This window comes from Poecile atricapillus, chromosome 1 (genome assembly GCF_030490865.1).
Source record: "Poecile atricapillus isolate bPoeAtr1 chromosome 1, bPoeAtr1.hap1, whole genome shotgun sequence".
Taxonomy (NCBI): domain Eukaryota; kingdom Metazoa; phylum Chordata; class Aves; order Passeriformes; family Paridae; genus Poecile; species Poecile atricapillus.
Window position 1 is genome coordinate 114662613 of NC_081249.1, and position 71299 is coordinate 114733911.

At 44.3% G+C, this 71299-nt stretch overlaps 2 protein-coding genes across 2 annotated transcripts in view; both read left to right on the forward strand.

Moving 5' to 3' along the window:
- Positions 1-6804: 6804 nt before the first annotated feature.
- On the forward strand, positions 6805-42898 carry ADAMTS5 (ADAM metallopeptidase with thrombospondin type 1 motif 5). The gene is made up of 8 exons (XM_058859217.1): positions 6805-7961; positions 17497-17629; positions 28762-28929; positions 32668-32951; positions 34135-34318; positions 34753-34928; positions 35570-35745; positions 39074-42898. The coding sequence occupies exons 1-8, from the start codon at positions 7116-7118 to the stop codon at positions 39645-39647; spliced, it is 2541 nt and encodes an 846-aa protein (XP_058715200.1). The 5' UTR covers positions 6805-7115; the 3' UTR covers positions 39648-42898.
- A 20611-nt stretch (positions 42899-63509) lies between these two features.
- The window catches only part of ADAMTS1 (ADAM metallopeptidase with thrombospondin type 1 motif 1), a 7898-nt gene continuing 108 nt past the window's right edge, over positions 63510-71299 (forward strand). The window contains exons 1-9 of the mRNA XM_058851331.1: positions 63510-64472; positions 64672-65018; positions 65504-65636; positions 66016-66183; positions 66472-66758; positions 66987-67173; positions 67274-67449; positions 68244-68419; positions 68641-71299. The exon at positions 68641-71299 is cut by the window's right edge and continues 108 nt beyond it. Of these exons, the coding sequence (XP_058707314.1) occupies positions 63968-64472; positions 64672-65018; positions 65504-65636; positions 66016-66183; positions 66472-66758; positions 66987-67173; positions 67274-67449; positions 68244-68419; positions 68641-69382 (2721 nt within the window). The 5' untranslated portion in view covers positions 63510-63967 and the 3' untranslated portion in view covers positions 69383-71299. The remainder of the gene's footprint in view (positions 64473-64671; positions 65019-65503; positions 65637-66015; positions 66184-66471; positions 66759-66986; positions 67174-67273; positions 67450-68243; positions 68420-68640) is intronic.

Below are 71299 nucleotides of genomic sequence, written 5' to 3' on the forward strand. Positions count from 1 at the left end.
AGATGGAAAAATCCGAGCGCACGGCAACCAGAACTCGATCTCTGAAGTGGTGCAGCGTGTGTATTAATGCCAGGTGAGATCTGGCAAGAGAATGTTTGTTTTAAATTTCTCTTTAATCACTCTTACAGTTTTGACTTTGAAGTCTAGGGAAGTACATTTTCTGGTTTATGCCTCAGATGACATGGAAAAAGATATTCCACCTCCAGTACTGGAATATCATTTATAGATGTGTAAATTCATAAAGCTGTGCCTCTAACAATTTGCCCACATGGAACCATCCCAATTTGCAGCAACTGAGAACTTGACTGAAAAAGAAAATAATTTAAAAAAAAAATAATTGAGACTTTTTTTATTATAATTGCCCCAGAATTTCAGAATATAGGCTCTATACCCAGGCTATGTGCAAAAGAAGGGCTGGGAGGACAGGAGGAAGCTGAACATACACATCCTTGGAAAAACATTTAAAGAAATAATGACAAAAAGTGGTAAGGTTTGGAGGGGTACAAGAGAATGCAGACTTATTTGAGCTCTGTTTTTCTACTACAGATGTTCTGCTAACTAGAGCAGAGATGTTCAGAGACCACATATTGGCTGTAAAATTCTAGGACTGCAATTAATTAAATGTCTGCTGCTCCCCATATAAACTACACTCGCGAGTTTTTCAGGTCTTCTACTCCTCTGAAGGAACAGCTGTAGAATACATCACATGCATATCTTGCACCCTTAAAATGTATTTTTATAACAAGTGTCATTTTTTTTTACAAGGAAAGTTTAACATTTTACCCTTCCTCTGATAATCTTGCTGCTGTTCAGAAAATAAAAAGGAGAAGGGTCTGGTGCTTACTCTCCTAACATGTGATACTTCCTGCAGAGCACTGCCTCCACCCAACATGTGTTTTTAAACAAAATTCATGCTAGGTTCAATGGTCACAATTATTCACTTGTGTTATGGCTTATGTGAGTCCATTTCTTGCAGCAGTTGTGGGAAGGTGAGGACCCCATTCCAGTTTATTCTCCAGGTTAATGCCTGAAAATGTAAGAAATACAATTTGTCATTTGCACCTCCTACTACTCCTGACTGGACAATCCCACTGCTTCTTTTCATCCATCAGCTGACCCCTCCCCTGGACACCTGTAAAGCATGTGCTTTTATTATGATACATTTTTATTTATGCTTAATATTGCAGAAATCTCTTTTCTTCCTCCATGATACCTCAACAGTTTGATTTCTAGCCAGGCCTCAGACAGTTTCCTATTTTAATTGAATATGGTACCCACAAATTCACAATATTCTTGTGTTGTTCCAGTAAAACAATACAGTATTTTAAAAGTGACCAACCCATTTTAACTCCACACTTCCCATGGCTGCCTCTTCAGCCCTGACACAAAAATGAAGCTGATGTTAAATGTTAAATTTTCAGCCTACTGGAACTGCTATACCCCGATCCACTGCTTGCACACACCACTTATAAAAACACAACCCCCAAGCAAAAAGCATCTCCTTTGCTCCCTTGAAGATGTCATTGACCATAAAGAAGCAAGTGAAACAGTTTGCCTTAAAGCCAAGGTTGTTCACACCAAAACCACTTGCATTCCTGACCAAATATGACTGCTTTAAGCTCATAATTTTGTTTAAACTGAAGAGCCTGTCCGGTTACAACTGCTACGGGTGGCAGGCAAATGCAGGGGTGAGGGGCACAAAGGTACAACCTGGCTAATGCCACTCAAGAAACCGAGGAACAGGCTGTGTCTTCCTTGTGAAAATACTTTCTGATTGTTTTTCTGAGGTAGATGTTACTTGACCTTTAAATAAATAATTGAAGGCCTGTGAAAACTTTGTCCTGGACTGCTTGGAAATGCCAGCTGTGTGTGTAGGGAAAGCCAGCCCTGGAAATGGGAGAGGGCACATCCCACAGCGAGCTGCCCTTGCCACAGGCAAGAGAAGAAGGATGCAGAAGTTACCTCAGTCTCCAGGAGCAGTCGGCTCCCAACATATCTGCTGAGACTGGCAGGAAGGATGCACCAAAAATGGTGGTGTTGTCTTATTTATCAACCACAAATCCATTTCAATATTAACAAGCAAGCTAAAGTCACTCAAAGCAGCTGCCAGGAGGTCTCCATCTGAGTGGGTTTTCACAGCATCCAAGCCACAGAAAGACACATGGTCCAAAATAAGGACCATGTTGTATATGATGCTATCCTAGGGTGAGGGTTAAAGGCTGTATAACTTATTCCAAATGCTGGAATATATAGTCCTTTCCAGGAGACTAGCCTAAAATATTAATCTTTAAGAATTCTTTGCAAAATTACTTATAATGAGTATTTTATTTAGTAATAAGCCCTTCAGAAATAAACTTTTCCAGTGGTTTTAATGCATCACTGAAGGGAAGCTTTAAGATGACCAGACTTGAGCACTGTAATCATAATGTTTGCATTGTTAAAACTTCTGACAAGACCATCAAACCATGTCCCTGGACACTTCCAGGGATGAGGCACCCACAGTTTCTCTGGACAACCTGCTCAAGTGCCCTGCCACTCTCAGAATATGAATTTTTTCCTAATATCTAATCTAAACCTCCTCAGCATCAATGTGAAGCCATTCCCCCTTGTGCTGTCATTACAGGCTCTTATAAACAATCTTGCTCCATCTTTCCTCTAAGTTCCCTTCAGGGACTGGAAGGTTGCATTAGGTCACCCCAAAGTTCTTTCTCTCTGGGCTGAACAATCCAAGTTTTCTCAGTCTTTCCTTATTAGCAGAGCTGCTCCATCCCTCTGATCATCATCATATTAAAGTTTCCTATGAAGTTAACAGAAGTGAGGCTTTCAACCCTCAGGAGGGACAAAGCTGTCCTGTGTTAAGAATTGTGTTCCAACAGGTAAATTTTTTAATAGGATCTAACCCAAACCTGGGTCCATTCCCAGCTATAGCCCTGAGTTGATCACAAGTCTAGCAAATGCTATTTTTTTTGGTATTTAGAACATGTTGGGTGGGCAAATTTCTTGGGTTTGATTTGGCTTGCTTTTAATTTTACAGAACAAATGTTACTTCCCACAGTAATTGCCGTCTTCCCTGTGCAATGACATAGAAATTCCAGACAGTCCTAACACCAGAACAATGAAAACTGAGCAGAATTATTTTCATTTCCAAGAAGGAAGAGTTCAATTAGTGGTGAAAGACAGGTGCTGCTGGGTAGGATGTCCCTGACTCCTTGTCAGGGGGCTGTAGGCAGACACAGGACCTCGTATTCATGGTTTTCTAACCCCTTCTAATGTACCTGAGCATTGAAAAAGAGGTGATGTAAAACCTTTTTATAAAAAATTGGAAGGACACCTGGATAAAATCATTAACAGCTTCTCCAGGATCTCCACATCTCTCAAGCTGCTCCTTCATGAGAGTGTTTATAATGCTTAGAGCAGAGTTTCTCATGTGACTAAAACACTGTAGGATCAGGAATCCCCTGCTACCCAGGCTGCTATTTGCAGGATCCTAAAGGGTTTCACGGACAAACCCAGGGGGTGAAACACAACTTTAATGACAGCAGCTTGTAGCTCCCAGAGACTCCAGAGAATTGCGTCTTCTTTCATCAGGATTGAATTCCATCCAAAGTGTACAAGACTTGTGTTGTGCCTCAAAGCTAATTGAGTATCTGTGGCTCTCTATCTCTCAGTTGGGAAAGGTCAGCCTTGAAATTTCCAGGTCAGAACTGTTTGACAAGGATTTAGTGTCATCCGCAACTTGGGACATGCTAACAGGATTTCTTGTTTAAAGGCACTGCTGTAACTGTAAAAAGAGGCTAAGAGGGCAAAACTGTGAGGAAAGAGATGATTCATTCCAGTGATTTATCCTTCCACTTCCAGGCTCTCAGACTAAAAGATGTTCCCTCTCATTGCACGAGGCATGTCTGACCCATCTTTCCATTATTGCACTGCTGTGCTGAGTTATTGCAGTTTTGAAATGTAAACAGGACAGATTTCCTAATCTGTGTGGTAATTTGCACAAAATAATTTGTACCTTTCTGGAAAGCTTGGATCTTTGCTTGGTGTAACAGGAACAGCCCAGCCAACTTCTTCTGCCATTTGGGAAATCAAAGACAACTCCAGAGATGAGCAGTGGGACACACCATTTAATTATCGCCAGCCTCTCTAAGCATTCCTGTTTTTCCAAGGTTATATGGCCGGACAGTTGGAATTAGGCTGCAGCTTGGGAGAACATTACACTGGCCTCTCGTGCACCATATGCTTTTTCATTGACAAACTAACACTTCTTTAATGAGACGTGCTGAGGTTGTTATCCAAAATACTTTCCTTATCCCAGATCTCATCTCCAGCACCTCTCCCAGGGGTATCTGGGAGTTTGGACCCAGACATATTTGTGGATCCAGGGCTCGATCAGGTCCCAGAGAAGTCAATAAAAATATTGTTGGTGCTGAGCAGACATGTGTTAGGCTCAAAGGAAAAGTGAAACCCATCCAAGAAAATTAAAGGTTCTTTTTTCAATCAAAATATCTCTTCTCTCTCTCTCTCCCCCCCCTTTAATTTTTTTTTCTGCTGCTTTAACTTTATAACGAGTTTAAGTAACTGAGAAAATGTTTAAATTTTTAAATGTTGAATAGTCCTGGCCCAATGCCCAAAAAAGTTAATGTGACCTTCCTAATGCGTAACTCTTATTAATTTTGAAACTTACTGACTCCAGTCAAGAATTTTTGGGGATGGTAGAACACTGAAATGTTGAAAAAGAAATACCAGGAGGCTGAGAAGTGAACTTCAGTTCACAGGCATCACCATTTCCTGGAAATGGAAAAAGAAGAATGAGCATTTGAAAAACTTTTGGTGAGTTAAACATTTCATAAGCACAACCTCAAGGTTATGTTAATGCAAGATTTTACATGGGAATATTAATTTTTGAAGCTTTTGTGGCTTTAGTTAAGCTGCTCCCTAGAGAAGTGGTGGACTTGCAAAGCAGCCCCTGGAAGCTACAGGGGCAGGTCTGTGCATCCCACCACCCATCCTGACCCTGCCAAGCATCACAGGTGTGCACATCATTTTCTTCCAGACAGAGTGGTCCGTGGTGAGATGCTGCCTGCAGGGGAGGATGAGGCTGTAGACCTGCATCCCTGCGGAGTCCTGCAGCCAGACAGCACCTGTTCCTGGCCCCGTCTTGGGACGTGGAAACATGGGATAAATAAACAAACACTTCTGTCTGTCGGTGCGGGGTCTGGACCTCAGCAGGGGGAAATCAGCCGGCATCCTCGGGGCTCGCCCTGCTCTCACCTTCCCAGAGCCCTTCCAGCCCACGACCTCGGCAGGGAAGGAGCGATTTGCCATCTCCCCTCAGTCCTGGCAAGGCTGAGGTGCAAAGGCAGTGACTGCAGTCACCTGTCCCTGGCCGTGTCCCTGCCGGTCCCCAGGCAGGGACGGCAGGCGAGGGGCCGGGGGCTCAGTGTGGCGACGGGGGATGATCCAAGGGTCCCAAGTCATGCCGGAGGTCAGGGCCAGCATTACCTCCTCCCCGCCCTCTCCGCTGCCGGGGCTCGGGGCAATCACAGTCCGCCCGAGTGGATGACAGCTTGCCGGCACTAATGACAGGCTGGGAGCGGAGCGGCTGCCCAGACAAAGACGGGAAGTTTGGCGCTGCCCGGGGCAGGGGCTGGGACCGAGAGGGGACACGGCGGGACCGGGGGGACACGGCGGGACCGGGGGGCTCCATCAGCCCGGCGGAACCGCGGTCGCTGCCCCGCTGGCTCCGGAGCCAGGCACAGACCTCTCACCCTCCTCCTCCTCCTCCTCCTCCTGGCCGAGCTCCGCCAGCCGCAGCCCCGGCAGGACGCGAGGTAAGCGCGGCTCCCGCCGCGGGGACATCCCGAGCCCCGCCGGCTCCCGGCCATTGGGGCAAACCTCGCGTTCGTCTCACACACACACACACACACACACACACACACACACCGACACACACCCCAACATCTTTCTCCTGCCGGTCTCTCTCTTCCGTGGCCCGGCTCCCTCCGGCTCTTCTCCTCTCCTGCTTCCCTCTCACTCTCGCTGCTTTTCTCCTCCCCTTGAAGCCGCCCCCCCTCCCCCTTTCCGCCTCCCCTCAAGTTTCTCCTTCTGTCTGATTAAATGAGAAGGAAGTGTGGGAGTGGTGGTTTTGAAGCTCTCCCTTTAAGAGGCAGCCTGCAGTGACGAATTGTTGAAATTGCCATTGCAGGATGGCATTCCGCTATAAATTCATTGTTCCACCTCCTCTCATCTTCACATTTCTCTCCCTTCTCCTCTTGTTCACATCGACAGACTGGGGATAACAACAACAACAACAACAGGAAAGATACAGGGAGGGGGCTTTTACAGAAATCCAGGACGTTTTCCGATTCTTGGGCTTTTTTTTTTTTTTTTTTTTTTTTTTTTTTTTTTTTTTTTTCCTTTTTAACCATCTCACCGGAGACGATCGAGGCGGTTTTGGGTGCCTGAATTTCTTTTCTCCCCTTCTCCTCCTTCTCTTCAAAACAAAAGAGGGCAAAAGAAGGAAAGGAGCCCACTGGAGCCCGAGAAAGTGCCGAGTCGCAGCAGACCTGCCCCTGCTGCTGCTGCTGCTGCTGGTGATGATCCGGTGACTACAGCAGAGAAGTGGAAGAGGAGTGGGAAGTGCTCAAACTTCTCTACTTGCCGGCTCCGAGCCGTCTCTCCTCCTTTTCCTCTCTCCTCACTTCGCCTCTCCGGCAGCAGCGATTTGGGATTTTTTTTTTTTTTTACCCTCTCTCTCTCTCTCTCTCCCCTTCCATGTGCTCCCGGCTCTTCCCTGCAGAGAAACACAAAGTTCACACGCGAGCGGCTTTTGTTGACATTTTTTTCTCTCTCACTCACACTTGACTTCGAGAGGGAGAACTTCGTTTCCTTCTTTTTTTCTTTTTTTCTTTTTTTTTTCTTTTTTTTTTTTTTTTTGTGATCCTTTTTCTTTTTCCTCTCCTTCCCCGCACCTCTCCTTTTCTCCCCATCCCTTAACTACGCCGCCGCGCTCCGCCGGCCGGCTCCTTCCACCGCCGTCTCCCGTTATTACCATCATTATTATCACCACCACAATTACCACTACCGCCTCCCCGCTGCCCCGCGCCGAGGCCAGGATGCTGCCGGCGCTGCTGTGGCTGCTGCTGGCCGCCCGTGCCGGCCGCGCCGCGCCGCCCGCACCTGCCGAGCCCGGCGCGCCGCCCGCCCGGCCCCCCGCCCCCGGGCCGCCCCGCGGGGCCGTGCGGCGCCTCGACCCGACCTACGCGGGGGGCGGCAGGGCGGGCTACGTGCTCTACGCCGGGGGACAGCGCTTCCTGCTCGACCTGGAGCGCGACGGGCCGCGCTGCCACTACCGCGGCACGGTGGACGGCAGCCCCCGCTCGCTCGCCGTCTTCAACCTCTGCGGCGGCCTCGACGGCTTCTTCGCCGTGGGCCGCTCCCGCTACACCGTGCGGCCGGCGCGCCGCGCTCCGCGGGGAGAGGCCGCGGCGCGGATCTACGGCGAGGGCCCGGCCCGCGCCCCTCACGTCTTCCGCAGGGAGCGCTTCAGCTTCGAGACCGTGCCGGCCCGAACCAGCTGCGAGACCCGGGACCCCGCCGCGCCGGCGGGCGGGGACGGGCGGCCGCGGCGGCGGCGGCGCTCCGTGTCCCGGGCCCGGCAGGTGGAGCTGCTGCTGGTGGCCGACGCCTCCATGGTGCGCAAGTACGGGAAGGGGCTGCAGCACTACCTGCTCACCCTGGCCTCCATCGCCTCCCGGCTCTACGCGCACGCCAGCCTGGAGAACCACGTGCGGCTGGCCGTGGTGAAGGTGGTGGCGCTGGGCGACAAGGAGAAGGGGCTGGAGGTCAACAGGAACGCCGCCACCACGCTCAAGAACTTCTGCAAGTGGCAGCACCAGCACAACCGCCTCGACGATGACCACGAGGAGCACTACGACGCCGCCATCCTCTTCACCCGCGAGGTATGCATGGCCCTGGCCCTAGGCGTGGCCGTGACAGCGACCAGGTGTCCCTCGAGCGTGGCGTGGCCAGGCTGCTGGAGCTCCGGCCACCCTGCTGGATCTCCGGCCAGGCTGCTGGAGCTCCGGCCACCCTGCTCGGCTTTGCCCACTGGTTGCCTGCCCGCACACGCATCCCGCTCGTCCGCCGGGCATCTCAGGGACCGGCACCCACACCAAGGGTGGCAGCGTCCCCTGTGTGTCCCCTGCCCTGCGCTGTCACCTCCGCTGTGGGTACAGCAGTGGGAACTTTGATGGTGGGACTCAGCCTTATGTCCCTCTGCTTGACTAATGACTTTGTCCTGTCCGTCCCCGTGAGATGCTTAGCACCCGGCTCCTCTCTCCGCAGAGGTGGTCCAGTTGGGAAGGGCTGATAGCACTTCCCAGCCTAAATTAGTCCCCAAACAAACCTGCTAGTGAAAGTGGCGGAGAGCGCCTTAAGAGTACAGACGTCTTGCTTGTGGAGCACATCGGGACGCTATTTCCAGCAGGAATAGCTCCACCGCACTGGAAGCCAGCAGCACTTGCGGTTCAAGTGTAGGACGTAAATGCAGACCGCGGGTAAACAGAGCTGCACCGGCTGAGCGAGCTGGGCTGGTGGCAAGGGGCTGCAGTCCCCGGCTTGTCCCCGAGCGGGTTGTCCCCTGATCCGCTGCGGGTTGGACCTGCTTGTGTTGCCCATGCAGAGCCGTGCCTTGTTGCTCCACGCTGGGCTGTTGATTAATTACGTTGCCAGAGGTCGTTAAGGGACATTGCTCTGGTAGACATGTGGCCGAGTTTATGCAATGAAGTTCTGTAAGAATATCCCTTCGGCGGTTTGGGATTGGTGTTTTCTTTTTTTCCCTTTCCCCAAGTACGAAAAAAAATAACTGCATGACTTTCCGTTCATTTGAGTTCTCCGGCTTTGCTACATCGTAGGAGCCTGCCAAAAAGGATGCTTTGGATGGTTTGTGGAAGGAGTTGCTCCAGAAGGGGGGAAAAAAGCGCCTGGCTTGCTTTTATAGCTGTAAATAGTTGAAACATTAGGTTCTGTGTCAGGCATCACTTGTACAACAGGAGCTCTTTTCTGCAGTTTAAAGCCCATCAGTGCAATTTGCAAGCTTTCATTTTTTTATCACTATAACCTGAATGAAAGCAGGCTGCCTAGACTGGGTCAGGATGTTTTTGGGTTTGCTGTAAACATCTTCTCTAATGCCTTATTGAGCCTGGGCCAGAACCCATCACTTCTCTCTGGAGAGTTTTTCTCTCTGCCGCTATTCCCACTTATTTTTCTGGGCTATATGACAATTCAGAAACACTTAGGGTGGCGGCAGTGAACCTTAACATCAATTATTAAGTTAATTTGGATTGAGATAGGATGTGACTTTAAAGTGCAGTTGCTTTACAGATGCTTAGCTGTAATTCTTTGCATGGACTCCTTCCTGCCAGAATAAGAGGGAGCTGCTAATCAGTAATCCACTTTCAAAGACTCATGAGCAATGCATAGAATTACCTCTCTGGGATGTAAGTAGTGCACAGAATAAACAAATCACCACAATTCCTAGGGTTTCCTTCCACTCTTAAGATGCAAATGTTGCTTCTCAGGGCTGCTCCATGAGAAAAAAAAAGAAAAAAGAGCACAGCCTTGTGTTTTCTTGGTTTACATTTTAACAGGTTGAACTGTGGGATTAGCTGCTCAATGCAGTTCAGGACAACTTAATCTGCTTTAATGCTTTGCTCTATGCACACGGACATTGTTTGGCATGTTTGACTGAATTAAGAACCAGGCTGGAGTTTCTTGCTACATGTGTTCATGATGTTCTTTGCAGAGAGTTTGTGTGAGCCCACACGATTTTTATATGCTTACCCTTGAAATGTCAACATGAATCTATTTGCTGCCTGTGGAATGTAAACACGAAAAGGGTTAAAGGATGAAAAAGCAGTGGAGATGTTTCCTGGGGAAAACAGCCCCACTTTGAACTAAAGGAGAGATTTTTTCCAGTTTAGCTTTTCAATGAGAGTGGCAGCAGTTGGCAGGAGAACACCACTTTTACAACTCTGTTTTGGATGGGTGAAGTTGGTTGCTAAGCTACAAGACGCCGAGCCGTGGCTGCGTGTTTTGATGGGCTCTGAATATCGTCATGCTGATTGTTGAACATCCAGATGTCTCTTTCTAAGTGCCTTGGGCTTCAGGCATTGGGCAAACGTGTGAGGTACATTTTCCATCGTTGTTTACTAACTGAGGCCACCTTGAGCTTCGAGTCTCTGTCAGCAGAATAATATTTGCAGATCGTTTGTCAGCTGAATGCATGGACTCAGCTGTATGGAATTGGTTTTGTGTAGATAGAATCTGCATTGTGCATGGCTGGTGCCATACAAATCCCTAATATAATAATTATCTTTGTTCCAGACTGACATTACACCAAAAGAGGGCTTTATTTGGGGTCCTTATAAAGGAAGAATCCTGACAGAATTCAGCAGTGTTTCTTCGTCCTCTTTGGTTGTCTCTTCTTCTTTAAAGATAAATTAGTAACCATTGATAGACTGAGAGTGCATTGGCAGCTTTCCTTTCTTATTAAATTAGCAGTAGTTCACATTATATTATATAAGTTCAAATCATGGCTGTCATCATCATCATTCATACTAGGAAGTACTTCCCATGTAAAAAAATTTAGAAGGAAATTCACTGATTCTGTGTTAAAACAGCCACTAACTGCTGGTCATAATCTGTTTTTAATTGGATAAGGGCTTTGAAACAATTATCCTGCAGATCATAGTAAATCAGTATGAACATGAATTCAGTTTGGGGTTATACAGGCAACATCTTAAAGCTGTTCTTAGGCTTTGTGTTGCTTATCAGTGATGGCAAGGTCCATTAGCTGCAGTGGGTCCTGTGTTTACTCTGTAAATGCAAGATGCACTAGAATTACATGTCTGGCCGTTGTGAAAACCTTCAGTAGACACAGATATTATCTGTCACTAAATATTGCAGAAATTTAGTTGGGTTCCACAGTGATAACTTAAATCTGATAATGAGAAATGTATTTTCCTAGGGGTCCCAATCTCTCATTTTCACCCATGAGGAGCAGGACGAAGCATGACAGAGGTCTGACTGGACAGTAAGAAAACCTGAAATTTTCTGATATTTCTAAATTTCCTCAAGGCAGCTTGACCATAAGAGCCTTAGAGAGTACGTGGGTTCCCTGCTGTTGGGCTACTTTGTGGTTGAGTCCTTGACATCAGCTGTAAATCTTTGGGCCTCATGAGTCCTAGAGCATGCTCCATGGAATATGGTGGTGCAAGGATGCAATTCTGGTGGCCAGGTGAGTCCTGCACCCCATAGAGGAGCGGCTGTGTGGTCAGCAGGAGGAAGAGCTTGCAAAGCCCTCTTTCCCTGGAGGTTAGATCGCTTGTTGTCCATGGCAGAGAAGCCAACAGCAAATTTAGAATTTGGTGTTTCATCACTTGTTCTCAGTGGCAGTGAAGTCAACAGCAAATTTAGAGTTTATTCTGTTTCAGCCTTTTTTATAGTGAACAGTTTGCAGAAGCTGGAAGCAGATTATCTTCAGATTTTTATGGGTTCAACAAAACACTTGCCAGATTATTTGTCACAATAGCGAAACAGATTAGATGGGACTTGCAAACTGCAGTTGAACTCACACTGTTCTTTTTCTGAGGTCCAGCCTGCTCTGCAATTATCCTCTAGAATTCATCCAATCTATTTCATTAGTGGCCCTTAGTTAAATTTCAAGTGAACTATTGAATGCATTTGGACAAAATCCAGCTCTCTTCCTTTCCCCCAAGTTCTGAATCATCTGAAGATTAAAATAGATGTTTCTCACAGTAGATACAGACATTAGGAGCAAGAAAAAATCCTTTCCTAAGTGCTTGTTAGCATCATCTGTGATAGTACCATCATGCCTGGCTCGAGCAGAGAGTTCATGCTAGAGCCAAAGGCCACTGTCCTGCCTTTTTCTACACAGTAATTATATGGGGCTGGTGTGTTTGATTTAGTTTAACTGTCCATCTGGCAGTGCTGTTGAAATTTAACAGCAAGCTTTGTATTATCTCAGCTCTGTAGATGATAATTTCATTTCATGGAGCACATGCTTACTTTGGCTCTACTTCTTTCTCTTTTTTTTTTTTTTTTCTTTTCTCTGTTATCATCTTCCAACAGTTATTATCCCCTAGTAGTAAAACAAGTCACTGTACCAATGGTCAATAGAATAGATTTCATTGCTACTTATTATTACTCTGAAGAAATCGTAGTGTGATGTGTATACCAGTTTCACAGTGTTTTTTGCACATCTAATACATTTGAATGTCCCTAGGGAAAAACGAAGTGGGACATAACTGATAAAGGAGAAGTTTAATTTGCTCCGATCTGGAGAGATGGTGTGGAGTTTTCCAAAAAGGAGCTGTGGCTTAGGCAGGTTAAATCACACATTTTTACTCAGTCATCAGTCACCAGTTTCATAACTGAAACTTCTCTTCCCCATGCAGAATCCAAATGCTTTATGTGCATTTTGTCAATATTTTTAAATAACCTGTAGTTTGCGTAACTCTGCTGTGTGTTTTGGTTTTTTTTCAAATGCTCAAGCCTCGGGCTCATATTTATCATATGAACCCCAAAGCAAATTACCTCAATTTATAAGCTAAACTGCTGGGGAAATACGTTTGGGTTTTGTTTTGGTAGATGTGGCAGATACCACCAGTGTGGTTTTCCTCAGAAGGTAACCAGGCTTTGGCCACCCTCTCAAAATGTGGCTTGGGGAGGACAGAGCAGTAACCCAGTGAGTCTTTCCTCACCTTTCTGCTCACATGAGCATTATTTTTTTTTTTTAAACCACGAGTGCCATTCCACATTGCTGTGACATCAATGAAAGTTCACCCACTTTGCAGAGGAGCTGAGGGGAGGGTGGATGTGTGTGTTCCTAACACCACCTCACCCCACCCTCCCTGCCCAGGCCTGCGGCGGGAGCGCTGCTGCAGGAAGTCGGAAAGTCGTGCTTAATTCCTTCCTCTGCTTGAGGGATTGTAGGTCTGTATTGCCCACCTCCCAGGAGAGGTCCTTAAACAGGAGGTCGTAAGCTGTTCCAGGTGTTAAGGAAACTTTCCACCCCTCTGACCAAAGGTCTGTCGCTGTTTAGTGAGTAATTCATATGGTGAGAACGAGAGGAATCGTGACCTGAAGCTGCTGAGTGGAGCGCAGCGCTTGGAGCAAGGTGGTCTGGGTTCCTCAAGCACGGAGAGGAGGCTGTTTCTGGGATTTACCACAGGCTGTTCCGTGGGAAAGAAGAAGGATGAGCAGTAGGGACCTAAAATTGGGTTCTTTCACTGACCGCACTTCAGCTGCAGCCAGGGCTAGAGAAACTTCAGGCTCAGGGGCTGCTCCTGGAGGAACCACAGCTCCCTGTGTGCACAGCAGGAGCCTGGTGTAGACCATACAGTGCTCTCCTAAAAAATCTGCTTCTAGTTGGCCTCATCCCTGGAAGGAATTTGTAGCTGGATCACATTCTGACTGGGAAAAGGTTTTATCTGATGAGCTTCACCAGAAGAACAAGTGAACAGAGCTGCAAAGGTTTTAGCTGTGATTTACAAGAAGGTGATGCGCAGCTTGGCCTGGTACAAAGCCTCGTCCTGTGGATTCCTCTCATTCTGATCTGAGAAGCTCTGTAGGTTTGGCCTGCCTCAGGGGCAGAGGTGGAGAAACACAAAACATCTCAACCCCAATAAGCAAAGAGCCTAGACAGACTCTGGAACTGTGGCACTTTGGGGCCCACAGGATCCCAAACTGCAAGCTCTGTGAGGAGTAGGTAACTCAAAAGACCTGAGGACACGTTCTTCTGCCCTTAAATCCCACCAAACTGTCCATGTTGGTGCTCACATCATGTTTTGTACCTGGTCAGCGGGCTCTGACCCAATACCAGGTTTCACTAAACAGCTTATTCTTGTTCTGAAACCTACTGTAGAAGACATTTCAGGTGAAATAAACTCTCTGCTCCAGGCAGGACATGGTGACAGTTATCTCCCCTCACAACAAGGCCATGTATACATGGCAGCCAGCCAGCTGCTCCTGATGGATTTAGAATGCCAAGAAATGAAGCCTCTAATGAGCTGTCTGATTAACTACTAGACTTGTGACGTACAGCTTAGTTTCACTAAGCCATTCCTTTGCCAAAGCTTAACATCTCTTGCCTTCTGCATAGCAAATGCATTTCCTTGGCATTCTTCTGTTTTGAAATGACTGTAAAGCAGATCAAGGGCCAGGCTGCTTTCCTTCTTCAGAAATATCAAAAAACAGTCTTTAAAGCTTCTTCCACTGTTTCAAGGCAATTGAGCATCCAGATCTGAGCAGCTGATTAACTTTCTAATAGAAGCAAAAAAACCCAGTGTGAAGTAATCATTGGAAACTGATTTTATTTATCACGAGTCCCCTCTTTCCTCACGCTTTAGCTGGAGTATAGTTGAGGTTACCCACACAGATTTTTTTAAGGTTGTGTCATTACATTGAAGCCTGTTTTTAACAAAAAATTAGAATATTTTCCAGGGAAATAAAACTTTCTACTTACTCCCAGAAAGTTTACTTCATGAAAGTAGTAGACTGCTTTCCAGGACTGCCCAGGAAAGCAAAAAACAAATATAACTATTGATTCTTGTAATGAATAATCCATAGCCAGTGTTTGATGGATAAGCAGGCATGATTTTCAGTAGCATCACTTGAAGTCAAGCTGTTTGGAAGCTGGTATTGGTGAATTGACCCAACAGCAAGCTTTCCAGAATATTTGTCTCAGAGATGCCACTTGATAGGCTGCAGTTTTTGGCATATACTATGAATAGAAATGTATTCCAGTTCAAATCATGCACAGGCAGAAGTGAAAAAGTGAATGAGACATTGAAAACATAGAGGAGCACTCAGTAATCTGCCTCAATGATTACTGACAATGTCAGCCTTAGCTGCCTATGGGCATCCTCAGGCAGTCACCGAGGGCTGGAATTGGCAGGGAAAACCAGGATGCTCAATCCATGCTCTGCTCGAAGCACAGCCATGGCATGCCCTGCTCTAGCAGCAGATGGACAACCCACAGACATCCCCATAACAGCTTCTTACAAAGGAGCTGATGCCAGGAAATATTTCCTGTCCTTGTTTCCAGAATCCTTTACAAGCCCCTCTGCTGCTTCCCAGCTGGGATTTGGCAGCCGCTGCAGGACTCCCACACCGACTGCTGGGTAGAGAGGTGGCCACAGGGCTGCTGAGGGACCAGGGCTCTGCTGTAGCACTGCCCACCACTTTCTGACCCCAGGTGGGCACTCTTCTCCTTTCTGGGGATGGCTGGTCCCACAGCATCTGAGGACACCTGTTTGCCAGCTGTCCTTGGGGAATTGGAGGAGCTGGGTGATTTTACATATGAGCAGTTTGCAGAATCATGTCTTTCCTGCTGTGGGATTTTCTAGGACCAGCCTCTGGTACAGCCCTGATGTCTAGGGAAGGCATTGTAATGCAATCCTGTGCACAGCTTTTGAAATGCTGAGGTTATGGTAACATCTCTGCCCTAATGTTCCATGCTCCACACATCCCATCAGATTACAAGATTGCCTGCTTAGAAAAACGATATTTTTTTAGTTATATTTGTCACCATCCAACCTGGTGAATCATTGTGAAGTCCAACTGTGCATGCTGGTGTAAATTCCCAGCATAGCTGCTTCTTGTGGGCGAATGGGAGTAAATCCTGACTGGCATGAGGCATCTGGGTGCTGATACCATTGTGCCCACGCTGGGAGCAGCACTGATGCCAGCACCTGTGTAATAATGACACCCAAATACAAGAAAAGACTGAGTGGCATGTCTCTGCATGCAGAGACAAAGCCTTAATTAATGCAGTTTATTCTGTTTTGCTGCTTTCTGTCTGATTTATGTGCTTTTCAGTACTTGAGTAAGAATGTCAGTTCAGCTGCTTGTGTGGCTTCAGGTCACATTGCCCTATCACAGAATCACAGGATCAATTATGTTGGAAGTGACCTCTGAAATGCAGTCTATGAGTGACCATCACCTTGTGCTAGACCATGGCACTGAGTGCCACATCCAGTCTTTCTTTAAATGCCTCCGGGGACAGTGACTCCACCACCTCACTGGGCACCCCCTTCCAATATCTAATCACCCTCTCTGTGAAGAAATTCTTCCTAATGTCCAACCTAAACATTGAACTTAAGACTCTGTCTTCTTGTCCCATTGATAGTTTCCTGAAAGCCAGAACTGAGCCTGAAATTTCTGCTCCATATATGTAATACTGCTTTGTATTTTTAGCTAGAAAAATGTCTTTGTTGGGATAGGAACACTTTTTTTTTTCTTTTTTTGTGTTTTTAAAGATACTGTCACAGTATCTGTGCACTCGGTGTGGTTTTCTTGACTTCAGTGGGATTTGAATTCTGTGCATTTCCAGGTTTGCCTAACCTGTCATAATCAGTGAATACTGCTGCTCTGAAGCCTCCTACAAGGTGTGTCTTACTCAGATGTATTTCTTATGAAAGGCTTCATAAAAGGAAGTCCTTGTAGAAAGAGACCTGAAGGGAAGAAGAGAACCTTGAAATTGAAGGGGAAAGAGTGCTCATTGATAATTTTGATAATAACATTTGTCATGTGTTGAAAATGACAATTTCATTCAACCACAATGAAATGTTGAAGTGTTCCAAATAGCGTGTCCCCTGCTTTTTCTTCTCATCCAAAAAATGTGTATATATGCACATTCACACTAATATTCTTCCCTCTGCTTCAGCAGAAGCATGGAGAAATTGCTGCTGGTGATAAAAACACAATACCTGCCCAAAGTTGAAAGACAAAACCTGATGCTACCTGCACGATTTTCGGAGACACCCCATATCTATGTGTGTGAGAAGTGGTTAAGTTGTTGGGATTTTGCACTCTCTCATATCCCTGACTCTCAGCAATCTCTGAGAATTGCTAAATATATTGGTATATTATTGGGTAACACATTATTAATTGTACTTGAGAGTTGTGGAATGATGTTTCACATGTAACAATCTCATTTCTGTTAAGTGAGAGTACAGGATTGGCTTCAGAAAAGAAGGGTGATCTCTGGTTCAAGGACTGATCAGGAAGCTGAAGCTTTCTCTGTTACTTGGTTTACTTTCCATAAATAAAGAGAATTTTCTGCTTTTATTGTCAATGAGGAAATGCTTCCACAGCATATTTTCGGTACCTACCTCAATGCCAGTGTGAGCATCATCACAGGAACACAAATTTAACTAAGAACAATTAGCTGCAGAACGTATCCAAAACCTGTTTAAGTCCATGAAAATACTCCCAGTGACCTTAGCAGGGATTGGCTTGCTGTGCTTTCAACATCTTTAGCTGGAACTTCACACTGATATTTTCATCCAGGTCCTGATATTGGCAAAGGCGACTTTAACCGGTTGTTACCCCGGGTGTAAAAATTCATTTTAATGATTTTTTTTGTAATTTTTTTTTATTTTTTATTTTTCTTTTCTCCTTCCCGGGCAGGATTTGTGTGGGCATCATTCCTGTGATACCCTGGGAATGGCAGACGTTGGGACCATCTGCTCCCCCGAGCGCAGCTGCGCGGTGATTGAAGACGACGGCCTCCACGCAGCTTTTACAGTGGCTCACGAAATTGGTATGCAGTGCCTTTTCTGTTCCCCTGCCAAGCCAAACACTCACAACAGCTGCATTAGGAACCAAAATACCCCACAATTAATTCCAGATTTCCCCCGGCCCAGAGCCCCGCCTGGGGATTAGGGCTGTGTACATATGCACTTCAGGGTTAACTAATAAGGGATCAGAAGGCAGGGGAAGGCGCACAGTAGGTGTTTCCTCCCTGACAGTGGCCTTTCTAAGCAGCAGTTGGAGTGAAAATTCAAAGGCTGCTGCTACTGCCCAGAGATGTCAATGCATGGCCCTCCTGAGAAAGCTTTTGGCCCATCTGTTGTAATTTGCATGCAGTTATTTACTGGAAAATAAGTCACATTTTTCAGCTTGTTGCATGTGCTGCTGTTAGGAGGCTTTTTTCCTTGTATTATCTGCAGAGAAAAGCTTTTGTGGCAAAACCCCAACATAATTCTAGTACCTTTGTAAGCGTACGGAAATTCCATCTTTATGTAATCCTGTAATAAGTGAAATTGTATTTAGGTGATAAAGGTTTGGTCACAAAACTGGTTTAGCTTCGTTTCAGTTTCCACCTCAGTGGACAGCAATTAAATTAGGAGCCTTGCATGTACCCTTCAGAAGGGTTTGAGATAGAATTAGTGACAGAAGAAAGTTTGTGTTCTGGGATATTATTTCTGTCATGGTATGTCCCATCAGAGAGACTGCTGCCATCTTGATTTGTGTTTAATTTACTGATGTTTAGTGAAGCGTGTTCACTGGAAATACATTTGCTATAGGGGCTGTTCACTTTGGGGAGTAAGCGGCAATTTGAAAGTGGAGAATGTTCTTTTTTTTCTCTTTTTTTAAAAAATATTCTTGGAAGGAAATAACAAGGAAAGGAGAACTTTCACAGAGAGCCAGCTGCTGAATTGCCTTGTACCTCGTGCCAAACCAAAGTAAAGTTTGCTTTGGGAGTATCATTGCAGTGGTTCCATTTTCAAGGAGCTTGCAGGTAGAGCCTGAGATCTGAGTGCCTTACACATGTGGCTGAGGAAACAGAGGTCACCAAGGATGGAAAATGACCTGACTCTTCAGTGACAAGTGATCCTAACTCTGCTCCTCTTACAGCTCTGCAAAGGAATTACATCAGTAGTGGCTGAAGAAGGGATCAGGCGTTGCATGAAAACATTAAATACTGTGGCAGGATGAGTCCCTAAAGCAGAAATAACGTCACAACAAAAGAAAAAGTCCTCTGGAATCGCTAATTCAGTGCATTTAGAGAGAGCTACAGTAGTGCAGAAAGACAGATTCACGTGGGATGTGGATGTGGATGCTGTGAATGAGCCATCACAAAGCTGGGATGTGTTAAATGGCAAGCTTAGCCTGTCATTCAAAGCCAGAGTGCTGGGGACACTGCTTGTGTCCCTTATACCCAGAAGTGGTGTCTCTGCTGAGGGTCAGTGTTGGGTGAGGAGCACTCTTGTTGGTGGATCTGGTGCATGAAGAGGAGAGTGATGTCTTTCCTGCCATTTTACCAGCAATAAATACATTTTTAGGTAGATTAAAAATGAAAGAACACAGATCAGTAAAGATAGGGATGAGCAGCAAGCATTCACATTGTTACCTTGAATTCCACACAGAGAAAATAGAAGCAAAAGTGAATTATTTTTAGTGACCTAGAAGCACATTTTGGAGAAAGGCCATTTTCATACCTAGGCATTTACAGGAATCTCTAAAAACTATAATTTTCAATGTAAAAAAGGCATGAATTGAAATGAATAAATAAGAACCCTAATGGACACGAAACCTCTAGTTTGAGGCTGTTTAAAATAACATCCTCTTTTTTTTTTCCTCCTCACCAGAAGTTTTTAAGAAAGGAGGGGTGTCAAGTCACAGAATGATCTTTGTGTGTGTGGCCTGAAGTGGGAAAAGCTGAGAAGAAAACACAGCTAAAATTGCTTGAGTACTTAAATTAAATCAAAGGTCAAAAAAGGATGAAAAATAAAAGTGTGACATGGATACCCTTTAGTTAAGCACTTTGGGGAAACCTTGCTTTATTTGATTTGGAGACCAGATTTCTTCCTACAACCCAGAAATCTCCACGTTCCCCCTGTCCTGTGGGCAGTGTGTAGCTTTAATTTTATATTGGCTCAGTTCCTCAGTCAGAGGGGATGCTCTGAGCCCAAGATGTTTTATTCTGTCAGTTGGAAGGTCAAGGTGAGCGAGGCAGAGTCACTCTCAGCAGGTTTTGTGCATGGGGAGCAGATGCAGCATCTGTAACATGAACTTGATCCTCAGAGTGTCCTTACTGTGACTTCCAGGGGATCTGAATGCTCTTGCTTCCCCCCTGAAGGATCCAAGAGCATTTTCCAGGCTCAGATTCTTTCTCTGGAAAGCAACCAAAGTAAACTGAACTGCATCTCAACCCAACAGGAAGATGCACAGCCCGAGGGCTCAGGTTGGGTTGGTGCACAGGAGGCCAGAAAGCATCTTCACTGCAGAACAAACCTGCTGCTTCTGTTGCCAGGGTTTCTGCCACATCACGTGTAAGATGTTTGTTTTATTTCTTTCAGATAAAATAGATGGATTTTGACCAGTGGTTTTTGAGGGGGAGAGAATGAATGAGCAGCAACAGGCAGAACCTCCACAGGCCTGTAAAGGAGAGCACAGAATAGATGCAACCAAATTCTTGGTACAACTGATTAGCTGGCAATAAGAGGTGGAGATCTTTATATAAAGTTTGATAAGGTAGGACCTGAATCTTGTCCTGCTTGTATGTAGGAAAATCAGTAGTAGCTTGTCTCCAATGTCAAATGGAAAAAAAAGAGGATAATGCAACAAAAAAACATAAAGAAACCTTGTAACTTTGACTGTGATAATCCAGTTTCTCCTCAGAATACACGGGAGCAGTGCTAATACCATAAATGTTATTTTGAAATCACAGCCTACCAAGACATCCAGCCACCAACAGTAAATCCATAACTGGTTATTTTCTAGCAGGGGACATGCTGCTGTCACTTGGGACAGCAGTAGCTTCATTTTCACAAAAATAACCCCCTTATTAATTTAAAAATAAATTAATAAAAAATTTATTAATTTTTTAATAAATAAAAATTTCAGGATTCTTGCCTGAAATCATCAGTTCCTCACCATGTTGTGGCATATGGATGCCTTTTTTTACTTCTAGCAGCTCCTTCATGTACACCTCCACAGCTCTGCAGAGCTGTCTGAGCTTTGAGTATGTCTGAGTATGTAGGCATTCTCCAAACCTTTGTTATCAGCAGCCTATTGTCTGAAAAAAATGATGTTTCCTTTCTTCCCTGCCTCTTGGGGACATGTGGAGGAGAGCATTAAGGAACCTGAGATTGCTCATAATCTCAACAGCTATTTAAAGTTTTTCATAGGGCATCACTACATTGGTTCTCCATGTATCCCTTATTAAAATAACCATCAGGAAACAAAAACAAGGAGATTTGCACTCTAATACGCTGGACTCTTGGATCAGAGATTTGTTACTTTGACAGTGCTGAATTATAAAGTGAAGATCAGCATGATCCAGCATCAGCAGCAGGTACAGTCAGTCAGTTGGAATTACATTGGAAATATTTTGTGACAGGATATATCCATGTTATGAAGCCTGGTGCTGTGTTTTGAGGTACAGTCATGGTCAGAAGTTGGTGCCAGAGTCCCACTGTGCTTTGGCACAGCCATGCCACCACCCTAAACAGTTTGCCATCTACAAAATTAGAAGAGTTCAAGGGGATCTAAGTGGAGCTACTGCTTGTTTTATCAATAGGAAATTTCCCCAGATCACAAAGGGAATCCCAGGGAAAGCCAAGAATTAAACCTGAGTTTTGATCTAGAATCTCCTGAGTTTTGATCTAGTCCTTAAGTACAAAAGCATCCTTCCTGCAGCCTTCAAGCAGGCTAAGCTCCAGTTCAGCTCAGTGGGAGTTACATGGGTCTAGCAGCTTAAATTATACGTATCTTTGTTCTTTCCATCTATCTTGAGAAACTTAACATTTTTAAAAAGAGGCAATACAGCCTTTTTTCTCAGTGATAATATTCATTTGACCTTTTGCAATGTTCCTACTCCTCTGTTACACAAACACTCTGGCATGCAGTTACTCCTTCTGTCCTCCCGAGTAATATGGTTTACTAATGTTCTTTCCAAGTATTTTATTTTTAGGCTATAGCTTTAGCATTGCTACGTGGAACTAATTAAACCTTTGTTCATCAGTTTCCTTTTATCTTTCACATGTGACTTTTGGGGAGGGAAGGCCAAAGGGCGGGATAAAAGCAGCCTTCAAGTATGTTTTAAAAAATTGCTGCAAAAATTTGCATAATAAATCATTCCCCATGTCCACCTGGGACAGCACAAGGGGTAATGGCCTGAAATTGCAGCAGGGGAGATTTGCTTTAAGCATTAGCCAAAATCATCTAAGCAGGACAGTTGAGGGCAGGACTGAAGTGCTTGGGGAGGCTCTGATTCTGGAGGTTCACAGGAGCCAGCTGGCTAAAGCAGCTGTGGCTCAGAGGATGCTGATCCTACCCCAGGGCAGAGGGATGCACAGGATGCCTTTTCAAGGTCTCTGCTCAGCATCATTTTCTGTGGTTATGAGGAGTTATCACAACATCCTCCACAGCTGGGCTGTGTAATGCCTGAAACCAAGGGGCTGCACAGAAACTAAAACGAGAAAACCATGGAATGGTTTGGGTTGGAAGGGGCCATAAAAATGATCCAGTTCCACCCCCTGCAATGAGCAAGGACACCTTTCACTATTCCAGGTTGCTTCCAGCTGGCCTTGGACTCTTCCAGGGATGGGGCAGCCACAGCTTTTCTGTGCCAGGGCCTCACCACCCTCACAAACAGGAACTTTCTTCATATATTAAGTAACGAGTTTGATACCAAATCTTTTCCAGCATGGCATCATTCTGTGGCCTCTGTCACCACTGAGGACAAAAGTGTCATGAGCACCATCAGCAAAATGTCTCAGAGAGCATCATTTTCTGTAAAAAAAGCCATTTTAGAAGTGAGATACTGCTCCTGGAATCTCTGCTTATGTGGCTCACTGAAACACCAGAATACCACGAACTCTGAGTGCATTGGAGCTGTTCATTCAGAGCCTGAGCTGTGGTTGAGCTGCAGGCCACTGAGGAAGGAATACTACGTCTAACTTACAGCAAACTCTGATTTTGACTTCTTCACTAACAGATGAAACTGAGAACAACGTGTGTGAGACTTAAAGGAGTCTTTTGATGTCTGTAGAAGAGTCAAAAAATACTCCCACTCCTTGTTTTACCACATGTGCTCATTTTGTGTACACTCGAAAGTAACTAAATACAGCAATCTTTTCTTTGGCATGTTCTGCTGAACATGCAGCCCTTTGATTTCAAGGCTGTCAAGATAAAGCAGATAAAGACAAGCTTCAGACCTGACAGCTACAAATCTCCTGGAGCCTTTCATTTCAAAAGGGATACATTGCCAAGGGCACAGTCTCACAGCCACATGAGAGAAACAGTGGAGATTGTGAGTCTCATATTGTGTTTCCTTCATGATAGATGAAGTTTAGGCAAATATCCAGGTAATCATAATTAGGAAGATTTGCTTTCTTAAAACAAAAAGAAAAAACCAGAGAGTACCCTCATCCAAGTCTTCTCTGCTGACATACATCAGGAAAATTGCTTGATTCCTCCTCTTTGAACCTTTTTTCAAAGTTCTGTCTTAACTTCTGCTTGCAAAAGCTCTCAAATTAAGCCTTCATGAGCATACCCCCTTTTGATTTTGAGAAAAGGGGAGCAGACAAAGCTAAGCCTTCACAACAGCTGAAGGTGGGGCAGAAAATTAAGCTGATGCCTCAAAAAGAAAATATCACTTGTCTAAAAGATTGCTGGTTAAAATTTTGAATAAAAATTCTTGTCTTGCCCAGCAATATTTTTATTAACTCATTATATAAAATATATCATTGTTCCACCTGCAGCAGACATGGTGCTTAAAGCAAACTGTAAAACTCTGTGTTTTGCCTAATATTTCACAACAGTCATTATCAAAAACCATGTTATGGACATGGTTTAGTGGTAGATTTGGCAGTGTTAGGTTTATGGTTGTGCTCAATGGTCTTTTACAACCTAAGCGATCTCTGATTTTATGATCCTAAAAGTAGTTCAGTGTTCAGCCTGGGCTTGCAGCCTTCCAGACTGCAGAGGAAAGTAGGGATTGCTTTCCTCCTTGGCAGGTGGATAATCCAAGTACAATAGTGTAGTTTTTGTGGGGCTAGACTTTTGGTGCAGCAGCCAATGCAATTTTTACATTCTTGCACCATGTACTCCCACAGAGTTCATTCATTTACTGTAAGCTGCTGTGAATAATGTTCTTTACAAGTTCTTCCAAGCTGACCTGATGTGAAATAGGTGTCACCATCTCCTGCTTCTTCATTAAAATGAATATTTCTCTTCTACATGTCCCATTAATTAGTGCAGTGTGGACCTCCAAAGCCACATCTTTTTAATGATTATTTAAGTCTGTGTGGACACAGTAGTCTCTGATTGCCTGGCCCACAATGCCGGGGCAGAATCTTGTCTGGGAATTGCCTGTCTGACAGGGGTGATGTGTCTGTGATCTCCCACAAGTGTTAGAGCAAGCCAGCTCAGCACAGGTTTGTTTTGTGTAAAGTCTGCAGCGCTGGTGGGTGAATGTCTGATTGGAGCTTTTTTTTTAATGTCTACTCCTGAGAAGAAGCTGCACTCCAGACTATTGTTTCATTGAGTCTGAAGAACTCTTTTAAGCCAGAAATACTAAAAACTGCCTCTGGGTTGGAGATTTAAAAGAGAGGGTGATTTTTCTTAATCCTTTTTCTTTCATAAGTGACTGATAGCAGTCAAAGAAAAGAAAACTGGAAGGAAAGTTCAAGAATAAAAGAAAAGAGGAATGGCCAGTTTTATAGTCTATGCAATTTTTTCTTTTAAGCTTGTGTAATTCCATTCGCTTCTGTTTATCCAAAAAACCACCAGCTTTATTAATTGTTGTTGCTTAGGTCCATCATGACTTCAAGAGGATTCCTGAGTAATATCAGCATGAAGTTCTTAAGAAGGAGTCAGATACTCACATGAGTTAGAAAAGCAGCCCATGCCAGAAGAAAGGGTTTTATTTTGACAGAGTTCCCACATGCAATCTTTGTTTAGCCAAGGGGAGAGCAGGAGGCTAATGCAGAAGGTCTGGGCTGGTGATTATCCCAAGGAATGTTGAGCTAGGAGCTTCCTGAGCCCTGATCCTGTGAGAGCCACTGACTCACGGGGTAACCTGGGGCAAATCTCTTGACCTTCTTTTGCTCCCCAGTTGTCCCAACTGGAAATGAGGTGAAAGGCATGACCTCACTGGCAAACACGTGCTTCATCCGAGCTGAGCTTCTCTGAGAAAACAAATTACAATGCCTGCAGCGTTTTTTAGCCTGCTGTGTCACTTTGCATGTCTCCTGTGGTCAGATGGAGTGCAAGAGCTGCTCTTTGACATGCTGTCCAAGTTCTTGTCCCTAAGCAGGGACTGGTGTTTTTTTTCCAGGAGACCCACCTTGGTTTTTGTGCTTTAGCAAAACCTGGAGTTGGCTTGCTGTACGTTATGGATATTTTGTTTTCTTGTTTCTAATACTTGAAATACCAGTGAAAAATGTATGACAATAGAGTAACTGTGCATACTCACACTCAGAGAACCTCTGCAGATAGTCTAGAACTGTATATTAAGAAAAAGCAGAGATATCTAGATTTCAAGAAGCATTTGGGCAATGCTCTCAGACACAGGGTGGGATTCTTGGGGCTGTCCTGTGCAGGGCCAGGAGCTGGATGTGGATGATCCTTCAAGCTCAGGATACTCTGTGACTCTGGGAATAAGAGAGCTGCTTCACCACACATCCAGCACAGCCCTGGTGCACTCCTGCTTTCCCTGCAGGGCGTTTGTGGCCTGATCCTTAGAGAGGATGAAAGTTTTAACTGACTTGTCATCATTTCTCTGAAGTATTCCCATCTTGTGTTAGGGATGTACCCCTGTTCCTGCAAGGTGTAGCCATCATTTTTGAACCATTGCAGGTATTATTTCCTGTTGGGCTGTAGCAGGTGTTGGCCTTCAGCAGGGAAAGCTGTGAGGGGAGGATGTGACTCTGTTTGGGTCGTTCGTCTTTTTGGAGATGAATTTACAAGCAGGCCACCTCCTTGTTGCCTACAAGAGGGCAAAACCTGCTTCCCCTCCATCTGTCTCCTTCACCATTCGTGCATTCCTACAGCATAACTTAACTAAACACCATCCTGCTGGTAAAATTGTATTATGTCATTTTCACTCAGTGGGAACTGTCAGCACCAGTAAGATGCTTCATTAAGTAGAAAGCAGCAGATGATCTACGAACCTATTCTCAATCAGTCATCATTTTACACAGCTGCTGGGAGCCTTTTCTTTTTCTTCAATAGCCTGGTTTGACGTTTGTACTCGTACAAAATGGGGTGGGGCTAAAATTGGCATTGTTTTTAAAAGCCTCCTTTGTAAGATTTGTATTCCTCGAGTCTTTGCTTTCTCCAGAGCTCTGCTTCCAGGCAGGGTCATTTGAAGGATCAACCTTTCCAATTTGGAAGGGAAGCACCCCCCCAGAAAATGCCAGAAACCACTCTAATGTCATGTAATAACATCAGCAGGGTTATGCATGTGAGGGGTGGTGGGGAGAGACTTTTTGAAGCAGGAAGGGACGTGTCCCTTCCTTAATTTTTGGATGCAAAAGGATGAAGGGGACAGGTGTTAAAGGACTTTGCTGTTCTCACTTCTGTGTTAAAAAGAGCAAAACTTAGCCAGGAAGTATTTAGAGATTACACAGCCCTGTGATATTTTGAATTTTGATTCTTTTTAATGAAATGCAAAACCAGATTTCAGCGTCATTGGGAGTTTGTCATCTGCTTTAATCACTTCTAAGTCTGGTCAGAGTGTCTTAAAAAGCAAAGTTAGGACAGGGAGAAGTTTAGGTTGTGGTAAGAATTAGTAATTTTAGCTCCATAAAATCCTTCAAGAGTTGCATTCACAATGTTTGTAAGTGAATGTGTTTGTCACCCCAGGACACGTGCATACGTGTAAAGTTAACTGGCAAATCAGTATGGAGAGATAAAATCCATGTATTTAATGCTATTATCCTCACTAACATCACTGGTGGCAAATCCAGAAGCCTAAATACTGGCAATCAGAGTTACGTATTTTGGAAATTATTCACTACTTACTGCGTCTTTCCTTGTCATGATGGGTTTTTTAAATTATTTTTGAAATTTTGAACATAACAGGGGAGATTGACAAATACTTTGGGAAGCTTCTCCTCCAAAAAGCTGAAGTCTGCCAAGTAAGTGACTTAGCTCTTGTCATGCACTGGAACAATGGCCTGATTTAATATGACAAAGTAGACGCTGCTAATGAGGTGTGTCCTCAGCTCACCCCATTTATCACTGTAAAGCAGAGAAGTTATGCTGCTCTCTAATTAAAGGTGAATTCAGTGGTCTGACACTTTCCAGGAGATGACCCTGTTTCAGATTCCTCTGCTTTTGCCAAAGTATTTGGGATAAAATGTTCTGTGCTGAACAGTGGCCTGAGAAGCATTTTATTTTATTTATTTACTCTGAAATTCTCCAGAGTGGCTGTCCTTTTTTCTGAGGAGGGAGGCTAAACTGCAACAGTGTTACAAAGAAATCACCAGTCTCTCTGCTCAAAGTGAAGATCTTGAAATTCACCTGAAGGCTTCCTCATATCCAAAGGATATTTATTATTTGGCTCTATGAAGGAGAAAAAAGAAACATGTCATAGGTAGCAGAGAAACTCAAGAGCAGCCCAAGCTGCAGAAGCACTAACATGCCTACGAATATGTGCACTGTATTGTTTAAGTACGTACTTACATGGTTCCTTAGCAGAAAATGAGCAATTCTGAAGAGTGAAGTACAGTTATGCAGTAAGGGATTTGTCTAGAGAACAAAACTACATCTTACAAGTGCGGCAGAGTGGTACCAGAGGCTGGGACAACCTGGAATTCTGCCCTACAACACTGAAAGCTTCATGTCACAGAGTTCTGGGTAGTGCTATAAAATGCTGAGCACTCTGAAAAATTACATCCTCGAGTTGCTGGTGTGCACCCAACTATCATTCATATCCCACACTGAACCAGTGCTCTGTGCCATGGGATGTTACTCAGCCAAGCTCTTTGGATCAATGCTCCAGCTTTTTTTATTCACCCAGGGCTGTTTAGTACCAAGGCAAAGACTTAGAAATTAAACTCCTTTTCCACTGAGAGACCCTCATTGCCTTATTTCACAAACGTTCTGCAGTGAGGTAATTTCTACAACTGTGAGCAGTCTTGGATCAGTAAATACAATGTAAATACAATGTATTAAAAGCTCAGCCCACTTCCAGAGAATTCACTTTGTGGGTTAGAAGTGGTTCACTGATTATTTGGTTACTCTTGTCAGAGGAATCCTTCAGTTTGAAATCATCTTAGCAGTGAATTGTTTTGCTCAACACCAGCATTTGTCTGAAATTAAACAAAGCTGTTGTCATCTCTTCAGAGCAAGCCTTTATACATAGTGCTGTATCAGACTGAAACTTGACATGTATCTCCCGAGATTGTCTCAGTGCAGCATAGAAAGAGCACTATCTGGCCTTATATAGGAAGTTTTGCCAAACAAAAGTGGTTTTACTTACCTGAAAAAAGGTCAAATCTTGCAGACTGTGTCCCTTTCAGGGCATCAGGCTTTTTTTCTGCAGTGGTTTTGATGGGTGGTCTTGTGCTTACTGTTAAAGCACTCTCTGTTTAGCCCTGCATCTTATTAATCAACTTCTGGCTTAGGTTGAACATTTTGAGCATTAAATTCAGGCTTCAGCTCTCTTCAGCTTTATTCCCATTCATTCTTCTACCCTTTGTTTAGTTGCATCATAAATACTTCTAATTTTAGCAGTGTAAAAAGATGCACCTTTCTAGACAGTTGCAGAACATTTTCACAAAGTTTTTCTTGCTGAAGGTGATTTGGAAAAACAGTAAGAAGTCAATTGTTAATAAATATAAATGAGCACAGTTCTCTCCCCTCACATGACTGTGAGCTCCAGCTGGTAAGCCCTGGATAGTCATATAATTGTATTTATTTGTTTCATTTCCACAGGGCACTTGCTTGGGCTTTCCCATGATGACTCCAAGTTCTGTGAGGAGAACTTTGGCTCCATGGAAGACAAGCGCCTGATGTCCTCCATTCTGACCAGCATTGATGCTTCAAAACCCTGGTCCAAGTGCACTTCAGCAACTATCACAGAATTCTTTGATGATGGCCATGGTATGTGTTATCACTTCCCCTGTCAGCTACGTGGTACTTTCTACTGTGACTTTATATTTTTTTAAGAACATTTTATGGCAGCTTATTTGCTAAATATGACATTTGCCCCTTGGGGAATGAGGACAAAAATTTTGTTTTCCAAAAGTAGAAATAAAAAGCCATAGTCTTCAACTTCACTCTTTAATGAATTTTAAAGTCTTCCCTGTGCTCCCCAAGCAACTGCAGTTATTAAACAAACCACTCAAATTCCAAAATGCTGAGATAAAAATGACATAATTGAGTGAATGGATCAAGTTGTTATGGTAACCAAAATGCTTATGGATAAAAAGTATGGTGTGTCTGATGAATGTAAAGGTTTGCTTTAAAATATTTTGCTGGCTGATTTCAGTGCTCTCTGAAATATTTTTCTCTGAATGACTTAATTTTTTCTCTCAGTTTTATTAGATCCATTAATCTGTACTGTCCTGTTTTATGGTCCATATTGCTTTGGCATTGATTTAATATTACCAATTTAATTTTCACAAATGAACAGAACTTTCCTTTTTGAGTTGCTGAGGTAACTCTCCCACCATTCATGAATGGCTTCTCAGAGAGTGTAAGGTACTGTTTTCTCCTCGGTTCATGAGTAGTTATCACTCAGGAGTGTGGTCTTCAATAGTTATTGATATGATTAAATCCATAGAAAATCTGAACCTCTCATCAAGTAGGTCCATAGTTCTCTGGGAATTAATTTTATTACTGATGCTATTGGTGTGATTTCAAATGCATAATACTTAGGGAATCTCTTTTCTTGATGGATCAGCCCTTCAGAGACCTTTTCTAAGTAAGTCTTCTTTTCTGTAGAAATGTATGATTTCCTAGTTAATCACAGGGTTGTCCTAACAGAATACAAACATCATCCATTAAGGCGAAATGGCAGTCAATGATTTGCCTTCAAATGATTTTGAGACTCGATTTGACAATCAATGGCCTCGGCAGCATAAGGGGTGCTGAATGATGCCATAAACTCCTTTTCCTCAGCAGTGAGACACCTGACAGCTGAGTGCACTGCAGACACCAGCATTCCATGAAGTCAGCTGAGTAAATCCCAACAGAAATGTCTGGTCCAAGGTCAGCCAGGGGGCTGGGGAGGATCAAGGTGCTGATTCCCTGTCTCCCGGGGCCTGCTCTGAGAACAATAAACAGCTCTCTCATGATATCACCATTTGTTCTACACTCACGAGATGACCCCAGACAACGGTTTGACATTTAGGAAGAAAAGGCTCGGTTCATGTCCAGAGAGTGACATTTATATCCATCTGCTTTTAGCAAAGCCTTTCCAAAGGTACTAATTGCCTTTATTGTCATGCCAACCACCAGGCTGGGGGATGCTTGCTTGGGACTTACTGTGTTCAGTCCCAGTGCTCTTTGCAACCTGGAACAAGGACTGTTTGTATTTTAATTAATTTATATCCCGCTTATCTGCTTCCTGCACAGATCTTGTTCTGCCTTTTTTTTCCCCCAAGATGTATTACACACGGCATTGAGAGAGATAATGAGATGGCTTAATTAGCACTGTCATCAGCCAACAATGTTGCTCTATTCCAGGGCACAAAGATGTTCTTTGGTGCCCAGGACAAAAAAAACCAAACTGGGAATAGCAGTATGTATAAACTCTGGATGTTGAAATGTAATGCAGAATTGAAGTCCTCTCTGACCTCCCACCAGGGGCCCACTCTGTCCTTTCCGACCATGGCAAGTAGGAGGTTGGACCAGCTGGTGGTAAAAACACCTGCAATTGACTGCAACCTGTCCAAACACAGACACTGCTACAGTCTACCCATATAAAGTGTTTTTTTCCTGTGGGAAATCCTTAGGGGCCTTCACTATCTTCAGTTTTGAATTTAGTGTGTGAGATCAGCTGGAGCACCTGGCTCTGTAGAAATTACACAACTTCCCTTAGTTGAGGAGAAGTTTGGATCTCATTTCCCTGTGTTCTGGAGGGGAAAAAATGCTATGTTTGCTGTGTAAGCTTGTGAAACCTCTTTGTTACTCACATATATTGGGTTTTAACAGAAATGACTGACAGATGAGTATATGCAAGGATGAGACTTTTCTCTCCTTTTTCTCTAAATTTGAATTTCCATTCAAAATTAATTGTTGTTATGGTGATTTAAAATACTGAAAACCATCTCCACTTGGGAGTTTGATAAATTTCAGCATAGGTGCAAAAGCAGTGTATAATACTGAATATTGACATGCATCAGCCTTCCCATCACTGCCTTCCCATTTCAGTGGCTTTCTCCCTCCTCACAAGGTATATCCAGGAGGATTTCCACTGCTATTTACTTCTACAAAGTGTATTTTTGCCAGAACTTCTGCAAATTATGTCCAGAAACTCCAGGAGAAAAAGATAGGTGCTTTCTTACTCCTCATCACGTCTCTAATATTTTACACTACAACAACCCCCAGGGTATTTTTAATTATCTTTATCTCATGACAGGTAGCCTTGGCACACCTTGTCTGCAATAAAAATTCAGCATAATCCAGATTAAATGTAAGGCTGGGTAAATCAGGGTTAGCAAATGGATCAGATTTAACAAGACAGAGTTTTTGGTTGCAAGTCATCATGCAGAAAGAATTTTTGGCTAATTTGGCTAATTGGCATTAGTCTTTAGAAGAGCAGAACAGTTGCAGTAAGTGTGTGTTTTGGAAGGAAAACTCAAGCTGTTGAGAAATGGGGTTTTTGGTTTGCTTAAACTCCATGGCATAGCTTGAAATTCCATTCCATTTTGTGTAAATAGTGAGGGGTTTATAGATAGGCTTTTTTCAGCCATGATGCAAGTGAAGAACACTGGTGTGGATTCCAAAGTGAGGTAAATTGTGGTGAGTTATTTTGGCTGAGGATGAGTGAAGCTTGCCCAGACCACATATCCCTTTCATGAAGTGTAAAAGAGGTTACACTGAATAAATAGTTCTGCATGTCAACAAGTGAGGTTTTCTGTAGTAAAAAAAAAACAGCTATCAGAAGATACCTAGAATGTAAATGTGAATTCTCATTTTTAGAGTGCCAGACAAATCATGACCACTGCAGACCCTAAAACACATATACAAATCTTTAGGTTCATGCTATTTTTTCTTCCTGTTATTTATGATTTTTGGATAAAGTGGGTAGCCCTTTTCAAACTAGTTCCATAACCAGCCAAGTATCATTCCTTAGAAGAGAAGTGCAATCCAGCTTTAGTGCCAACATTAGTTTTGATACACAAGTTATATTTTTCCTTTGGACTGATAGAATTTCTTATTTTTCGTTCTGTTTTGTTTGGGTTTTTTAGCCTCATTGGCTACAAGTCTGTGCTTTTTGATTTTTCTGGCATCCCTTTAGAGGCTTTACTATTTTTGACATCCTGATTTAAAACTCAAATGGCAACTCTACTTGCTTTGAGTCTTGCTTACATGAGTCTTGCTCACTCCTTAAATCACAAACCGATAAATAGCAGAAAATGTGCTCCAAGTCTTGTGTAAAGGATTGAAAGGCCACAAGGACCTGGGTAAAACTCATTTACACCTCAGGCTGGGAATTAGCAGCTCAGCAGCAGGGTCAGAACACAGTGGCAGCAGTTTGACCTCGAAAACCTGATTTCACCTCAGAGTCTTCACATCACCATCCTTCGAAGGCGGTTCGCTGTCACTGTGGGGAAAACTGGGAAATAACAAAATATGTAACGGATTCAACAACAGCTCTGCTTGCTCTTTTAGGGAACTGCCTGCTGGACCAGCCCAGGAAGCACATCGTGGGCCCCGAGGAGCTGCCGGGGCAGACGTACGATGCCATCCGGCAGTGCAAGCTGGCGTTCGGCGCCGAGTACACGGTGTGCCCCGGCATGGACGTGTGCTCGCGTCTCTGGTGCGCCGTGGTGCGCCAGGGACAGATGGTCTGCCTCACCAAGAAGCTGCCCGCCGTCGAGGGAACCCCCTGTGGCAAAGGAAGGATCTGCCTCCAAGGGAAATGTGTGGATAAAACCAAGAAGAAATACTACTCAGTAAGTTACCGGGCCGTGACCCTGAGGGGAGTTGGAAAAGGTGATCCCTCAAAGGTGCTGATTTTTGTGGGAGTGAAAAGGGCTGCGTGGAAGTCAGGTTGAAAGCTGCCTTGTTTTTTTTAGCATGTAATTGGGGTGTTGTTGGAAAAATGCAGTCGAGGATCAGGAAGTGTATTTTCTTCTTTAAGGAAAGCCTTCATTCCTGGAAAACTGGGAACGTCCTTTCAGAGGAGGTGATTTGCCCATTCAGTAAATGACAGTTACTAGGACATGGCTTTCTGACTTGGCACGGAAAGCAAGATAAATCACATCTCCACATTCAACTTACAGCCCTCATCTGAAAGGCCCCAGGGCCCTAATTCTGATGAAAAAACAGGCAGATTAAATTAATCCAGAATATAACTTCTGGATCAGAAAAGTTTGTGCTTCCAGTGAGAGAGAACCCCTGTCTACCTTACACATCTGAAGAATCCCCAGGCTCATGAGAGCTGTCAACTGCACAGTTCAGATATTTCTAAATTCTCTGGTAGCCCCTTCTCTTGCACCCACAGAAGAGATGTGGACTTGCAGAGCTTTGTGAAAATATTTGCAAACTGTGGAAGCCATTCAAATCAAGCTACAGCCTTTATGACCCTTTTTTAATGGATTTCTATACCCTTTTTTATGGATTTCTACACTTCTACATGATATTGCAATACTACAGCCAATGTAGACACTCCATCACTTGCCAGTAGCTCCAAGCAATACTTACGCATCACAATAGCTGGATTTAATTAGTCTCAGATTAGCAGTATGGATATATTCTGGGAGTTGAACCCCAGTTTAAGGGGCCTTTTTTGGTAGGAATAGCAAAAACTAAGAGAGGAGTGCATGAAACTGTGGGTGTGTTCCCTGAAGAGGCTGAAGCCAGCTGTGTGGAGCAAGGCTCAGCATTGGCTTTGCACCCACAGTGCAAATGAGGTGTCATCAGTGTGATGACAAGCAAAGACTGAAATTGATTAAAAATCAAAGATAGAAATTAACTTTGCTGGGAGAAAGAAGGTTCTAAGACTTGTTATGCCTGAATGGCCAACATGAAGGAATTGCCTTCAGTTGAGGAAAGCACTAGCAGTGACTTTGAGGTAACAGCTCCATTCACGCTTGGATGACAAACTCACCTCCTGCTGTTCCATGTGTTTTTCAGGCTTCAAGCCATGGCAACTGGGGTTCCTGGGGACCCTGGGGACAGTGCTCCCGTACCTGTGGGGGAGGAGTTCAGTTTGCCTATCGCCACTGCAACAACCCAGCCCCCAGGAACAACGGGAGATACTGCACAGGCAAGCGGGCCATCTACCGCTCCTGCAACGTCACTCCCTGCCCTGCCAACGGTGAGTGCCCTCCTGCTCCAGCCTGCCCTTCACTGACACAAAATACTGATTCTCTGCCCTGAAACCACACAGCAAAGGCTCACTGTAGCCTCCCCAAAATGTGTTTATCAAGGAAAGACATTTGTGGTTAGTACAATATCCTAATTCTTCACCCGCACCTCACCCTGGATGCCATAGAGAAAGAGCACTTGAGCGAAAAAAAGTCAGTCCTCTAAAATGAAACATCATGCAAACCTAAGGCTTTTAATGCTTGTTATGCCATGGGGTGATTTCCAAACTAAAACAGTAGTGGGGTTGGAAGGCCAGTTCTAAGTAAAGAAGTGATGCGACATAACTTAAAAATTATGTAGGAAAGAAATTGGAATAATAGATGGACATAATGGTATTTGCAGCATGGTCTGAAATAGCCACTAATGAGGTGAATAATCCCACAGCTAAATCCTTTCGACAAGAGCAGTGTGAAGCAAGGAATGGCTATCAGTCTGATGCAAAGGGGGTCAAGACTTTCGTGGAATGGGTCCCCAAGTATGCTGGAGTACTGCCTGGAGACGTCTGCAAGCTCACCTGCCGAGCCAAAGGAACCGGTTATTATGTGGTATTTTCTCAGAAGGTAATGGCAGCTCCAGTCAGGGTTTCATGGTCCAGTTTAGAAGTGTCCCATATTTTAGAAATCTTTCCCTACAATCAGGGAAAAGAAGTTAATCATATGATTCAAATATTTAACTGTGTGATCAGACTTAATGGTTCAATCCAGTGGTTGTACCTTAGGGCCAGAACTGGCCTCTGAAGTAAGTTTTCCCACATCTCAGTATGTGAATGAATGAAAAATATGGGCCTCTTTGCACTAGTTTGTTTTCAGTAGTGGATAAAGGGCTTTCTGCTTGGAGTTTTCTGTCATTATGGGGTTTTCTGGAGGAAAAAGAGTATTAGGAGAAAAGAGTACGTCTAACCCTGAACTATGTTTAAGGACTCCAGAGTAACTCCTAAAGAACCAGTTAGCATAGGATGATTAGTGGTACAGATGTGACTTGTGGTCAGTTTGCTCTATCAGATGCAATGCAAACTGAAAGTTAGCTGTCCTTGCTTTTGTCCTTTGGCTAAATTTCATCTGCTTTTTTACCATCAATATTAGAGAAGCTCAGTCTGGTCTCTCAGGGGAGGCAACCTGCTCTGAGTTAAATGAGGAACTGGGTTTTGCCAGGTGGATGCAAAACTAAAAATTTCTGAATCAAGTTTTGTTTGCTTGCCCAGGTCACTGATGGCACGGAGTGCCGACCCTACAGCAACTCGGTCTGTGTCCGAGGAAAGTGCATCCGAACGGGCTGTGATGGCATCATTGGATCCAAGCTCCAGTATGACAAGTGTGGGGTGTGTGGAGGAGACAACTCCAGCTGCACAAAAGTCATGGGAACCTTCACCAAAAAGAGGTACTGATCTCAACAGCAAATGCATCTTGTTGTGCAAATAGTTACTCTGCCGTGTGCTGCTTGCTTTTGTCTCTAAATGCAATTTGCTTTCACATGGGGGAAAAAACACACTGCCTGTAGCCTATTGCACTTTCCAGATGTGCACAGCTGGCTCCTAGCATTATCCTGAAATTGGAAAAGCATCAACTGGCAAAACACTGCTCCCAGCTCATTTCTGACACAAAGTGCTAGTGAAGCAGGTGAGCATCAATGGGAGTAAGGCATAGCAACTCATGCCACTTGCAAATCTTGCTGTGTCAGATGGGTTGTGATTGTGGTTCCTGGAGCACCCAGGAAAAGGAAGAGAGAAGTGAATCAGGAAGTTGTTGGGACCAGAATTATCTGTGTCTCTCTGAAATGCTGCATTTCCTGCATTTGCTGCATTAGCAAGTTCCACCCTGAGAATGCTTTTTCATCTCATCTATTTTGAGTGGCACTGAGGACATCCCACCTAATTTTGTGACCCGTGTTCCTTGTATTAGAAGTGCAGAGAAGCAGACAGCTGTAAACACTTTCCTTAATAGCTGAGAGAGATTATACCTAAAAATTCCCTTTTCCCACTGCTGGGCATGTGTGGAATTCAGGTAAATGGATAAGGTATCAGAAGTATCATAGGCTTACTCATGACTATATCCCTTCATGTCCACTGGCATAATATCAATCTCCAGATGGATTTTTTAAAGTCAAAATATTTATAGCAGTTATCCATGAGCCATTTTTTCTGTCAGAGTTCACCTTTTAACTGTAACAAAACTTAATACAAGTAAAATAAAAGGAGCTTCTGTTATGGTTTTCCCTCACCACACTGGGGGCAATACTGATAGACCAATCTCAAGTAAGTCCTTTCTGTCAACTAATTTTTCTCCTTCTTCAATTCTTGAAATTCATAGAAAAATTGGGATTTTTAAACATTATTTATACAGGTTCCAAGGTCTCAAAGGGATGATCCACTCATAGAAACTTACAGTTGGCAATTTCTACTCAGAATCAGGGACTGTATTAAGCATCTTTTATATATGAACTTGATTTTATATCTTTCAAATTCCTACACAGTGTGTTGAAAGCTACCAGAAGTTGAAATCTGACTCCTGAAATAGTCTTTTATTTCTATACATTTCAACAGACTGATTAATAGCAGTCAAAAATGGCTTGGAGAGTGAATTTATTCTAAAAATAAATATAATCCTAATCTTCTTCCTGGTAAACCAATGATTGCTCACCTAACAATGCCAAAACACCTCTGCCAAAAAGAATGGCTTTCCAACCAAATTAGTAATTATATAAACCAAATATTTTCCAATTAGTAAATACTGGAAATGTCTGTGAATGTCTGAATGAAGATGACAGTAGAAGATGTATTTCCTGTGATTTGGTAATAATGAAGCTCCAGGAAAAGTGTTAGAGGGGCTCAGTGAATTTCAGGGAGGCCAGATTTGTATCATGATACACTTGGAAATAGAGAGATTTATTATAATTATCCCTGTGAAGCTACCATCTTACCCACAAATCACGCCTTTAGGTGCCATGAGACTGGCCAGAGGGTAAAGTTATGTTCTAATAAGATTTTGATTGGATTTGGGACTGCTGATTTATTTTTACTGGAAAAGTTGTTTGAGGCAATTCTTCTCTGCGAGTACTTGACGTTAAAATAAACCTCGATCAAAACAGTGAAATCTTAATTGTCTGTAAATTGTTTTTAGTTTTCTTTGAAAGGGCAGTGCTGGAAAATCATCTTTCCTCCATTGACAAATGGCAGCTCCCTTGTTGCTGTCCACTATAAACTTTAACAATTTGTACATTAAATGTACAGGGAAATTTAAATACACAATGCAAAACTAATATTTCCCATTGCAGACAATTGCCATAACAACATTTGTTTGTGCTTTTTTTTTATTTTAAAGCAGGCAAAACAGAATCTTCTGGGAAATTTGCTTCCTAAGATTTTTGTTTAAAAAGCTGTAAAGCCAAATTATCAGAAGTTGGGAAAGAGGGGAATTAATCTGCACATGATTCTCTGTGCACATGGAGCATTACAGCTCTTCTTGCAGACAACTTAAATTCTCCAGGACTGCTTGCAGGTTTTGAACAAATGATTTTGTAATTTTAATGACATGTTTGAACTGAGTTATTCTGGCAGCTCTTGTGTAAAAATATTTGTGCAGTGCTGTAGAGCAGAGTCCCCAGCCTGCGATTCACACCATATTCCTCTAGCTTTATGGAGGTGCTAAATCAATGGGGTCTTAAGTCATTGTCCCATAACTGCTGGAAATAGCAGGGGATCAGCACAAATGTTTCATCTGTAATATCTGCAGTCTCTACTTGTGCAGCCAAAAGTTCTCAAAATTAGCAGTCTGTTCTTTAAACAATCCCAAAAGAGATGCCATCATTTTTATGTATTTTTAATTTATTTTCTCATTAAACCTTTCAGATATGAGGTACTTTCAGGGTGTCTTTGTCATGGGTTTAGGAATGAAAACACATCTCTGAAGTCCAGCTGGTAGCTTACAGCTATGTAAAGCCTTTAAATTTTTTTCTATATATCAGTAAAGTTAAAATAACATACTTGAGATAGTGATAAATTCCAGCACACGTGCAGGTTCTGAATGCTTGTCACTTTTGGTAAAAGAGTTTAATCTCTCATTCTAAATCCCAGTTAAGATAGTTCATAAGAAATGGAGAACTCCGTGATGGTACAAATTAAGCCTTTGGGTGCCCCTCTTTAATTTAGACACTCGACGATTAATCTTCGACTTTATAAATTTCAAAGTAAACAAATTTTTTCTCAGTGATCACGATTATTTTTAAATGTTCCCAAGGTACCTCTACCCAGCTGTTCCTCTGCTCGTGCTTTCCTTAATCATCATTATAGCAAAGACAGCAAGAAACAGCTGTAACCAATGCATATCTCATTATCTTTTCCTTGGCAGGCAGCGTGTGCATCGTATTTCATATCTCCCACCCTTTGCTGAAATCTATAAGCTATCTGTTGTTTTTCATTCCTCTGGTATCTGACCCATGTCAAACTGTCCCTAAAGCTAAAGATTAAGCAATCTGCAAGAAGTGCAGTAGAAACTTCTTGGAGAACACGAAGAACGACACAGTAGGCCAAGAGTGGAACCTGGTTAAATTAATCTTAGGGAAAATCCAGGTGTCCTGAACTGAAATGAAGCAAGATGCTGTTGTCCGTAGGCTGGACTCTAAGATCTGTCCCGGCCAGGTTGATTCTGTGTCGTGACAGTGATTTTGTGAGGCGTTGCAGTGAGACTTTTCCTTCTTTCCCTTCCTTCAGCAAGGGCTACACGGACGTGGTGAAGATCCCGGAAGGGGCGACCCACATCAAAGTGCGGCAGTTCAAGAGCAAGGACCAGAGCAGGTTCACGGCCTACCTGGCCCTGAAGAAGAAGAACGGGGAGTACCTGGTCAACGGGAAATACATGATCTCCACCTCGGAAACCATCATCGACATCAACGGCACCGTCATGAACTACAGCGGCTGGAGCCACAAGGACGACTTCCTGCACGCCATGGGCCACTCGGCCACCAAGGAGATCCTGATCGTGCAGATCCTGGCCACCGACCCCACGCAGCCCGTGGACGTGCGCTACAGCTTCTTCGTGCCAAAGAAACAGGGGCAGCTGCCAAACTCTGTCCCCAGCAGCGGCGGCGGCAGCGGCAAAGTGACTGTGCCGGCCGCACAGCCCCGCTGGGTGACGGGGCCCTGGCTTTCCTGCTCTCGAACATGCGACACGGGCTGGCACACCAGGACTGTCCAGTGCAAGGATGGGCATGGGAAACTGGCCAAGGGATGTCTGCTCTCCCAGAGACCCTCAGCATTCAAACAGTGCTTGCTGAAGAAGTGCTAACCTGTGGTGACCTTCTTTCAAAGAGGTTTGAGTAAGCCGTTGTTGGCGTGCTGGTGTCGGGTCTGCCCAGACAGAGAGAAGCAAAGGCTTCAATGTACTTGCGTTCAGTCTCTAATTATGGGCAGAATCTGCCTATTTGGACCAAATGAAGATGTGCACTGCTTTAAATAATAGTAGGGTGGTCTTAATATGTCAAAGAAAGTAAGCATTAAAGTTGTTATAAGCCCTCTGTGTCTGCAAAAACGTAAAATAAAATAATGCAAAAGAAGAAAAACTAGTGAATGGAGGACCCTGGGATATTTGAAGGTTACAGAATCATCTCCCCTTTTTCACCTACCTCTACTACAGTATGTCCTTAGGAAACGTCACATGACCCCATGATCCCACAGTAGCTTATTTTATACTGTTTTGTAAATATCTTTCAGTTGGTATATCACTTTATATCACTTCCTTCTATTAAAGAAATCAAAAGACAAACTACGTAAGCAAAATGATTGACCAAAGTATATCTGCAGCCCTTGTGGACTTGGCCATCCTTCAGAAAGGGCCACAGATGTTTTACTGGAAAATGAAGAGCTTGCTGCTGGTTTTAAAAAAGTGATACCTTTTGGTTTTGACAAAAGGAAAATACGTTTTTGTGGTAGGAATTTCCTGACAGTGTATCATTAATGTCTGACAAATCCTGTGTTTCCACCCCAGAGCTCTCAGGAGGAGCCTTGCAGCAGCTTGCAGAGCAGGGAAGCCCACATTGCTCCAACAGCAGGAGCATCAACAGCTCCTCCCCGTGTGTGTGTCAGGCAGGCACCAAAGGAGGAGCTGGCTGCCAGGAGGAGTTTGTGTACACTGTGCTTGTAAACCTGCCTGGTTCCAGCTGTGTCACAGCCTGGGCTCCTTGTTGTCACTGAACAAGAGCTGCTCCTCTCTGTGAAACAAAGGCATCCTGTACTTTGTAGAAAACTAGTTAGAGAACCAAAACTTACAGGTGAGGTAATCAAGTGTCTTCTAACTCAGATATTCTGAGGCTGTGTTCAGCTGCTTTCTCTGGTATTTTCTCTATGGCTTCCACCTTGAATTTAACAATGTGTAATGTACCTGCATTTTTCAAGAGGCTATCAAGGTCAAAAAAACACAGCAAGCAGTTAATATTTTATCACTGTTTTGTCCATTGTGTCTAACTCTGGTATTCATCTTACCAGCAAAAGTTTGTAACTATTTGTCTTTTTTTTTTATTGTTTTGTGTGTGTTTTGGGGTTTTTTTTAAAGCTATAGAAGGCATTCATGTTCTGTATATCTACCACATTTGGGAGGAAGAGGGGTCACTAGGAAGTCAAACCACATCAGGATGTGGAGGACTTGTCCAATATCAATAAGACTGTTTCCACAGCACAGGCAGTAGCTTGTAACAGTTTTCCTTGGCAGCAATTCCTGAATCCTCTTATTGTCTTCTGGAAGTTCTGTGATTGAGGCTGGGCATTTCACCTTGTGCAGGTGGAGGCCTGAGAGCAACCCTGGTAAAATTGCTCTCTTTAATATCAGCAGGCTTTGAATTAGACCCTAAGATAACAGGTACCAAAAGAAATGGTAAAAAACACACTGATGAAAGTAGAACCCTATATTTTACTCCCTTTGTTCATCCAAACAGAGGAGAAGGAGACTGCAGGAGGATTTTCAGACAAGCCTCAGCTGTAAGTCAGTGGTACTTGAGCACTGAAACACCTCAGGCTCTTCTGAAAATCCCAGGCATGAAATCAGCAGGGAAGACTTGCTGGAGTGTGGAGCAAGAAGGGCAGGTCTGACTCCAGGCTGACACAAACATGTTTTTGCAACTGTGGCATGTTTGTGTGAACTCTCAAAAATCATGTGATGATTTCAAAACAGCATAGAGTTGCTACATCTACAACTGTGAAATCTGGAGAAGGATCTGGTTTTTTACCCTGTTTTGAATAAACAGTACCAAGGGCAGGGCCTCCTCCTCTGTTAAATGGATTGCCAACAAATGTTATTAATCAGCTTTCAGAAACGGTGTGGCCTTCTGTTCAGGAGTGGACCCTGTGCAAAACTGTGGGTCTTGAGGAATACTCCCTATTTACTCTTGATCCCAATCTAAGAACTGAGGTCAAGGCTCAGAAAATTTGGAGAGTGTTGGAAAGTAAACATTTATGCCTCCCCTGCCTGTTAAAATAAGATCACCTTATTTTTCCTTCCAAGTAATCTAATTTTGTTGCTTATATATATGTATTACACATGTCCTAGAGCCTCTCCAAAAAGTCCATAACAAATAGAAACCATCATGAGAGGAAAAATCAGGAGATTTAATGTGTCTCAGCATAGACAATATTTGTCTCAGCATACAGCTGCTGCATTAAGTGCTGTTTGTGTTCTGTCATAATAGAGACAGAATGTGCAAGTATTTGTGTTTGCATCATGGTGATAATTTATTGTATATTCAGCAGACTGAGTAAAGCTTTTGGATGCTATCTAGGCATGCCATATGCAGGTATAAATTCAGAGCTTCCTTAAATCAGGAGTATCTTTTAAAAATGAGTTTACTTAGAAATAAACACATGAACAAACCACTGCAGTGATTTTTAACGGTGCAGCAATGAAGTGAATTAACACAGGCAAAGATGTGAGGGGGCAAAGGGGACAGACCAAGCAGGACCCTTGCAAGTGTAAGATAAAGGGTAAGTCACCACTTGCTTTTTCAGGTGCTCCTAAATCAGAGTCCAGTTCCAAACCTTGCCTGTGGCAGTCCTGGCTGTCCCATGTACCTGACGAATGAAGAATTGGTGCAAGGTCTGTTCCCAACTGAATTCCGTGTCACTCACACTGTGACATCATTGTTTACATTTCTACCCAGTGTTGCACAGCTGGATTCATGAAATGCACCAAGGGGATGGAAACCTGGAATTCTGCTCTTGGCACAGCCAGGAACAATCTCAGTGTTAAATTCACTCTGACTTTGGGACACGCTTCCAGTGCCCTTAGATGAGTTTGGACCCCTCAGCATCAGTGGGGTTTACAGCATCTGCTTTTCAAGTAGGATATTCTCATTAGGAAAAAGCCTGGCATCTGTGTTTTGACTGTGTACAAGAAATTAAGTTTAGCTGCCCTCCTGTGGAAACAGTTTTATCACAAGGGGAAGAGGGAAAAATCTTGTGGATTAATAACAACTGTTAAAAAAAAAAAAAAAGGCAACACAGCACTGAAAAAAATAAAATAATTTATTGTTTTTACAACTGGTATGTGAACGGATGTAATGAATTTATTTATTCTTATTTAACAAAATACCAATTGTGCAGATTCTATATTTAAAATGATTTGCTATCGTCTCTGGCTCTCTTTCTGGCTCTCTTAATTTATGCTTTGGATTTGTGTTGAAAGTATGCCTTGTGAGTTTACATAATATATGGCACTGGTCATTTTTTGTATGATTTTATTTAGAAGACTGCATGGAACAGGAGTATATGTGTATACACATCTATAGATGTATATTCTTTTTCTGCTGCCACCTTTTCCTTAGAGAAGTTGTAGCTTTTTAATTTGATGACACCTCGTGTGTCTCCAGGCTCCTTGTTACACTTCAAAAAGCTCTCAACAAGCAAGTCCCAAAGGTCTGTGGACCAAAAAAAACCCAGTAATGGCTCCTGAAGAAGTCAGAAAAGAGACTGGTGTCTCAAAGGCATGTGCAGTTCATGCTGGAGGCCTCAGTGATTGATCCCCAGAGCTGATCCTGGCGCTTGCTTAAATTGTAGCAGAATTTCAATAACTGGGAGTCCTCTCCATGGGCGTGAAGTTCCTCTGAGTTGCCAGCACTCTTCTCTAATGTAGTTTCTGATGTTTAAGTGACAACACTAAAGAGAAAGCTCCTGGGTGTCTCTTTATAAAATAGCTTGATAATAAACATATTATTTGGTTTATGAGGACTGAACCATTAAGAAAGCTGTTTTTCCCATGTTATCAATGTTTATATACATATACAAATATGTATATTTGGCTATAAAAAGTCAAAACCCCAACTTGGAAGGCTTTGCAATGTTTTACTTCATTGTATTTCAGCTCTTTGCACCACATCAGGCAAAGTTAGATTAAAAAAAAAAGGAACAGCAAAGCATGTTTCCATGAGAATAATACCTGTTTGCTTCTACTTTTCTTCTAGTTTGACTAGTGCAGACCTCAAGGGAACTGGAATTGGGTGCAGTGTGAGGGGAAAAATGTGATGCAGATAAATCTCCAGCTTTTCTGCATAAATATTAATTTACCAATACAGATGGCTCTGCGAGGGCAGTGCTACAGACTGTACATAAACAGTTCCAAGCTGCTGGAAGTCACCTGGTTCCCCAGAGCCCACGGTCACCTGAGTTAAATTCCAGCTCAGCCTCTCTTCTGCCCCCCAGGCACTGCCCACGGCCAGTCAGCCACGAGGCTTTAGAGGAATTAGGGATGGCCAGTGGGTGATGCTTCTTCTCTCAAGGCCCAATCCAAAATGCCAGGGAATACGTGCCTGGGCTTTGGGAATCATAGGGGCAGGCCTTGAACAGGGTTTCATCATGAATTGTGGGCTTTCAGCAGTATGTTCAGGTGAATGTTTCTCCTCATGCCATGCTGTTGTCACTGAGGAAGTGGAGCCTATAGCAAGAGGCAAAATTAGATTCTCTGGGCATAGGCTGGAATTTTGAGGGGAAAAAAAAAAAAAAAGTTATGTGGTTTGGAAGTTTTTTCCTTTTTTGAAATGATTTGATTTGTATAGAGCTGTCAGAGTGCCTCTGCATTCATACTTGCCATGTGCAACATTTTCAAGGGTTTTTTCCCTGTGGGTGCCCTTATACTAACTTGTATAGTAAAGCTAGTCCAATTCTTGTTTCAAATAACATTGCAAATGCAGATATTTCTGGTTTATTACACCCACCAGCAATGTCTCTTAATGTCAGAGATTATTGAGTCCTCACATGGCACCCCAAAAGTGCTTTGAGGCTTAGAAGGTTTAAGCACAAGCACAAGCTTTCAGTGATAAAATTTGAAAAGCCCTAAACACAGGTGAGTTGTGTAAGAGCTTCTCCCCACACCACACCAAACATCCCAACACTGTCCCACTGCTCTGCACTCTGTGAGTCAGGACAAAACTCACAGCATCTTTTGCCCTGGAAGTTGTCTGTGGAGGCTCAGAGTCAGTGTAAAAACAGCAAAATCCTCTCCACAAACACCAGCCTGGTGTAGACCATGTTCAGACACCCCTGGCTAAGTGGAGGTGCATATTTTGTGTGTGTGCTTGTGTATGTGAGTGCCTGGGTCTCCGTAACTCCCACTCACAGTGGGAAAGAAAAGTTACACTGGGTTTAGAAATACCTACATAAATTTAAATTTACTTCATGGCATCATTTGGCTTTGCTGGAGGTGCTTCAGACTTACACCACTGTGACAGCATAGTTTTTTCTTTATTTATAGTAACTGGTTTACACAATTTATCATGCGAACTGTGAAATCTACAAATAGATTATCTTATGAAACACAGTGACAGGCATACAGGCATTGTTAAAATCCCATCAGATACAGGAAATAGTGTGCTGAATTAAGTAAGTTGGAGATAGGGTATAATTCTGTAGAGCAATAAATTTCACTTCTATTGCCAGGTCATCTGCTTAGCATCAGATAAGAAAATGAACAAGGTATTGCAGGCAAGACTAAGGGGAAAGCATGAAGTTCGGGTTTGCTTAGTTTACTTCATGTTCCTCTGTGCCCTGTTGGTGTCAGCATATTGTGGGAAGTCACTTTGTCACCTGGCTGAAAAACCACTACCCTTTCAGAAACCAAGATGTGTCAGAAAACTTATTTTTCATCCTAGTCTGTGTCTAATCAGAGGGAGTTAATATTTTTAGAGCACCACTGTGTCAGCCAGTTTACATCATAAAAATGTTATGCAAAATATAAATTCATTTGAACTGAACTGTGTAAAGTTTACACTTGTACAACGACACACAGAAGGCCAAAACTTTGTTTTGCAAACCATTACATATGTATAATTTACCAGTTGTAATCTTAAAACACTTGACTCTGTGATTTCAGTAAAAGTAATAAATACAGACTGTATCATAGGTCCAAAATATTTGTTTATATGGCATATTTGGGGCCCTCTGCTCTTTGTGGCCCACTGCAGCCAGATGAGCATGAAGACCTTGAGCATAAATTTAAGACATAAATATTCTTTCTATATGTGAACACTGCCTTTTAGTTGTGGTAGGGTGGAGTTCTAAAGTGTTTTGGGGAGTTGTGAAACAGCAGGAAAGTGCAAAAGGTGGTGTTTGTTATAAGATTCGTAATCATCCATCCAGAGCAGTCTCAGAGCAGTAAAGACATGCCAGAAGGGATGGTGCTGAGGTAGTGGCACAGAAAGGTGAGAGGTTTTTTTGAGGAGACAGAGCTGCAGATACTCCAGTTGAAGTGTGGCTCTTCAGAGGTACTGTTACAAAGATTTACTTTTCTAATAGAACCTTATAATTCATTTTTCATGCTGATTTCTCGCTTATCATTTCACATACCACAACACTACACTGGGAGTTTTTCTTGTTCCCAAAAATGGAGCTTTCCAAAAATATATTCTTCCCAAAAGCAAACTCATCCTGTCTAAATCTTATCCCATGTGCATGTCTAATCTATTGATTGCTGGCATTTTTATGAATTTGGGATTTTGCCTTTTATTAACTTGGAGGTTTTGCTTTCTTGTGTTTCACAAATTGTGAATGAAATTGGATTTTATTTACAGGAAAAGTTTATATATGCCTAGGAACAGCTCTTCTTCCTAGGCTGTTAAGCAATGGCAGTGCAGCTTTACAGAGCTGTCAGTACCTACAGAGGGACCCAAGCTCTTTACAAAAAAGTTTTATCACATAGGGATACATCAGTGCCTCCTCCACAGCTTTGCATAACAAGCTGCAATGTCACTGTGATCGTGGCAGGTCCTGCCTTCCCAGAATTCCATTTTCATTTCCCACTTTAGAGTTTGCAGTAGCTCAGAGAAAGCCATTACTGGCAAGGGAAATCCATTGGTTTACAAATCAAATGGAGCAGATACAGCATTATAGACTTTCCCAAATGTCCAGAGCTGCCATAATCCCATTACTGTGCAGGGACTGTTCTGTATCAGGAAGATGAACTCATTCTCTCTTAATGCATTTTCCATCTCATCATATTGTGACATTTCACCTCTTCAGAAACTATCTGTAATTACATGTGAGGAGGGAGATCGTTATTCCCAAGATTATCAACTTGTAGACCCAAATCTCATTTTTAGGTGGGGATGCAAGATGGATTTGATCCAATATCAGTATTTTAGCCAAACCAATCCTTTTTTTTTTTAAGGGAAAAAAAAAATCCCACATCAGTTTTGGAAGCCTCCGAGTACATCCAGTAATCAAACTAAAAAATGTACAAGTCTTTCCACACTGCTTATGCAGTTACCTCATTCTCCAGTACTCTGTGAAGTTTAAAGCAATAAATCCATCATACTTAGACCACTCACCATTCTAAGCTGACCCAAGGACACGGTTGAAGAGTAAGTGCATGGGAAAAATAATTTAACAAAAGCCAAGGAAAAAATATTATTTTCCACACTTGGAGGGCCAGGGCGGCAATCTCTTTGCTTTCCCTTGATTATTCTGTGAAAAAAGACCCACATTAAGTGAAAACTCACAGACATTTTCTCAAGTAGTTGCTCCAGAAGGCTTTGTTGTAGCAATCTAAGGCTGAGCTTATTAAAACAGCAGTTTTGGCCATTGCCACCATAGTGACTGCTCCAAGTGTTGCTAAAGAAATCCAGTGAGACAAGGAGGTTGGATGAAATTCTGGGACATGTAGGCGTGGGAGAAAGAAGGGTGAAGAGCCCTTACTCCTTTTGAGCTTTAAGCTGCTGGGTAGCAGGTGCTGTGTCCCCTCCCAATGGGATGCATCCCATGCCCATGGAACATTTTGCTTCTGATCAAAGGCCAAATGCCCTGGTGAGGTTTGCAGATGTGAATTCTGCCCTAGTAACCATATAAGGGCCATACACACATGTTAGTGCAAATAAACTACATTTTGGGGGGTGAAAAAACATGCAAATTGCACCTGACTGGCAATGCAGCAGATGCCCACTGGAAAGCAACCCTGTAAAGCCATGGAGGTACCAGAGAGGAACATCACAGTGAGCACCAGTGATACCTTAAGTTTTAGCTTTCATATTATCCAGATTCTGTACTGCAGTGCTATGTAACTCTGAACTTCATACAAAGTGCTATCAAGTTCTCTTCACAGTTTAGTTAGACAAAACAATCCTTTTCCAGCCAGAGAACCAAGGACACCATTCAGGCCAAAAAAGTATAAATAACAACAAACTGAGGACAGCAGTCCGGGAGGATGGGACTTCATAACCTGAAGCTGTAATTGGACAATTAACCCAAATACATAAATGGACCAAAAGTTATAAAAGTGTAAAAACTCGTGACATGCCATCCATCTTGGGTGGAGCCACGGCCAGACTCTTGTACTGCCCAAGGTGCATCCTTTGAAGGTCTTTTTAATATATCCCTACTTTATTCCTTTAACACTGTCTAGCCTTTTTTCCTAGGTAGCCTGTCTAGGCATCACCAGGACAGTCCTGTAGTGCCCCAGAGCATCGGGGAACTCGCATCTTGAAATAGTTGAGAGCTGGCAGGAGGCCACCCATACAAAGGCTGAGATGGCAGCTGCCCAACAAACAAGGCTTAGTTACCTAGTAAAGGTGGTCTGTAACTAAAGGGGAACAAAAATTACACTGGAAACTTTCCGAGAGCACTTTAAAGTGGTCGATTTGAGGCCGGGCCCTGCCCACTGGAAGCGGGCCTTTGCCGAAGGCCTCGCTGCGCTGGGCCGGGTTTTGTCCAGAACAAACAGCACTGGGTGCATTCTGTGTGGGCTGGGAGGAATGTTTTCTCACTGATATTTATGTGGCATGCTAAGAGCTGACAGCCATCCAGAGCGGGGTTTGGGGCCAATGTTTCATTTTAAATAGATGCTGCACACGGAGGAAGGAAAGCAACATGCAATGGCATTGCTTGTGAGGGGTGGCCCGAGCGGCAGAGCCGAGACAGGCTCCGTATGGCGAACCAGAGAGAGAGAGGTTGTTTCGACAGGAATTTGAGCTATGAAAGGATTTAAGGGGAAATTACCAACCAGTCTGGCATTCCGATGCCAAAATACACAGGCAGACCTGGCTGCACAGGCACGCTGTAATGCTCCTCAGCTTGGTTTCAAAGGGAGAAGGGAAGTGGCAGGACCTGGCTGTGGAAACCTCAGCCTCTCCATGCACGCAGGGAATAAAAGATCTCCATCACAACACCACCCCTTTGTCGGGATCAAATCAAACTCTGACATGAAAAACCTTTCCTTCAGAAAACAGAAGAAAGAACCAAAGGATGTTTTGCTTCCCTCTCCATCAGGATATTTAGTATTTTGAAATGAGTTTGTTGTGCATTTTTGGCTATTTTTCCCCCCAAAATAGGCCAGGTAGAGATGAAGCCAGAACCTAAGGCAAGTTGTGATGTTGCTGTGGAACAGCTTTGCCTCCAGAAGGTCTCTGCCTGCCTCAGCCTGCTCAAGGCTTTCCCAGTATGGCTCCAGTCTCAGGCTCCTCTTCCCCAGAGCTCACAACTTCTACCCCCGGAGCCATTTCCTTTGGCTGCATTCATAATGTGTATTTAAATCATCACCTGGTTTGCTTTCAGAGCTGGTCAGGTTTCTAGAAATATGGAAAAGAGGATGTTTAATACCAAGTAGATTACAGGAAAAAAACACATCAGAAAAAAAAGAAATTAGGAGATGTAGTTACTTCTCATTTACAGCTACAAAAGAGAAAAAGAAGGGGAAAGCTCCAAGAAGGAAGAGTATCTATGAACTGTATCTCTTCTCTCTTGAATCTGGACATAAGCCATAACCAGGCAGCATCCAAAAACTTTGGAAGACTCAGGGAGTTAATTTAGATCTCACAGAACTCAGTATCTTGGGCTAAGTTTTAAAATATAAAGCAGAACAGCTAAAATAAGAGATTTGAGCAGTGATAGAAGAAAAAATATTTTAATTTTCAATTAGATACAGCAAGGAGGGAGAATTAACTAAGAAGGGAGCCCAGACAGTTTAGGATAATTTCATACAAAGTTAACAGACAAATATAAGGAGAAAAAGGAATTGATCCTGAAAGGATAAATACAGATTTCCATTAGAAGCAGTAGCTGAAGGATTCATACCCCATTTTTTATGAGAATGTGGATATTGTTACTAAAAAACTGAAGGCTGCAGCCCAGATGGGTTTAACATTTTAAGCCTTTTTAAAGCCTAGTTGATTTATTTAATTAGATATTCCAGAAGGCTCCTACTCCTGCATGGAAGCAATGGTAGCTGCTATATGCATTACGAATCATAAAGGGGTGGGAGTGAGTCAGTCACTCCTGATGTACCTCTGAATGTAGCACTGGCTTTCAGAGCAAAGGCTTAGCAGGGAAAATAGAATTTCTTTGTACACCTGTACTACAAGAAGATGCACCTCAGAGACACGGGATTTAGGCATCTGCTTGATGAACTGGAGATTAACTCCAAGGGCTCTTGTTGAAAAGAAAAAGCCTGGGACCAGGGTGAGGGTCCCCACTGGAGGTGCATCACAACCGTGGGTTGCAAAGGCTCCTTGAGGGACAACGTAGGTGCTGACCCCAGAAATTTGTGAGGGTGAATGGATAAACCCTGCCTAGGAGCCAGTCCTTGAGCAGGGGTGTGAGGCCAATTCACCTGACTTGGGCCTGTGAGTAAATCATCCGGGACACAGCTCAAAGCACTGCAGGGAAGTAGCTGGAGGACCACAAAAACTACATTGGTGTCTATATGGAACAGACAGAGGTTATTTTAGCAGTGTGAAATGTTTTTGGATTCCAACAGCACACAAATAGTGCCAGAGTAATTTGCCAGTGACAATAATGTGTGGTGTAATGCTGAAGATGAAAAGCCTTCAGCTGGGTTTGACCCAGTATAAACCATCCCTGGGTTCTACTCCAGTTGTTTGCAGTGTTTATCAGCTATATCTGGGCTTTTTATCCAGATGGATGTTGTCCATCACTTGAAGAGAGATACATATTAAATTATGTCTACAATTAGATTTACACTTAAAATGTCACTTTTGTTTCTAAATCATTCCAGTGAATTTGTAAATCCCATCCTTAAAGCTTTTGAAAAACATACTCTTTTTTTACACTGCTATTTAACACCAGAGTGTGGTTCCAGCCAAAACCTGAAATCCCACGCAAGGCAGATTATGTTCAGCTCTCTGGCCGTATGTGTATTTTCCTCTTCTATGTACCTTACAAGCCAAAGCCTGAATTTAGCCCTAAAAGCATATCCTGAGCATACACTCAGGAGACCACATTCAGGATCCTGCCACCCATCATATTGAACTGATGGATTCTACCAGGATTGGTAGTAAAACCATCATTTCAAATATGGCTCTTTACTTAAAGCCTTTTTTTTGTTGTTATAATGGTATAGTAGTTATGGCAACTGCTTCCTGCCACCTCTGCTGCCAAAAGCCACAATCCATCCATGAAAAAGAGCTCCTCCATCCAAACACATTTTTCAGTGGACAGCAGCATTCCCTGGCTGGAGCACACTCTTCCCTTCCCTTCTGCCAAACAAAATGTGTAACGAATGTGAGCTAAGAGTGAGGAATTAAGTGAACTTCTTACAAATGACTTCGTATTTTTACACATACATGCAAGATACAAGAAATAAGAACACCTCTCAGGGAGGGTTGAGCAGGAGAAAAGTGTAGTGAACCCCCAGGGCTGTTCAATGAAAGAAAATGTTTTCCTTTCTTAGAACACATTTGGAATTCAAACTCTTAAAAGTCTTGGCATAATACTAATTTAAAAATTGGTGAGTTATTTCCCCTTTTCCCTTAGTTTTATTCTACCTTCGAGGTCAGTGGCAGGATTTCTCAAGTCTGGGGTATTTCCTGCACGATGATCAAAGTTTGCTCTATGAATTTGAAAATAAAATGTTCCTATTCTTTGCTAGTCCCATAACTCTGTTTCTGTGGGCAGTTCTTCCTGGTCTTGACACAAAGTAAGTCTTACATTTCTTGTTTGACAACATGGTTTTAGAAAAGTTTTACAATTGCTTTTATAGGGTGTATTAATAACTATTATTTTCCCTCCCTAGGTGTAATTCCCATGCAGAGCTATGTGGATCTTGCTTGTCTTTCCCTTGCTTTGTCGGCTGTGACCTTTCACCACTCACAAAATAATTAGTACATTTTCCAGCACATAGCTGGATGTTTTCATGCCTTCTTATTATGGGAAAACATTGTAACAGAGCACTGGAGCAAGCAGCTCAACATGCTGTTCTTTGAAGCCCCTGTGCAGCAAATGAATTTAAATGTACAAGAATGTCAAAAATTGAGGGAATCAAGAATGAACAGCTTTTTATGAGCAGGAACTCTCTAACAGGAACTGAATTTGTAAGTTTTCTCAAAATGCACTGCAAACATCAAATCCCTTGGAGATTTTTGGCTGCCTGTGAGAAGATAAGGCATGAGTTCCAGGTCTAATTAGGCATTGCATGCATTGGGGTCATTAATGATTTCCACCACAGTAGCTTCAGCCGACGAGATATTTTGCAAACAAATGGCAGAAGCACAGTGTGGGCACCCAAACACACATACAGTACACAAGCTTGAAGTCATGGGAAATAGAGGGGAAGGCAACAGCAGAGACACAGATCCAAGCCAAAATTCAAGTTCCAATTCCAAAATATCAATATTATCAGCTTTACTTCCAGGTTCAGCAACACATGGAAGCAACAGGAGAACCAAAAGAATTGAGAAGGCAAAGCTCGTACATATGATGCTGTGAAATAAATTGTTGTTTTCATTTCCAAGGATTGACTAATTCATTGCTTGGATTTTCTCCCTAGTAAATTAGGCTGGGTTGATTCAGGCCTAGCCTAGCTAAAAGATAGTGCTGTCATTCAAAGCCTAATTCTAATCAAATATCCCCAAGTTCCCCTTAACTGTGAAGTTGAGCTGCAAGATTTCAGAATTTGTTTAGGCTTGCACAGGTCAAATGAAGTGGTGACAAACAGGCACCAGACGATACCCTTCACCTTGTTTCCCTGCTAAAGCAACTGGAAGACATAAAAGTCATCATTATCCTGGTTTAAGTCACACAGTGAGCAGAACCACAGCCAGGAATGCACCATGGGCTTCTAGGCTCCAAAATAGTGATATAAAACAACTGTTCCTCTGTTACCAGGACTTTTTACAGCTGCTTTCAGCACAAGGTTTACATTTGCAGTTATTTTTTCATTCCAGCCACCTCTTGCAGCTGCATCCACAGAAGCAGCTCCACACTGCAGACAGGAGCACTGGCCCTGCCTACAGCACCCTTAATTAGTCAAGCCAGGTACCTTTACTAATTGACAGAGAATCACAGAACCACTGAGGCTGGAAAAGACCTCCAAGGCCATTGAATCCAAAAAGTGTGTCTGACCCCCACCTTATCACCAGCCCAGAGCACTGAGTGCCACATCCAGGCCTTCCTTGGACATGTCCAGGGATGGGGACTACAAACCTCCCTGGGCAGCCCCTGCCAAGGCCTGAGCTCCCTTTCCATAAGGAAATTCCTGATGCTGTCCTCCCTGAGCCTCCCCTGGCACAGCTCGAGGTCGTTCCCTCTGCTCCTGTCCCTGTTCCCTGGCAGCAGAGCCCAACCCCCCGGCTGTCCCCTCCTGGCAGGGAGTTGTGCAGAGCCAGAAGGGCCCCCTGAGCCTCCTTTTCTCCAGGCTGAGCCCCTTTCCCAGCTCCCTCAGCCTCTCCTGGGGCTCCAGCCCCTTCCCAGCTCCGTTCCCTGCCCTGGACACGCTCCAGCCCCTCCATGTCCTCCTTGCAGTGCAGGGCCCGGAACTGTTCAGCTTGGTTTCTTCTGCAACTGGCTGAGGCTGCACTGCATCCCCTCATCCAGATCATCAATAAAGATATTAAACAGGACTGAAGATATCAAACAGGACTGAAAAGCAGGCACTTAGGAGGTACAACGCTTGTGGTTTTTGCCCCTGACCTTAGGATCTTATGAACAGTGCCCCCACAGGCTCTTGCTTCTCCCCAGTGCTCTAGGTCCTTATAGATGGAAAATGCATCTCCCTTTGAGCAGTCAGATCCATCCCTGGGCTCAGATTGCTCTACAGGCTGCATTATGGAACAATGGCTGACTTTTCTGGGAGTAGATCTAGGAAGACAAACACCACTGCCATAATTTATTCCAGTAGCATGCTGTCTGCCAAGGCTGCATTACACTGCTCATTTATTTATTTTTATAGAGGCTAAATATATAAAATTGTTGCAACTGTTTAATGGACTCTCAAGAATGTAAAAAAAAAATATTTTGACACTGGGGAAGGTATTTGTCCCAGGACTTTTGGATGTGCCTCTGAACAGTGTTTTTAGTGTCTTTTGGATTCAGCAGGGAGAGAATGGGCACTTCAGTCGTGCTCTTCTTTCCAGCCTGCAGTGGATGTCCGTAGCAGCTTGGCTGGATTGCACATTCCAAATGTGTGCTCCTTTCCAGTGACAAAGGGACACGGGGTTCAGACGCAGACAGCCACAATACAGATGTCTGAGGCTGAGTGAGATGAATCCCATTCCAGGTCTCAAAGGGCTCAAAGTGCTTGGGAGCAGTATCCTGTTTCCAAAGTTTTCAAGTAAGAACTCAATTCCAAATGGCCATAATTCTTTCCAAAAATTGACTGGATGAAGGCAGGTTTGTTCTGCAGCATTTTTTTTCACTGAGCTACCATTGTGAGAATTAGTAATGTTCCAATTCAGCCTCTCTCCCTCCCTATCATCCCTCCCCTTGACATCCTCCAGCTCTTACTTCACTGCAAAGTTATCTTCAAGCCCAAAGCAAGAAACTGGACCTCCTCTCTGCTATAGAAAATATCTGCGGTGCATTCAAATCCCCTCAGAATGTGAAGGTTGCAATGATTGTCAGAAAAATGCTTTGCTTACCTACCCTTACGCAAAATATATTCCTGCAGAGTGACTAATTTTTATGCTGCGACTTATTTTTAGATTATTTTTTTAAATTAAAATATTAAGTTGTTTCAAATCAAATTAGGAAGGCCTTGGAGAGATGCACAAGTATTTGCCTCACTTGGCCATCACACACAACTTCAAAATTGTAACTACAGAGCTTTAGAGAAAATTATTGAATTATATATTTGCAGTGGTTATTAGAACTCAGCATCCCTATTGCACATCCAATATTGGCAAGCCTTTAGCTCCAAGGAGCTGGGAGTGTGAGATCCAAAATGTGACCATGAAATACACTGACTGTTGTTGTTTGACTGTTCTGCGTTGTGCAGAATCTCTCAGTGAGGAACTCTTGTGGCCTTGCTACCAGCACAAAAGGAACCCAGCTCCTCACCCATTTGCTGTGTGTGTGCTTCCATTATCTCTCCTCATCTGCCTTCTTTCCTCCATGGTGAATAAACCTAATCAAGCCAGCTGCTGCTTTCATGTCTGTGCAGCTTTTCTGCAGGTGGCACTCAGTTCTCTTCAATGTGCTCCAACTCATTCCCCAAAGAAAACCCCAACACCCAAGCTTCTTACTTTGATTATAACCAAACAGTTAGGCAGTAAGAAAGGCAGAAGTGAGTGAATTACTGAACTCATGGAAGGGACAAGCTTTGGAGCAAATGGTGCAAATTTTTGTGTCTGGTTCCTGGGAAGCTTCTTTTCATCCTCCTACTTTAGCTGTAGTTTTTACAGGCAACCACATTCAAAAGAGGAGACTCATAAAAAGGGGAGTCAAATATTTGTGGAAGGTGTTGGATCTCTCAACTTCTTTTGCTACCCAAATGATTTCTGCTCCAAGCAAAGGTGGTGCTCAGTGTTCTTTCATTTGTATCATTTATTATTAACATGTATTTGATTAAAATCATGAAACTGAAGTAATTGTAGAAAATTACTCCCACAGGATGTGAGGATTCCTCCTCTAGCATTTTCTGTGAACATCTTTATGGTTTGGTATAAATTAGAGGCCACTTCTGAGTTTTTAGAGGTTATAAATATGAAAGGGGTTTTTTTTTCCTCCTTCAACAATTACATCATAAAATGAAAAGTGACTAGCAATAACATGTCTTGTTCTTCCTACTGCAGAAAATAAGCTAATTTTAAAATCAAAATAATCAGCCCTACCCATTAAAAAAGGTAATGACAATCAGCCCCTTGCTAACACTTGTCATTCACTGTAGCTCCACGGGCTTTGATGGGATGGCTCCACATTGCACCCACATAAATAAAAATACCTTGGGCCCAATAACCACAGATTTATAAAGGTCAATGTACAGCTTCTAAAGAAACAAGTATTTTAAGTGCAGTGTCTAACTCCTGGGTAATTTTAATCCATTTTCACAGCTCACCAAATGTCACATTGTCATGTTTACAAAAACATGAATGCTTTCATGTGGGCCTAGGAGAGTCATATTTGCAGTGCAAGGTTTACCCACTTATATAAAAGTCTCCCCAATTTTCCTGTTGGTCTAACATAGAATTATCTAAAATGATTCCTACTTTTGCACACAAAATTACAGAATTAAGCTAGTGAGCTATTTCGGAGTATATAATACCAATTTATACCAAATAGCAAGCTGTGTTTGTGTGGATGCCTGTGAGCAGGACTAAAGGCTGTTTAGTGCCATCTTTTGGGTGGTCCTAATACTACAGAACAGCTTAATCAAAGCAATTATGGATTTGCCACCATTTCTGTGCCTAGGAAGCCACGTGTTACTTGTTTCTAGAGAGTGTGGGGATGACAAAAACTCAATGGGAGCAGGAATTGCTGAGACTGTTTCCGTGCTGCATAAAGAACCACCCCCTCCAGCCCTTTCTTAACACACAAATCCCAAAATCCCCAGCAGCAAAATATTTTCCTATTTAGAAACACTGGGGTTTTTTCCAGCTTTGGCCAATGTTCATACTATTTTATAAGATAATTATCTATGTATTCAGTCACGCCCTATAGCACCAAATTTCTTTCTCTTGCCTCTCAACATAAGATCGACAATAAACTAACTAATTTAATTGTTTATCTTCTGTCTTTATTCAATAGTCCTTGCTAGCCCTAAAAGTAGATCTATGTCAAAACCAGACAGAAACCAAGCATTCAAAATTCCAACCCAACACCTGCTCCGGCAACGCAGAATTAAAAGTGCATATAAGATATTTCTCTCCTGGTACCTGGTACATGATAATTACAAAATCCAGTCATAAACCAATAGTTTTAACAGGCTTGTAAATAGAATTAGATTACAATGTCCCTTTGAAAAGGTTGGTGGTCAACTCATACCACCTCAGGCAAGAAGAAATTGAGTGTGCTGAAGTAGGTAATGCTTTCCTTTCATCTTAATGGGATGAGAGGGCTTTCTACCCCAATTCCTGGACAAACAAGACACTTCCCACAGCAAAGCCTAATTTCACCTGGTAGGGAGAGCACAGGGCTTGGAGGTAGCTGGGCTTTGGTGCCCCTTAGGAGCACAAAGAGCAGGTCAGACTTTGTCCCATGTTCCCTGACCCAGAGGCAGCACACACAGAGCCAAAGGAATTACTCATGTGTGTGGAGCAGCATTTATTTACAGCACTTGGCCCTGGAGTCTAGAACACCAGCTGATCCTTTTTGTGCTATCTGTGAGGGTTGAAATGATATACAGAGCAAAATTTTGGACAAGGCAGCCTCTCCAGCAAAATGCTGATGTCGGTAATTAAACTTATCTCTGTGTGGTAATGTTCCCCAGGCACTGCTTCCTGCTCCAAGTGCTTGTTGGAGGCTTTCTGGAAGTGTCAGAAGGTTTGCATTCCCCTACTCTTGGATAATCAAAACTGCTCACAAATTTGTTTGGATGTTGAAACAAGTTCAGGCAGGGAGTTTATGCACGGATGGTTTGCAGCATTTTAGGGACATGGATTTGGAAGCTGCTTCCTGCACCAGTGCATCCTTTCCTCTGCCGGGGTAGGAGGTAGATGCACGTAATTCAGTCCTGAAATTGATCAAATTCCATTTTACAGCTCTCTGTCTCCATCCCCTCTGCTGGAAAACGCATTTACACGTGTGCCCTCCCTGAAGCAAAAAATCACGAGTTAATGTTGTCACTTCTTGCAGTTTCTGAGTGCCTGATGTCATAGCTGGAGTGTTTATAGCTTTTCAATTTGTTTCCAACACCACGTTTGAGTTTGGATCCTTTTGAGGAGGTAAAAAGAGAATATTTTTCTTGGAGAGCTTTGAAATCCAAATTGCAAAGCTGGCAGGGCCCTCTCAGTTAAATTTGGGTTCACTTTTCTGCCTTATTAGCAATTTCTTTGCTCAACCTATTTTAGCTGGTGTATTTACCATATAAAGCAAAGCCAACTCAGCTGGCATCAGTAGAATTATATAAATGTATGTTTTTATAAAGTGGGAAATTTTTACCTATTTGCTAAAATACCTGATGATGCTTTGGTTTTAAAAAGTGTGCTCTATGTGACAGCTGGGCATATTTGCACTGGAGCTGGGATTTTTATGCCACAGTCGGTTCATACATGGTATTGAGCAACAGCTTCTGAGATTTTTAAACAATCAAATGAAGGAAAAGTGGCTGAGGGAAGATTGGAAGTTGTGCTGATCTACTCTGGGACCTTGGAGGTCTCAGGGAAGGGGCTTCCCTAGATGGCTTTGAAGACACATAACATACAAGCAGAATGGTTATTGGAAAAATTAGAATAATTGGAATGTCAGCCTCAGAAGTCCAAGAAGTCTCCTCCAGTCCATATTCCTCGTTAAATCCCACACTTAATGGGGACCAGCCCTGCTCCTGCCAGGGCAGCCCTGAGGCTCAGCCCATCATCAGCCACATGAGCTCATCCAGCACCTCCCCTGAGCCTAAACCAGCCCAGATCAGCCACAAAGAGGACTCCATGTCCTCTTCCCCCACTTGCATTTCCCAAGGGACATACAGATGTCCCTCTGTCCAGCGTGCAGCTGGGGCAGCCAGAGCCAGCTGCAACCCAAAGAATTTGGGGTTGCCTCAGCTGTGTTCCCCACGGACCCAAACTGGGCACCAGAGCCAGGCTTCTTTCCCAGCAGGAGAAGGCAATGCCAGCAGGGAAGGGGATATGATGTCCACCTTCCAGTCATGGCCATCTTATCGTCATTGAGGATGGCTGAGCTTCTGCAGGCAATTAAATTAATTACTCTGATAAAAAAATATCCCGTGTGAAACAACGATGCATCTTTCTGCCCGCAGCATTTTAACAGCCTATCTAAATATATTTGGAATTAACTTCTGATTAAACTGAAGGTGGAAAACAACTGTGAGAGAATGAGTCAAAATAGTGAGATTAACTGTTAGAATAATACTGGGAAAAACTTTCCCCATGCCTATTTTACCCCTTCTCTCTCTTCTTAGGTCCATGACAGCAAAGGCTTTGCATATCCAAGCAAGAGGAGAAATTGAGCGGTGCTGACTGCAAGTTACATATTTTGTCAAACGATTATTTCATGTTTGGTCTTACACAGCAACAATGTTTCTTCCAGAAAACCTAAGAGCAACAAGAGTGAAAACACAAATTTGGTTTGCCTTGGTTTACTACTGTCTGTTTATTTCCTGCTGTGTTTGTGGGATAAACTGACACGGGGGATGGATGGGTGTTTTATTTGGAAAACTTCATTTCTTGTAGAAGACACTGCACATGCTTCCTCTTGATACCATCTGTAAACAGAGCGTTTCAGCCAAGTTTTTATGAAGCTGTAGATCCTATGAGGGGTTAGCATGATGCTGGGAGTTAAGCCTGACTATAAGTTGTCCCAGGAGTGGGGCCTACGTGTCTGCTGAGTCCCCTTTGTTCCCATTTTGTGCCCCAGCTCCATGTCCCATTGCTGCTGGGCTGTTCCTGTTCAAATTTCTTGACATTTTTTATAAGGTGTATCAGCATTATATGGGCTCTGGTCAGAAAGAATGACCAGCACACCCAGGACAGCATGGAAATGTTACTGGACAGTGGCTTTGGAATGAGTGTGGCATCACACACAGAAATCTCAAAGGTAAAAAATTATTAATAGGATGAGTTTTCATAAGGAGTAATTCCATAGAAACCATATCATGTCTCGCAGTGCTTGTGAAATCCTCTGTCCACAGGAGAAAGTGAGGGATCTGTTGAAATCCCAGTGTGATAAAAATATCAAAATGTCAGTGGAGCTCAGGGCACAATGAATGTGCTCCTTGCCATTTGCCAAGGGACTTCGGAGCCATTGTTAAAACTCTCTTTAACTTCTAAAACACTTCTAAAAGCAAACATGCCATAATGCAGCATTTTGTTTTGCCTAATTGCTTTTATTTGATCCCTGGCACTTGTTTTGTCCATGAAAATTCAGATTTAGGTCAGCTGTTCACAGGAAATTTAGATGGTGGTGCAAATTCTTCAGTGGGAATACGTCCACTACCAGAAAGTGAGACAAATTCAGACCTCAACAGTCTTTTAAAACACTTATTGTAGATTTATGCAGGATAGGGACAGGTCTGAATTCACATTTTCATGCAAACCTTCTTTTTAAATAGCAAAATATTTGACTGACACAGCAGAAGTGTCAGTCCAAGTTCCTGCTGAACCCCATTTTGATAAAAGTTTATAAAGGAAAGTAGAAGGAATTGGGAGCAGCTCATTTTGAGTGCACACAGGCCTATTTAGCCATAGAATTTGGAGGCTGCCCAAATTTCTACATCTATTTTTTTTAAAGCAACTTTGAGAATCAGTAACGTAAAAGCAGAAATTACAGAGAAATGCATTACCATGTTAAATCCCATTATTCTCTTCCCAAATAAAAATGTGTACTTCTCATTAAAGTGGTGATGGATATTGTTTTGCTTTTTCCCATTTCTGCTGATTATCAAAACAGGCAAAATTACAGGTTTTCTCTCTTAACCTTCTTATCCCACTAAAAAAACCCAACGGTTAATGACCTCAAAATGAACAATAAATGGAAATATATAAATTAATCACGCATAACACAAAGACATCATAGAGAAGCAATCTCCAGAAATAATCTTGGAAGTGTTTTTCAGAGGACTTTTTCAACAGCATCAGGTCTTTTATCTCCTATTCAATGGGCCTAATGTGCCACCTGCTGTTTTAATTCTAATTTAATTTTAATTATAACAGTTTTTGAAAGAAGCAATCATTCTGCAGCATTGAAACAAATAAAGTTGGGGCGGCTGTTTGCATTGCCCTTTTTTGGAGGTTTTTTTTTTGTTTGGTTTTTTCTTTACTTTTGGAAGCAGCCATTATTTCAAACAGCAGTTTGAAAAAGCTTCAGCATTGTTAATCCTGCTCAGAGAGCAACAGCACTTGGGTCTGAGCCATACAAACTGTTCTCGCAGAGCAAAATGATCTGACCCAAAAAGGATGATGTGGTGGCGCTATCTGGCGGCTTTCTTGGCATTACACTGTCCTGTACTCCTGACAGGACTTGGTTTCTTCCTCCCAGCACTAGAAATTTCTTCGAAAAGACCAATTTTATGCTTTTTCTGGGTCTTTATCTAAGCGAAATCCTGAGAAAGGTCAGTGTGTTTATTTCTAAGTCTTGATTCACACAAACTGTGACCGGAGCTGGCACAGATTTGGTACAATATAGATTAAAAATACCTATACAGAGGTTCCAGTGCCCTGAATAATCCAGCTAAACTCAGGGGGGTCGTTCACAGGAAGCAATTCAAGCCCTTACACGATGATCCAGGTGGTGATCCAAGTGTGACAGGCAGCAAACCTGCTGTAAAAGTTCCTTCCCAACACGATTTGTGTTCGGGTAGTGCAACAGAACACTTGAGCTCTTTGCTAGAACATTTCCCTAGATATTACATAAAGGCCAGGAAAACTTCTGTCCTAATCAGGGAACTGTATAGCTCCCTAGTAAAACGTAAGCCTTTCCACAAGGAAAGATGGGAGATGAACCATGAAACTCTCCCGTAACAATTTTTTATAGGCGAGTGCCACCTGGTGGGAAGCAGAAAAGACTTTTCAGCCTGAAAAAAGCCGTTTTAAGGTGGTCAGGATCTTTTCAAATCAGAGAATTAACATCAAAAAACAGCGGTAAAAACAAAGGTGCATCTGCCAACTGTGTGAATACACCTTTGGTGGCCCGGCTCTGGCCCCTGTTGATCTATGAGTGACACTGATTATGCTGACAAAGAGATTTTCATATTTTTAATTCCTATATTTGCAAGAGTCTCTGTCTTGAGCCAATGCAAGTTCAAAAATAAATTATGAAGATGCTTTCAATTCCACGTTTCTATTTTCAGGCTTTAAAACTGATAATTCCCTAAATTAGGTGTCACATGCAACAATAAATTAATTAATGAAGGGTACCTTTGCTGTGTTCTATGCTAGAAAAAGCACAGCAGACACAGATCTCAAAGGTAAGGGTAGAGGTTGGCACGCATTTCCAACTCAAGTGAAAAATTAGTTATAACTGAGTGGATTTTGCTGCTGCTGATGTATTAATGGGCAACACTCACAGCCTCTGGAAGTCAATCCAGCATTTCCTGCTGTGTCCCCAAGAAAATCCCACATTTGAGGCCTACTTCTGATTTTGCTCATCACTCTGTGGGACAGAGCACTTTTGTTGAGCAAGTAGCTGGGAAATTGGGTTCATCTTTTCATATTTTTTTTGCACAACTTCAAACAATGCGCAATTCTAAACTTGCAAGATTTGCAGAACGCCATGGGAAATGGATGTATTGTCAGAACTTAGCAGGCAGTCAGACTATGCTATTGACACACACATGTGGTTCCAAGTTTGTCTGACATGGTTTAAATTAGGAAGAAAAGCCTTAGGGTTATTAGATTTAGTGGCATAAATGGGACGCTCCATCCCAAGAAAACAGTGGATACATGAAATTTTAGAAACATTTGCCCTATCCCAAGGTTTTGTTCCTCCTGTTTTCAGCCCCTGAGTTTCATACTTGTATTAAATGATGTGTTGACAGACACACAAGCATCTTTGTTTAATTGGGAAGCCCAGGAGTTGTCACCAACAGGTACACACATTCTGGTTTTATTCACACATTTCCTCGCCACTTCTTTGCCCTCCTCCTCCAAAAAGGCCTCCAGAAGCAGAAAGCTGGGGCTGTGCACATAAAGAATTAAGGGGATTAGCAGCACCACCATGCTTGGGTTATGGCTTCAAAGCAAAATATTGGCTGCACCTACGTAAACGCCTCGGTTTAAGTGATTGGAAAGGAAGCATTTCTCAGAAGTACAGGTGCATGACCGACTGCAGCTATTAGGGCCGAGAAAGGGCAGGAATTGCTTGGGAAAGGGGGAAAGGGCGGTATTAAAAATGAAAAAAGAAAAAAAAATAAAAAAGATAAAGAAGGTAAATAGGAGGAAAAACCAGCAAGGCGAGCAGGGATGTGTCCCCTTCCCTCCCCCGCCCCAGGAGCTCCGGACCGTCCACCTGCCGCTCCCCGAGCCCCGCGGGGCGGGGGCCGGACCCGCAGCGCATCCAGGCGCTGCCCCGCGAGCTCCCCGCGGGGCGCAGCGCTCGGAGCCGGGCACAGAGCACCCCGGGGGCAGGCAAGGGGCGCAGCCCAGCCCGCTGCGGCAGCCGGGGGCCGACCCCGGGCCGTGTCGGTGCCGTCCCGCCCCGTCGGGGGCGGCAGGAGGGCGGCGCGGCGGGGGCCGCCCGCGGGCGCGTTACGCACGCAGTGATCTCAGCGGCGGCAGCGCCGGGCTGGGGGCGGCACGGCCGGACCCCATAAAGGGCGGCGGCGAGCCCCGCTCCCGCACTCACCCCGCACGGCGGAGGCGGACGGGCCCACGGCGCTCCGCTCCGCAAAGGACGGGAGGCTCCTCGGCGCCCTGGAAGTGCAGGCGGGACCGTCCCGGGGCTGCCGGAGACTCGCCGGAGCGTCCTCCCCGCCCGCCGCTGCTGCAGCCGGGGAAGGCTGAGGAGGAGGAGGAGGAGGCGGGCAGGAGAAGCGGCAGCCGGAGCAGGACAGAAGACAGAGGGACGGAGCGAGGGGCAGCGCTGCCCTCGCACAGCCGCGCTCCCCGGCATCGCCGCCGCGCCCCGGCCATGGGGAAGCCGACGCCGCCTCTGCAGTGACCGCGGGACACGGCTCCCGCGCGGCGCTCCGCCGGCAGAAAGACTCAGACACCCCCCAAAACCTGAAAGCAAAAACCCACATCTTCCACATCCATCCCTGTATAAAGTGAAATAAAGAGAGGAGAAGGGCCGCGCCCAGCGATGAGGAGCGGGGGGCGGCTGCCGGCGCTGGCGCCGGTGCTGGCGGCTCTGCTGGGGCTGTGCAGCGCCGAGCGCAGGGCGCTGGTGCTGCCGCGGCGCCTGGGCGCGCCCGGCGCCCGAGAGCGCTTCCGCCTGGAGGCCTTCGGGGAACGCCTGACGCTGGAGCTGGAGCCCGACAGCAGCTTCCTGGCCCCGGACTTCACCCTGCAGTACCTGGGCGGGCCGCCGCCGCCGCCCGAGGACGACCTCTCCCGCTGCTTCTACTCCGGCACGGTGAACGGAGAGCCCGGCTCGGCGGCGGCGCTCAGCCTGTGCGCGGGGCTGCGCGGAGCCTTCTCGCTGCGGGGCCGCCAGTACCTGATCCAGCCCGCGGCCGGCACCGAGCACCGCCACGGGCCGCACCTCCTGCGCCTCCGCGGCGCCCCGCGGGCCGCCCCCGCTGCACGCTGCGCAGTGGCCGAGGCGGGGCCCGGCGCCCAGGGGCCGGAGCCCGCAGAGCCCGCAGGTACCGGGGGGACCGGGAGGGCCGGGGGGTTCTGGCGGGGATGCCCCGGCGCTGCTCGCCCCGCGTCCCGCCCCGAGGTGCCCAGCTGGGTGCGGGGATCGCGCAAGCCTCGGGTGCGCATCTTGAGCGTCCGTGGGTGCGCGCTCTTGCCGTGCTCACCTGCGCTCTCCGACCCTCCCGTCCTTTTTTTTTAACGCAGAAACCAGAAGCAGGAGGAAGAAGAGGTTCGTGTCCAGCCCCCGCTACGTGGAGACGATGCTGGTGGCCGACCAGTCCATGGCCGAGTTCCACGGCAGCGGGCTGAAGCACTACCTGCTGACCCTGCTCTCCGTGGCCGCCAAGCTCTACAAGCACCCCAGCATCCGCAACTCCATCAGCCTCGTGGTGGTGAAGATCATGGTCATTTACGAGGAGCGCAAGGGCCCGGATATCTCCTCCAACGCCGCCCTGACTCTGAGGAACTTCTGCAGCTGGCAGAAGCAGCACAACCCGCCCAGCGACAGGCACGCCGAGCACTACGACACGGCCATCCTCTTCACCAGGCAGGTGAGGGACACCGAGGTCACATCCAGCCCCACGCCCACTGCTCCCTACCCCGGGGAGGCTCCCTCTGCCACGAGACCTCCAAAAACGTGTCCAGGGACAGTCGTGTGTCACCACAGCTGCAGGGAAGCAGGCTAAAAATTAGATGAGCTGCTTTTTGTTTCATTCATTTTTATTTTTATTTTTTTTGCTGTTTGCACCACATCTGGTGAAGCTCACGATTTGTGCACTGTCCTTCTAAACTCACCGATTGTGCACTGTGCTCCTGCCCCATATATTTTTAGCAGATTTCAGATGGAAATTACGCATTTCATTTCTACGTGTAACCCTCGCCTATGTTCCAGAGACAGATTTTTGCCATCATACCCATTGAAGTGCTGAATATTTATGCTCTTTCCATAAGTAAAGGCAAACTGCCAGGGCTGGATGGTTCTTGCCAAGGTTAAGTCTCTGATCTGATTAATAATGAAACTGCCTTTTTTTTACAGGACCTGTGCGGTGCCAAGACATGTGATACTCTTGGGATGGCTGATGTGGGAACAGTTTGTGATCTAAACCGCAGTTGCTCTATCATAGAAGACGATGGTTTGCAGGCTGCCTTCACAACAGCCCACGAATTAGGTACTTGAAACTTTGCAAAGCCGTTCCCTGGGATTAATTGAAGTCAGCTTGATGCCGTAAAGCCCAGCCTGCACCTCCCCGGAGCAGTCGGGAAGAGGCAAAGCCCTGTCTTGGAGCAGGCTTGGACTCTGGAAAGCAAATCCGGCCTGCACAGCATTGTCTGCAAGAGCTGTGTGTGTGCCTGCAGAGGGGAAAAAAAAAAAAAAAAATAAGGGGAGAGAAGATCCAGTGCCATCTGCTTGAAATCTGGGAGTGTTCAGATTCGGGTTATTAATTACAGACCAGGCTGTGAGCAGAATACTGTTGTTGAAATACTGTTGGTAATGCATAGGACAGACTTCCTAAAGTCACAGACTTTGCTTTTCTCCTTTTCTCCAAGGCCACGTGTTTAACATGCCTCATGACGATGCAAAGCAGTGTGCTGGCATCAATGGAATGAGCCGGGATTTCCACATGATGGCATCCATGCTCTCCAACCTGGACCGCAGCCAGCCCTGGTCTCCATGCAGTGCCTACATGATTACAACATTTTTGGATAACGGTCATGGTAAGGTTATTAAGCTTTCCATTCATGGGGTGTTTGAGCTCTTGTGCTTTACTGCTTTGCTGCTTTTTTTTTTTTTTTAAGAGTGCTTTCTGCTTCAGTATAGACTTAACCTTTTGCATGCCGTCAATGAGTTTAGAAGAGCCCTATTTTTCCAAAAATGGTGGCACAAATGGGCTCAAAGGCTTCTGTTACAAAGCAAATGCTGCTCCCTTTTAAAACTGAACCCACGGCATCATCTGACTTCTTTTTTTTTAATTATTTTTTTCCTTCTTTTTTCAACTTTTTCAGGGGAGTGTTTGCTGGACAAGCCCCACAGGCCCATCCAGCTCCCTTCAGACTTGCCAGGCACGCTGTACGATGCCAACAGGCAGTGCCAGTTCACGTTTGGAGATGAGTCCAAGCACTGCCCCGACGCAGCCAGTACGTGCACGACGCTGTGGTGCACCGGCACCTCGGGAGGGCTGCTCGTGTGCCAAACCAAACACTTCCCCTGGGCAGACGGCACCAGCTGCGGGGAAGGGAAGTGGTGCATGAATGGCAAGTGTGTGAATAAGACTGAGAAGAAGCATTATGATGTAAGTAGTGAAAAAGAAATGGGTGCAGCTTGGGTTGCAGAGCCGTGTGGGGAATGCTGCAGTGGGAGGGATCTGTTGGAAGGGGTTGTTTCAGTGCTAATAAACAAATCTGGGGCAGGTTTTTCTAATGAGTTGGGGTAAAAATGAGCACGATGATGCCTTTCATGGTGTGGTTTTGTCTGTGGTTTCCTGTATTAACTTGCATCCTGCTTTTTGTTGTGGTTCCAGACGCCGGTGCATGGGAGCTGGGGGTCCTGGGGGGCATGGGGCGAGTGCTCCCGGAGCTGCGGCGGAGGAGTGCAGTATTCCTTCAGGGAGTGTGACAACCCCATCCCGAGGAACGGGGGCAAGTACTGCGAAGGGAAGCGGGTGCAGTACAGGTCCTGCAACATCGAGGACTGCCCCGACAACAACGGTAATTTTTCCCCATTTTTGACACCCAGGATTGGTGCGCTGTGGAGGAAGAGCATGGACAGAGATGATCTCATGCCCACCTGTCTTTTCTCTGCCTGCAGGCAAAACGTTCAGGGAGGAACAGTGTGAAAAGCACAACGAGTTTTCCAAGTCTGCTTTTGGAAGTGGACCTGCAGTGGAGTGGACACCCAAGTTTGCTGGTGTGTCTCCAAAGGACAGATGCAAGCTGGTTTGCAGAGCCAAAGGAACAGGATACTTCTTTGTTCTACAGCCAAAGGTATTTCAAAGTTGCACCTCTTCCAGCTGACCTGAGGAGGGTTTTTATTTTCTCTCTTTGTGTGAGGAGTCAAGCAGTGTAGAAATCTGAAATTGTGTTTCTCATATTTAAGCTTGATTATTCCTCCATGTACAGCTGGAGGAATTGCAAGCATGCTTTAAGTGTTTTGACACACCTCCTCTACCCACTCCGCCCTGGTTTCCTTCCACCAATCTGATTGCATTGAGATAGGTTTGGAAAACTCTGAGGGATCTTTGCCAGAACATTGGTGCTTTCTCATACTGGTTACTAATATGCTGACAGCTGAAAATAAACACAAGGAAAAATGTTCATCTTGCATAGCTACTTGAATTTGCTGTCATCAGATGGTGAAAGCCAGGAACTACCAGGGCGATGACACAGAGGGTTTTTGTGGAACAGCACTCCTAGAAATAAAGGATGTGCTGAACAGCATTAAAAGCAACGCTGGCAGTGTGCTTTGAGGACATGTCTGCCTTCTAGTGACACTAGAAAGCAATGGGGCTTTTTTCATATGAAATCAGTAAAACAGTAGCTGTTTTGGGGGAAGGTGTTAATGAAAACTGAGGGGTTTTTTCTCCTCTCACCATGGCACCATTTTTGAAAGTGAGAAGAAGTAGCACCACATACCTCCAGCTACCTGTGGGCTGCTCTGGTTTTCAGTTTCCAAAGCCCTGAAAACGGGAGGTGCTGCGGGTTTCTCACCTGTCCGTGTTTCGCTTTGGGCAGTTTCAGAGCGCTGTGCTTGTTGTCACAAGGCTCCTTGTGTCCCCCAGGTGGTGGATGGCACTCCGTGCAGCCCCGACTCCACGTCTGTGTGCGTGCAGGGACAGTGTGTGAAGGCTGGCTGCGACCGCACCATCGGCTCCAACAAGAAGTTCGACAAGTGCGGCATCTGCGGGGGCAACGGCTCCACCTGCAAGAAGGTGTCTGGCACCCTCGTTAGAGCCAAGTGAGTGCAGGGCTCTGCCCCACCTGGTCTGTGTGGGTGGGATTCACCCCTTACTGAGCTGAATGCCTTGACTTCACACATGGTTTAGCCTGGGTGGGATTCACCCCTTACCAAGCTGAATGCCTTGACTTCACACATGGTTTAGCCATGTGCTGGGAGGCTTTTTTCCCCCTTCCCAGGGAGGAGCAGAGGACTCAGTGTTCCTCTTTTCTCCCTGGCAGACCTGGCTACCACGACGTGGTCACCATCCCGGCGGGGGCGACCAACATCGAGGTGAAGCAGCGGAACCACCGGGGTGCGAGGCACGACGGCAGCTTCCTGGCCATCAAAGCCGCCGACGGCACCTACGTCCTCAACGGCGACTACACGCTGTCCACGCTGGAGCAGGACATCACCTACAAGGGCAGCGTGCTGCGCTACAGCGGCTCCTCGGCCGCCCTGGAGCGCATCCGCAGCTTCAGCCCCCTGAAGGAGCCTCTGACCATCCAGGTGCTGACGGTGGGGGACCTGCCGCAGCCCAAGATCAAGTTCACCTACTTCGTGAAGAAGCCGGCGCAGCCCGGCGCGGACAAGGCGGCCGGCAGGAAGAAGGAATCCTTCAACGCCATCAGGGAGATCATTTCCTCGGAGTGGGTGATCGAGGAGTGGGGCGAGTGCTCCAAGTCGTGCGGCTCGGGCTGGCAGCGGCGTGCCGTGGAGTGCCGGGACCCGCGGGGCCGGCCGGCCGCCGACTGCGCCCGCGAGCTGAAGCCCAGCAACCTGCGGCCCTGCGCCGACGTGCCCTGCCCGCAGTGGCAGCTGGGGGACTGGTCCCCCTGCTCCAAGACCTGTGGGAAAGGCTTCAAGAAGAGGTTGTTGAAATGTGTCTCTTCCGATGGCAGCGTGCTGCCCCAAGAAAGCTGTGAGCCCTCCAAGAAACCCAAGCACCTGATAGACTTTTGCAACGCCACGGACTGCAGCTAGATAGGGCGGCTTGGGAAAGCTAAAACGTTGGTTTTTTATAATTTTATTTTATTTTTTTCCTTCAGACCAGTGCACTGAAAAACACAAAAGAGGGCCAGAGGCAGCACGTGTGTTTTTGCTTAAAAAAATTCAAGATCCGTTGAGGTGGGACAGTGCAAACGGCTTGAGTTGGCTTTGCATCCCAAAAATCCCCTGCCACCTGAAAGTTGGATGGGATAGCAGGCCCATGTCGTTCATTTCTCTTTAGCAGATAAGGCCCAAAGGCATCAGAATTGCCTTTTTTAAAATCTGTTATAAATTAAGCCAAACGTGAGCAGTGAGATGCATTTCAGCAAACATTTTGGGGTTTGGTTATTTCTCCCTTCTTTTGGATTTATCTTGTGGTACTGATCAAATCCCCACTTGTAGGAAGGGGAGGGAAAAAGATAGCTTAAAATAATTGGTCAGGGCTTACCTACCTCACAAAGGGCAAAAAACAAGATTGGAAAAAGGAGCTTTAACTATGTCATTCATGGCTGCTATTGTTTCAGAGAATAGTTTTATATAAAAATAAAGCCATATTCTCTACCTGTCAAGAGTAAGAAATACCAAGAACAAATATCAACCCCAGAAATCACTAGAATTTCATCTTTTTTTAAAGTACCTTTATGTCATCCCAATGTGCCTGTCCATTTGTCTCAGCCACTCCAGTGCCATTGTGGTGACGTGTAATCCAGAGGCTTGGAAAAGTGGAAATCTGAGTCTGAGTAGTTGCTCTTTGTGCCTTCTGCATACCTTCCACTGGCTTTTCTGATTCCAGCTTGGTCCTGCCTTCCTGCCAAACAGATTCGTGGAGTGTGGGAGCATTCCAGCCGTGCTTTCACACTCAAACCTTTGGCCTTACCCCAGCCAATGGATATTATATGAGTTGGAAAAACCAAAAAAAACCCCAAACCATCATGAATGGGAACATCATCTGAGGCCTCTGCTGGGTTTGTAGAGCTCAGTCACTGATCAGGTGGGAAGGCAAAGCTGAGGGATAGCAGGTCCATCCACAGCAAAATGCCAGCATTCACATCATTGAAGATTGTGCCAGTCCATAGACCATGAGAGAATATGGCTTTCCATATGTATATAGTAAAATATATTACTATAGATTTTACATACTTCATAAGTATTTTATATTTCTCTCCCTTCTGGGAAGGGTTATAATTTGTAATAAATGCATATAATGAGCATATTTATTTTTATACTTCTTGTCTAATGTGATCTTCTAAGTTATCGCTTTTTTAAAAGGACATATAACAAGGATAGAGTATTTATACAGTATAATATGTTACTAGAGGTAATAAATGAACCCTATAAATTTTGGAAATGGAGTGTCTTTATTTCATTGGACTAAAACCAGTCCATGGAGCAGAAAGAGCTTGGAATCTGAGGAAAATATTAAGCAAAAGGCAACTAATGACCTGTGTTAGTGAAGAGGTTTGGAGAACTCTCCCCATAATGTCACACACCACCTTAAGAGGTAATTTTGTATTTTATTACTTAACCACTAACTCATCTATTTCAGCAAATGGAGTGCAACTATACTGATGGCACTGGTTGTAATAACAGCTTGCAGAGGGAGCGAGTGTCACGTTTAGAACCAACAAAATATGTACAAAGGCAGCAATTTTGCCTCGCTCTGGTGGGGAAGGAGCAGTTCAAAATCCAGAGCGGTTCATGAGCAGTCAGAGGTTTCCCTCACCAGCTCCTGGAGAATTTCCCTCTCTAATTTTCTCCTGACGCTGCTTTTCCAAGAAGCACTGTGTGAATGAGGTGTTCTAACGCTGTTGGTAACATGTTTTATTATGTTAAAATGGATACCAAACATCAAAAGCTGGTTTTTGCTCCCTCATAACCGATCTCATCACCACTGCAGTCAAGAGAAAATCT

Coding starts and splice junctions, on each gene's coding strand:
- ADAMTS5 (XM_058859217.1), top strand. CDS start 7,116: ATGCTGCCGGCGCTGCTGTGGCTGCTGCTGGCCGCCCGTGCCGGCCGC. Junction 34,319..34,752: donor CACTCCCTGCCCTGCCAACG/GTGAGTGCCCTC, acceptor ATAATCCCACAG/CTAAATCCTTTCGACAAGAG. Junction 35,746..39,073: donor GGAACCTTCACCAAAAAGAG/GTACTGATCTCA, acceptor CCCTTCCTTCAG/CAAGGGCTACACGGACGTGG.